Consider the following 72,089-nt stretch of genomic DNA (forward strand, 5'->3'; position numbering starts at 1 on the left):
CATTTAGTTGTATTATGTGTATCATTTTTGTCGTCTCTGCAGCTTCGGCACTGACTGTTCTGGGAGCTTTTTGGTGATAAAAAAAGGGTTCTGGGATGTTGCGTCTCGTTCCGGCTTTTACCCCATCCCCATTTTGGGGGTAAGATAGCTGTTATCTAATCACATATACACATATGTTTTTGTCTTTATTTTGGGTTTACCTCTGATAAGTATTAACCTTATTTAATACTTGCATATAGTTCTGTTTAGGTAAAGCAGTAAGGACCTCTTTAAGCCAGCAAGACTGTGTTGTTACTCCTCGGAGCAATTTGAAGAACATAGTATTGCACTAATAGTTTCAAAGTCATTTTTGAAGATCAGGAGCCATGGTACACCAAATTTATAGCTTTGCAGTAATTTTGAAGGAACAAGAGCAGTGGTACATCTTAATAACTTGGCAATCATCTTGAAGGAACACATTTGAGTTGCTAAGACTCTTGTTTTAAGGGGTCATTAACAAAGGTGTCCAGAGAAAGTTTCTGATAGACTGGTCACATCAGAGCCCACACTTGAAATGTGTTAGGCACTATCTCTGCATTTACAGACTGAATAAATTACCTGGTGATAGCTAGTGTCTTCGCATTTGCAGACTTAAACTAATTACTGAGAATACCAATCTGTCATTGTTAAAATAAGACAGTAATGACCTACAATAAAAGTGTCACCGAACTCACAGTCTTAAACTAATTACTCAGTCTTAAAGAATACTCATCTTAACTGTTAAAATAAGCTAGTAGGACCTACTGTGTAGCTCAAAAGGTCAATGGATGCAGTTTTGAAGTGATTTCAAAATATATTTTCAGAGAGAAATACAACAACGGTATAAAGTGAGCAAGAAACAACTTTGTTTTGTGCAGTTTCTTTCTAGTTCTATATTGTTAAGATTATTTTATTCCTCTGTGAAATGTTTGCCTGTATCTTCAGCCCCTCTTTCATGTTTTAATTATTTGTTTACTTAGCAGACACCTTTATCCAAGGCGACTTACAGAGACTAGGGTGTGTGAACTATGCATCAGCTGCAGAGTCACTTACAACTACGTCTCACCCGAAAGACGGAGCACAAGGAGGTTAAGTGACTTGCTCAGGGTCACACAATGAGTCAGTGGCTGAGGTGGGATTTGAACCGGGGACCTCCTGGTTACAAGCCCTTTTCTTTAACCACTGGACCACACAGCCTCCTACATGTACTTTCATGTACTGTACAATTAGATCTAGGAGTGTTCCTACTTCCTACAATTTGTTTACAAAATTGCATTTTTACTGTTAACACAATGCTTATTCTTTATTTTGCTATTTGACTTAAAAAGTGAAATATTAAGGGCAGTGAACTAGTAAAGAATCCTATCACAGTGAAGTACAGAAGTACAATGTACTGTCTACATGGCTTACCATGAATTACCCAAATGTATTAAATCAATAGGGATCAACTGCAATATGCAATACTTCCTGTACCTATGAATAATATAGAAACTTGCACTATGCTGTATAAGTAAGTATTAGAGGACATGTTAGCACATTTTCTCTATAAGAGATTTCCACTCAATATAATAGTTTATCAGTGAATGCTGGAATAACAGATGTGTCTGCAGAATCGAAGTTCAAACTTTAACAGTTAAGAGAATTAATTTCAATTGGTTGCTTAGCTCTCCTTTAGGGCTAAACACAAGACTAAACTAATGACCAATGCATTTAGTTGGGAGGCTGTTAAAACGGAATGAAAAACTGTAACTGAAAACTGGAATGAAAAAAAAAGTAATCTATATTATTTATTTATTTATTTATTTGGCAGACGCCTTTAAAAGCAATGTCTATTTTGTGTAGTCTTGTGAAAAAAAAGTAAAATAAATAAACACCTTTCACCTTGCTAATATGATGAAGCCACAATCACCAGGCAGGATAAAAATGACTTGACATTGTTAAAAAAAACGGTCTGCTTTTTTTTTACAGCAACATGTTGACTGTATAAATGGGGCAGAACTAAATAAATTGATAGCATCACAAAATGTATTCATCAGTATGAAAATGAAGTTGTAGTTTACCCTGTTTTGCATTTTTCAAAAGACTGTTTCAAGTTGTTTGTAATGGGTTCGTTATACAACCTTGTAGTTACATAAGCGTCACAGATACTAAACCAACGAATCTGTGTCGATAGTATCACGTGCTTTAATATTACAGCCACTGGGAGCTTTTGAGAGGATTTGCATTTTCCGGGAACAGCAGTGCACGTTTAGAAAGAGATGCAACTAATGATGAAAATTTCACAAAATTGAAGAGACCAATTTTAAAAGAGAAGAGTTTTTTTTTGTTTAATGGGATAATGAAGATAAGCATGTTCATTTTTTTCTTCAAGAAAACATGAAATAGTCGCTTTCTTAACCCTGCATCATTGTGAAACAGAGAGGTAGACTGAATTTACAAGCAGGTTGGTGGAATGCTGCTCGTCTGTACTACTAGTGTTTCACAGGATCGCCTTGTTTTCAATAGTTTGGACAACTGAAGTTAATCTAGCTAACGATATACTGTATAATGAGCAGCGTAACAAAATAAGTATATTAACCATCTCAGCAAGTATATATATATCTATATATTAATAATAAGGAAAGTTTACTTAGTTTATTTTTTGTAACTCAAGTTAACAACACGTGGAAATATGCAGCAATTTGATACAACCTGAGGATTGTCAGACTGCAGACTGTAAACACTTCTAGATTGACGCAAGCCAACACAGAGTGGCCACTGTTTATTTCTTATATGCAAATAAAATTGTTTCTTCCTATTAACAGGACAGCGAGAAGAACCCGTGACTATGCTGGACGCCACGGATTTACATACTAGGCCTATTGCGATGTGTGGCGATGCATGTTTGGTAATAGCCAAAAAGGTGACTGACATTAACAGTATTCCGTACCTTTAACACTTTCCGTATTTACTACGGGAGTTAAAAGTTATCGAGAGTGACAGTTTTTCTGACATTTTTCACGACAATGGAGACAGGAACCCCAAACCACTCTCAAAACTTCCTCTGCGACTTCACTAACCCCAGCGCCCCCGGAATCTGCCCGGAGATGCTAGAGGTAGCCCAAGAGGCATTCCGGGCCGGCGATTACTCTCTAGCAGCCGAAATTTATGGCTCACAACTGGCTGATCTGCAACATCCCGATCGGGGTCTGTGCCTCAGAAAAGGAGACGCATTGGCTTGGGCTGGCCGGATCGGAGAGGCCCTTGACTTGTACTGCACCGCCGCCAATCTTGGCAGACTGCGGCCGGAGGAACTCCAGTTGCTGGTGGAGAGCCTTGCTGACAGTCTCCGGGAAAAAGAATTGAAATTGTCGAGCCTGGAGCGGAAGACAACCTACGGAAACCAAAACAATGGGAAAAGTTGTGAAACAAGCGATTATGTTAACAAAAGTAAATGTTCTGGCGACGGCGACATAGAAAAGTTTGGAGATATGGACGAAAATGATGAATCTCTGGACCTGTTTGCGTGTCGGGTGTGTAAATGCTTACTGTCAGACCCCACAACGCTACAGTGCGGACACACATTCTGCAAACGGTGCCTGGAAAACGAGACTGTCACAGAGTGCAAAATCTGCAAATATAAACTAAATAAAAAGAACGGACAACTTTACCCCATTGGATTTAGAGTGAATGTAATTCTTGTAAGTTTGTTGGATAAATGGTACGAGACCGAGAGCAAGGCCAGAAGATTATATTTGGAAGGCGAGTCCCTCTGTAAAAAGCAAGAATTTGGGGCTGCTTTGGAGAATTATAATACTGCTATACAACTGGGTAAGTGAGTTTTCGTTCCCCTTTACAGTTGAGCAGGGAAAGGATATACTATGTATGACCTACTTCAAAACGATGAGCAAACTCACCAGCAACTTTATTACAGCCTGGAGCAGAATTCTCTTGTGTTTGAGTGATTGATTTTGGCAATTATTTTCCAGAATCGAATGGCTCCCACGCCCTAGGGTGGGTTATCCAATTAAGTATTGTTGAAGATTATTATTATTATTATTATTATTATTATTATTATTATTATTATTATTATTGTTGTTTTATTTTTGGCTGTGTGCGGGGATAGTAATGCATACTTTAAACGTGTAATTTAACACATTGGAGCATTTTGTGTTATTATATAAGTATTACATGCTAATTGATTTGTTTTCGGGTATGTTATGAGGTGTCCTTGGTGCTTTGTACATATTGCAGTGCGTTTTGAATTCTGGTGGTTTTGTAACACTTTAGCTCTAATTACACAGACGCCAGATTGTATGTCAGGTACTCCCCAGCCCAGATAATCTTGATTTGTAACTTGGCAGTTGAAGCCAGCACAGCATGAAAAAAACATATTGTTCATTGGCACACACGTTTTAACCCTCTTTGTACTTGGAAGCCATGCAGTCTTGATTCTGATTTGTCAATATGTACATTGGTGAGGTTGCATGGCTCCTGTGTTGGTGTCATTATCCCTTTTCAGACTAGCACTCTTACCCGGGTCCGGACGCAGGTTCTGGCAACCCGGGTCACAGTCCCACATAGAGTGAAACCATGAAACCTGGGTTGTACCCGGGTCGACCCAGGATGTGGGTTGACACGCTTTCACCCGGGTTGAGCGAGACAAAATGCACGACGGCTGTTCGTGAGCCAATGAAATAAGGTTTCACTTACGCAAGGAACATTTCTGTTTACTCTGTTTAGCCATATTTTTGTTGCTTGATACACAGCACGAGCCAGATTGCAGCAGGGATGTAGAAACATTTGCTCTAATCAACATTAAATTTGCAACAAGGGTTCAATCCAGGGAAGCTTGGATAAGCGTCTGTAACAAGCTGCTTCTGGGGCATTGATAGGTGCATTGTGCACTTGTGTCTTTCACCCAGGTCAACCCTGCTTTATCAAAAGCAGAGTGAAATCCCGTAGCCGACCTGCATGATACCGGGTCATGGCCCGGGTAGGTTCTGACCCGGGTAGTGTGAAAGGAGCTATATGCACTACCCTCCAATGATTAGTCTATAATGCAATACTCAGGCATTTGTCATGCCAATATATTTGGTAAGCTTTTAAATTTACTGAAGAAAGGCTGAATTTTGTGCATTTATTGTTTTCGATGATAACTGGCACATGTTTCTACATGTAATTACAACCCCTGTAAGAATCATATTGAATTTAGAAGGGATTGGCTGAATTATTTGCCGAACTTTCTTCATCGATGTTGGTGGGTTTGTTTTCAGTTTTGCAAAGAAATGGTGCTACAGTAAGTTAGCGTGGGGGTGGTAACTGCTTTGTGAATGTCCCTTTGACTCTCCAGTGTGCATTGAGAACAGTTTATAGCTCATCCCATTTTCATGAAATTAGGTATGGACATAGGGTTGGACAATTGACTAAAAATAATCACTGTTTATCTTAACTCTGCCTAGTGCAGTGCTTTCTTTCCCTCTTGCACATACTTTCACAGTAGAGAGGGGGACTGAATTAAAGTAGTTTTACAAAACTTAATTAAATTTACAAATAAAATCAACACCGTGACTGGCATGTTTTTGTTGACTAATCAGTTGTCTGCAGCAAGTACAAAACATCTTGGTAGTGGTCTTGCGGATCCCTTTTAGCTTTAGGTGACTGTCAGAAATTAGATTATTAATGATAATATGATTATCAATATAACATTGTCAGTATAAATCAAGACTAAACAAATTGTCAATAATGTTATTGTTCCAACCCTAGACTGTGTTCTGATCTACTGTAAGTACCTCTTCTTCCATTTGTTACCTGGATACTGCAGATGTAGCTCACTGTGACCTAATTACTGTATTTACAGAACTCAAATAAGACTGTATCTTAGGAACCACTTTTGTTTTTTGGTTTTCTTACTTATTTTGTCATGCCCTGGCTGTAGGTAATTTGAACTTGGCCCTAATTCCTTTTAATGTGCACTTCCCTGGCAGCAGTATGTAGCCTATTTAAAATTAATATGGTGGCATGTTACATAAACTAACCTTTGGATAAAGGGGTTCTGTTGTTACCCAGCACAGCAATTGATATGTAGATTACCTACCGATATCTACTGTAGTACTGGTGTTTATGTTTTACTTCAGTATCCAAAATATTTCTCCAGGATTTAATATGTGATATTTACTGTATGTCCAAAGTGTAGTCTACTGTAATGGTATGATTTTGAGCTCAGGCAGCTTACTGTAGTTTACATTAGAAAAATATTTAGATTTTACAGTTACAGGATCCTATTGCAGGCAGTCCAATCTCCATTAATCCCACTGTTCAATTTTCTCATGGCCTAAATTATTTTCTTGTCCTAATCTTCTTTTTTAACTTGCCTTTATATTTCCACATGCTCTCATTCTGTTCAGGTCACAACCTTTTCTAGTTCATAAATTAATTAATGTTTAAAAAACAGAACAGCAGTTGAAATACCAGAGGTATTGTGTATTGTTAGTTGTGCAAAATTGCCTGGAAGGTGAAAATTTGGTCTTGGTGAAATATTTCCCCCTGCACGCCTTCTCCAGTTACAATACCTGGAGTAAGTACTCTACTTTTATTATCAATCTTTTGTCTGTCAAGATTTGTAAATGTATTCTTGAATCTGAAGTTTATATTAAGGCTTAATGTGGAGACTTGCAGAAAATAGTAGTTTTATAACTTAATAAAATACAAAGAAACAGCAAATTAATTGTAGTTGGCACACATCCTGTATGAATTACACAGCAAATAAGGAACTGTAGTGCATGAAAATAACAGACTCTTCGTCACTGCTGTGAAAGCAGCTTATATAAGAGCTGCAACCAGGTCCGGTAAACACATGACGCCTCAGCCCTTCGAAGATTCCAGTAGATTGTCAGGGTTGAAGCAATTTAACAGAGGTGGCTGTGTTTTAGGAGTCGGTTTAACTTTTTTCCTGTTGTGTTATAGTAAGAAGTGGTCTGCCACAGAGATTTTCTTTAAGTTACAGATTTGTATTTAGATTTTCATACAGAATTTAAAAGTCCTTGATGTTTCTACAGTATCTTCCTCAGACTGGCATACTGTAGAAGTGTACTTATAGAATTTCTGAGACTATAAGGTGTAGTCCTAACTTCTACTGTTCATTTTCATTTCTTGTCTGTTTAATATTCATTTGTGCTCTCTATGATTCTTGATTGTTTCTGCTTAGATCATTATTTGCCATGCTTACCAACTATTGCTTCTGAAAATACTCCTCAATGTTGATCGTGGTTAAGCATATTGGAATCATTGTGTGCTGAAGCCTGTGAAACACTGATATATTTCCTCACCTTTCCCACAATCGGCCTTAAGGAGTAGTTCATAAGCATGAAAAATAATGACGTAAGCAGAACAACAATAGAGAATCATACAGAACAGAACAGATAATAGGATGTTAAACATGTGTCAAATCAGGAACTCTAGTTGATATAAAGTATCCCTTAAATAGTGTGTTTCAGCATAAGATGTAAAAAAAGACTTGACTATAGAGCTCTAACTGATGAGGGGCAGAAACCACGAGAGCTTTATCTTGTTCAGCAGCTCACTTGCACAAGAACATAAGAAAGTTTACAAACGAGAGGAGGCCATTCAGCCCATCTTGCTCGTTTGGTTGTTAGTAGCTTATTGATCCCAGAATCTCATCAAGCAGCTTCTTGAAGGATCCCAGGGTGTCAACTTCAACAACATTACTGGGGAATTGGTTCCAAACCCTCACAATTCTCTGTGTAAAAAAGTGCCTCCTATTTTCTGTTCTGAATGCCCCTTTATCTAATCTCCATTTGTGACCCCTGGTCCTTGTTTCTTTTTTCAGGTCAACGAAGTCCCCTGGGTCGACATTGTCTATACCTTTTAGGATTTTGAATGTTTGAATCAGATCGCCGCATAGTCTTCTTTGTTCAAGACTGAATAGATTCAATTCTTTTAGCCTGTCTGCATATAACATGCCTTTTAAACCCGGGATAATTCTGGTTGCTCTTCTTTGCACTCTTTCTAGAGCAGCAATATCCTTTTTGTAACGAGGTGACCAGAACTGAACACAATATTCTAGGTGAGGTCTTACTAATACATTGTAAAGTTTTAACATTACTTCCCTTGATTTAAATTCAACACTCCTCACAATATATCCGAGCATTTTGTTGGCCTTTTTATAGCTTCCCCACATTGTCTAGAGGAAGACATTTCTGAATCAACATAAACTCCTAGGTCTTTTTCATAGTTCCCTTCTTCAATTTCACTCTCTTGGCCTTTCTAACTTCCTTTTTGACTTGTGTTTGCAGTTCCAAGTACTCTTTCTGTGTACTTTGTTTTTGGTCCCTTTTAAACGCTCTGTAAAGTGCCTTTTTTCGCTGAATACTTTTTTTAATTGATCTATTAAACCATTTTGGCCATTTTGTTTTAGATTTAGATTTGTCTACTTTTGGGATGTAATTGTTTTGCGCCTCTAGTACTACATTTTTAAAAAACAGCCATCCTTTTTCTGTGGATGTTTTCTCTATTTTACTCCAATCTACTTCTGTTAGTCTCTGTTTCATACCTTCATAGTTTGCTTTTCTAAAATTATAAACCTTAGCTTTAGTCATTACTTTTGGGGTTTTAAAAAATACTTCAAATGAGACTGTGTTGTGGTCTGAGTTTGCCAGTGGCTCTCTGACCTCTGTTTTAGTTATTCTGTCTTCATTATTTGAAAAGACTAAATCAAGGCATGCCTCCCCTCTAGTCGGTGTCTTGACAGATTGCGTTAGGAAGCAGTCATTTGTCATTTCCACCATTTCAATTTCGTCCGTCGTGCCCCCCATCGGGTTTTCCCTTTTTATACTGGGTAAGTTGAAATCCCCCATTAGTATGGCTTCTCCTTTTCTACATGCATTTAGAATGTCATTGTATAACAGATTATTTTGCTTTGCGTCTGAATTTGGTGGTCTATAACATCCTCCTATTATTATGCCCTTTGAATTTGTGTCCATTATTCTGACCTATATTGATTCTGCATTGTTTTCTTTGTCCTGATTTAACCCTCAGAGTACTACGTCACGGCGAGTGCTCTACGCCACAGGACTACAGCTGTCACACGCAAATAACGGCGCTTGGGATAGCGTAGCAAATTACTTAATTTTACACCCAAAAATATATATATATTATATGAAACCTATATATCACAAGAAATGCAAGACATTGAAGTTTTTTGTTCTTTCTGTTATTGATATATTTTTGGACTGAATATAGAAATATGTATTGGCAAAGACACCTTTGTTATACAAACGGTATTTTTACCATCAAAACATCAGTTATTTTCAAAACCAACCATGCACATAAACACACTCATAATATGACATATAAATCCCCAGAATGTTTGTTTTTTTAAATGTAAAAAACCACAGATGTTTACAAACAATGAATCAAAAGATATATTCAATTTTGCAAGCAACGCATCTACCTGTACAAACAGATCGGAACCGCACAGTAAATGTACTTTCGAAAGCCTTTTCTTTTATATAAAGATAGTACAACATGTATACCAACAAGAGTAAGTGTTAATTAAATATAAAAGCATATGCAAAACTACTACTTATTATTATTATTATTATTATTATTATTATTATTATTATTATTATTATTATTATTATTATTAATACACGTAACTTACTTTGAGTTGTGGAGACATCTGAATTGGCATGGAAGCTTATTCTCTCTAAAGTCCTTTTGCAATCAATGTTTTTTTTCAGTGGTTTGTAAATCCAATTTGGTGAAGTCACTAACCTATGTATACTTCTTTATGTTCGATGTTATTTTCTGTTCTGGCAATTCTGTTACTTGGGTCCAAATCGGGACTCTGAAGTTTTTGTTCAGCAACCAAATTAAAGGCACGTCTTTGACTTTACTGTCGTCACCTCCCGCCACATCCTCCTCCTCTTCTTCATCCCCCTCATCATCCTCCTGTTCTCCATCCTCCTCCTCTTTTAAATCGCTGTCATCACTATCCACATAGCTATACAGTCCCAACCAATTATACGTTTTATCAGCCTCAGAAGCCGTAAAAACTTCAACATATTCTCTGTCCGAATCGCTTAAAAACTCACTCTCTAATCCGCCATTTCTCAACTCTCAGCTAGCCTAGGAGACAGGGTTTTCTTTTTAACCAATAAAAAAAGGTGTTTGCTTCACAAACATTTTAATTGGCTAATATTAACACCAAAGCCCTCTGCTATTGCTCGGCAAAGTTTGTTGCTAGGTAAAATTGACCAATAAAAATATAAGAGAGAGCAAATGGGAGGGCAGATCTATGTCCGATAATCGGCCCTTTAGTCCTCACGCAGCACACCTCCGTGGGCCGATCATCGGCCCTGTAGTACTCTGAAGGTTAACACCTGGGCTTCAAGACTATTTCTTATGTATAGAGCTACCCCTCCGCCTCTTCTGTCCTGCCTGTCTTTCCTATATAGTGTGTACCCACTAATATTATATTCGTCTCCATCACTCTCAGACAACCAAGTTTCTGTAACACCTATCACATCGTAGTTACTTGTTAGTGCAGTAGCTTCAAGTTCTAACATTTTGTTTCTGAGACTTCTAGCATTAAGATAAATACATTTAATAGTTGTCTTACCTGAGTTGTTGCCCTTGTTTTGATGTGGTCTCCCTTCTGTTTTTTTGTTTTCTCCCCCCTTCCTTTCTAGTTTAAATGCTTCTGGACCGCCTCAAGGAGGATGTTTGTTTTAACACACAGTAGTAGTACAGGTTAACTTCACCAGCTTTACACAGAAACTGAATGTTGTTAGTATTCACAACAAACAGAATCATGTCGTCCATTCCCTAACATTACCTCCTGTATTCACCTGGAAGATGGGGAATTTATCATTTGCACAGATTTTCACAACTTATTTCCTCCTTATAAGTCCTCCTGAATCTTTACAAAACTAAAAACCTCTACTAACACATGAAGTGATGAGGTTGAGCAGGATCGAGTAACAGCTATTCATCAATAGCGTTGTCTTTTGAGAGATCTGCAAATTACGAATTCAACAATAAAATGCAAGTGAAAAAACAGTATCTTCAACAGAAGAAAAGGGGTATGAGTGGTAATGTTGCTAGTGATAATAAGAAGTAATTTAACATTGATTTTAAAACATTGGTTAGCACACATTTAGTTTGGAAGTATTTATAATAGACTCCTTTGTGTTAGTACAGTAGCTTATCATAAATCACATATTGCCTGACTAAAACTCATAATTGTTGAAAAAGAAATGTTTCTGGTAAAAGATGTTTTCTTTATTCCTTAATACTGTTGTTATGTGTGCTCACTGCAAGATCCACATGCTTCACTGAACAGTGGCAACCTGAACCTCTGCATTTAGCAGCCTTGAGCAGGAAGATGTGTGAATAGAAGTACCTGAGAGGCACGTTTCTCTGGACATGTGATCTAGTGTTGAATGAAGATAACACACTTTTACACATTCAGTATGGTTACAGGAGATCAAGTTTTCAGAAAACGAATGTATTTGGAAAACAGAATCAGAAAATTGTTTTTCTGAAAACGACAGTTTTCTGTGTTGACATGATTTGGAATAGATAATCCAATTACAATTCCAATAAATTCAACTATACATGGATTGCATTTTTCTGAAAACGTAGAACATCATTTTTCTGAAAACGTAGAGCATTGACGCATATGCAGTAGTGAGTAGGATGGGAACAGACAGGGCTCAGTTCAGTCTGCAGTAAAACTGAGGCATGAATCATCAGGTATTTTAGACTTACCAAAGTTGCAAATTCTTATACTGTATGCTTTTTGCAATAAAAAATACAGTTGTTGGGCTGTACTATTCACAAAATGTACTACTGTATTGTTGGTCATGTGACCCAGCATTAGCCAATTGGGATGTGAGTGTCAATCTAGCAAAGGTTTAATATGTACCATTTGTAGCAAAGTGCCCAACATTTGGATCTATGAAGATACATTGAAATGGGAACCTGACAAAACAAAACTGTCATTCTCCCAACTCCCATTGTTCTGGTATTAAGTCGTGTCCAAAAATCATTTTTGCATTTGTGTTTGTTTTGTTTTGTTTTATGGCTGGAAATACAGATGCAGTTTCTTTAGTGGGAATGATGTCACAGTTTGCACATGTGCAGTACACTATCAGAATGCTTCTCTGAAAAGTGTGTTTACTTCACATAAATTGTTCGTTTTTTAAAAACTTTTGTTATTCTAGGTGGTGTTTTCTGAAAACTCACTTTATATCGGAATAAAAATATTAAATCAGAAAAATATCAGAATTCTTATGTTCATGTAAACTCACTGATTGAATAAATGTTTAGCAACCTAAACTTTGAACTTTTGAACAGGATGAGTAGTGATTGTAAATAAATTGGCTTCAATCTCTGTATGATCAGCACACAACGCCTACATTTGACATTTCCATCCCGAGTTTGATACAGTATGTAGATTAAAAAGTGTTTCATGCACTTAACCCTTATTTCAGTCGCATCTTTTTTTTTCTCATTGGATTGTTCAGCTACTCAGAAAACTATATTTCTAAAGTGATGTGTTTTCATATGTGAATCAAAAGGCCATTACTGTAAATGGACTTTGTGAAGCTGATCATTTATTATGAAATGCCTTTTTATAGTGGGTTGACTTTTTTGTTGGCAGGTAATAGTACAGTAATGTGAGAGCTTGAAATCCCATTTCAGTATTAGGGTATGGGTTTTCTTTGGGCACCACATGCTCTCTACACTTGTCAGCTGTCATTTTGAATTTAAGGCCTGAACTGTCTGGCTTCTTATTCTAGCTGTTTATGTTGCCTAACAGAGTATGTTCATAATTGTGCTCTTAATAATTCCTTTTCTCTATGACTGTACCCAGTCAGTAAACTGCAGCCAGACCGCTGTAATTTCTATGCATGCGCAACAATGAAGCAATCTCTTTTCCATGTGGAAATCCAAATAGTCTTTCTGTACCATGCTGCTGAATAAGCATTAGGAACCAAAGAATCAGTCCCGATTTCCCTACGTGCCATTACTGATGGTACACGAATTGGAGTCTCTGTCTCCGATAAACGTTGTGTATTTTAAATGTTTGCAGGTTCAAGTAACACAGCTTCATGATTCACACACCTAGCGCCCTTCTTTGCCATTCCAGTGACGTCAAATTGTTTAATGCGCATGCTCTGATTGAAAGGAAAAGTGTTGCGTCTGCAATGGCTAAGGCAGGGGAAATTTAAAGTGGAATAACCTTATTTCAAATGTAGTTGAATTAAAAAGAAGTAAATGTCAGATTTCTATGGTTTATTATTATTTGTTTATTTAGCAGACGCCTTTATCCAAGGCGACTTACAGAGACTAGGGTGTGTGAACTATGCATCAGCTGCAGAGTCACTTACAACTACGTCTCGCCCGAAAGACGGAGCACAAGGAGGTTAAGTGACTTGCTCAGGGTCACACAATGAGTCAGTGGCTGAGGTGGGATTTGAACCGGGGACCTCCTAGTTACAAGCCATTTTCTTCAACCACTGGACCACACAGCCTCATGCATTTGGTTTAACAGGTGAGGTTGAAGTTCAAAAAGAAACACCCAAGTATGCTGTAGAGGTCTGTAGAGAAGTTAAAAACGATACAAAGATAACCACACTGTAGTGAATTAGGTATACAATTTATTTAAATGTAAATTAGTGTAGGCGCCCTGTTTAAGAACTTCCAAATGTTAATAACTGAGACATACCATAATAGTTTGGTGGGATCATGTTGAACTTTAGACAATAACCGACATTCACACAACATGTCAGAAATATAAAACAATAGTTTATTTAAGAATAAAAAGGGGTGCACAACTAATCTAATATTACAGAAAGGAAAGGCTGTTGGTTAGAGATATGCATGAATAGTATACAGTTCATTGATTTCAAAGTCAAACGATTACAACGACCATAACATCATTAGCATACATGGTTAATATACTAATATTAAATATGGCTCATCACACAAAGTGTCTACTTTGCATTAGTATTTCCAGTACCCATTTCTCGTTGTAATCGAGCATGTCAATATGCACGAGAATTAATTCAACTTCTCATTCAGAACGGAATCCAGCATTCCAGCACCTAATTTAGTAAATTAGTTTTACAGTGTTAATTTAGTTTAGACGTGATGTACCAAACGAATATGTTATCAACCTCAATTAGGGCGTCTGCTAAGAAATAAATAATAATTATATATTCAAATTAACTCAGAAATGGGGCAATGATCAAATTCTCTGCATTTACGAGGCAACTCCTTTGAGGTGCACATTTCAACAAACAAAATACATTTCTTACACACTCTAAAACAGGAAGTTATATTCTATTCCTTGAACAGTTTATCAACTAACTTGATAGCATTTACTACATTTACTTTCTCGAGTCATAAAGTATTGAATATTAGATATATTGAATACTTATCGATTTCCATATAAATAAGTCAATCTGTGTTGATGAACACTGCAGCTCTTTGCATCTGAAGTTCCAATGAAGACGGTACTTTGCTGTATGCATTGTATTGTTATTTTCAAATGGAGATCAGCTTGTTGATCTCCAAGTCTTGCAGCGTTATAGTTGTTGTTGGCAGTTTTCCAACTGGAAATAGTTCCGTTGATCAGACGTAACTCAGTTCAGATAATGCGTTGCAATTGAAGAGTTATGTAGTTCGCAGAAGTGTTCTTGTTGTAATTCTTCTATATGGCTAGTACATGACCTTAGGTCCAGCTGCTGGCTATGCTTCCGTTTACTGTTTCAGTCTCAGGTAGGGCAAAGAGATACGGCTTCTTCAAAGCTGATTTTAGCCACTCTTCAGAACAATGGTTCTTCCTTGCCTTCCGTGAATTCAAGCACTTATGTTCCCATGATTCAGAAACTTTCTTAGGAGCAGTTTAGCTTCCATTTCGTTCCTCTGAACTCCAAGCCACTTCTAGGGGTGGAGCTCACTTCTTTCTCTTGCCTGGAGCGCTGTTCCTTCTGTGGGGCACACTTCTAGTGTTGGGAGCTCATGGGAAGCTCTCTTAGGGGCAAACTCCAGCTCTCTCATGGGCAAACTCATGCATTTCTGAATGTCAAGCAGCTGGTTTTGTTGTCCTGACTTCCACCCTGTGATTGGTTAGTTTGGTTATTTTGGGCTGTGCCCGAGTCCACGTGGGGTGTTTCTCATTGGTTGTTCTCGTTCAGAGACAGCCCATTGTTCGCAATTGGTCCTCTATTCTGCCCCGTCGGCTGGATTTATGTGATGGGCTGGTTCCTGTCTCAGGTGTCAAAGCACCCAGAACTGTCTGGCTTGCGGCGCCGAAAGAGTCATTCAGCGATCGTGAAGATAAGCCATTTGTTCAGCAGTTAGTTTATGACTCTTTATAAAAGCATTATTTGTCAGTGGGGGAGTTTGTGACCATAAAACAAGAAGACACAGAGAATGGTTTAAGATTCCCCCCTGTATATTTCAATTCTGTTACTTTCATACACAGAATTATATTATGACCCACTCTGATGCTACAACACCACGGATAGCATGGAAAAGGACAGACACAGGAAATGTGATAACTATACAAAGATAAGTATGAAATATAAAATGTGAAGAGAAAAACTGACAAATAAATATAAAACCACAAAAACACCAAGTGCAAAATTAATGTGCAAACAAATATCAAATCCCCAAATAAAATCAAACTAATTCCCACGTCTACACAGTCCATGCAGGCCGTGGTGGGGTTGCACTTTGTCGTCAAGTTACATGCAAAAGGCACATTCAATAATTATTAAAGCTAATTGAAACACAAGGTGTATAAAATAATAAAAATAAAAAAATAAATGATATTCCAGAAATAGGTTGATTTAAATAAAGGAGGGGAAGGTCAATAATCATAAATAAACAATAACCAAATAGATACAGTAAATAGAGAAGAAAGCGTTCTTTGCAGTGGTGTGTTTTCCCTTCGGGGATCCATTTGCATGACTCGCTTTCAAATACGCTACTCCAAAAACTTTTTTTTTTTAAAATATTGCGTCAGCGCACCAAAGAAATTGTTTTTCAATAAATAAACGCGGTGGAAAATTTCTAATAAATGATATTACATGCATCACAGACAAGATTAATAACTAGCATCTATTGTGTATTAAACTTTAAGTACTATTGTTATATAATAATAATAATAATAATAATAATAATAATAATAATAATATAAAATACTTGTGTGATGCACTACACAAGCATAACATTAACTGCCCCATGTGGCAATAAGTATGAAGTGCATAACTAATTTAAATACATAACAGCATTAGACTTAAAAATGGAATATGAACATGTTCTATGAATTCGTTCGGTGCCAGTAAAATTTTAATGACTAAAAAAAATTAATATTCTGTTACTATTAGGTCACTGAATAGTAGTAATTAACATTATGAATTATACTACATAATATTCATGCAACATAATTTGTCATGCCCAATTTTTGTAACAGTTTATCATTGTATTAAGAAAACAAGATTCTTACAAATACACACATCTCTTGTCAATTGATTGAGCATTTCATAACAATATTTTTTAATCTAAGTATAACAGTAAGTGAATAGATTATGCCATATAAAACCATTGAAAATGTGAAAATGTAAGTACAATATCAAATATAGAACATGTATAGCTAACCACGTATGGTCTGTCCAGAAATGTTCTTGACCTTCACCTTTCACCTCTCTTTCAAGGTCAAATTCTAAATTCCAGGATATGAAAGCTTACGCAATGATTCTGGCTACAGATCAGTATAGAAAACTTTTAAAAGGTCCGTGTAGAACAATTTATACTATTGAATTCCTTTCCGAATTCAATTTTCTCTTTTAAGGTCAAATGCTAAATTACAGGATATGAATGCTTATAGAACAATTTTGGCTATTGAATTCACTTTTACCACACTTTTAAAACTACACACATTCTACTCCTATGTATATTATTTTAATTTCATGAAACAATTAAATAACCCTTATGAGAAGAGTATACTATTATTTGGTTAGACAAATTTGATATTAACAGGTTCTTTATCACAAACTTCAAAAGATAACTTGTCATAGTAAATATACAAAATCTTGTATAGTCCATTAATCATGTGTAGCCTACAACCATCAATATAAAAAAGGAATAGCGCCGTTAGCATCAGGTCACCCAGTATATGAACAATACACATTAATCGTACACACCAGAACATTTATGCATTAATCAACTTCAATTAAGTAACAATTATACATTAAACACTCATATGCATAAACATATCATCAACTATATCTTCTTAATCTTTAATCCAATTCAATTCTTAATTATGATGACAGAGTATATCTATTAGAGATAAGAACTGAGATCCAGGATTTCATTTAACCCATGTGGTGCCATTGTTTTTAAAGTAAAAATCTAAAAAGACTCTCTTCTCAAAAGCTGTTTGATTATATTACCCCCTCTTTCAGGGATTGTTACTTTTTCAATCGCTATATATTTTAAGCTTGATGCAGAGCCATGATTCATTTTTTTATAATGTCGTGCTATAGCGTAATCCATGTTATTGTGTCGAATTGCAGCTTTATGTTCGCCTGTATATAAATATAAAAGCACACGTTTCACTAGTTAAACAGGAGAAGTACGCAAGGTAGTGAATCTATTATAAAAAGAAAATAGATATATAAATGAATGCATCTCAAGATTGCATTTCATCTATTATTCGTACTGATAAAACGAGGACGATGTTACTTAGATCATGGTAACGTTATAGCTCCTGTTTTTTTTTTCTTAGTCAGAATTTTGATAAAGTACTAATTCTCTACCTATTATGTGTTAATATTTAGCGTGGGTGAAACCAGGGCTAACATTATAACAAAACTGGAGCTGACATTCTCCATGACAGATTCAATTAGCATTTTATACACACTGAATACATTTAATATCCTGTTAGGTCATTGCCTGTTATATTATAAAAATGACAATGTTTTTAATAGATATTTAATTTTACTTTTGGTCTATAAAATAAAATTCATACCTTGAAATTGTATCCACGTTGTTCTGGTACTGTAGGTATTTGTGCTCCACTCTCCAGTCCGATTTGCATTGTGGGCCTCGTGTGTATCTACATGGGACAGTACAAACCTCAGTCAACTACAAATTAGGAATCTCTATTAGCAAAAAAACTAATACCGGTAATTATGTTCGTGTTCATTCCGGGTCTGTCATATAAACTGCAGCGTAAGGTATCAGAAAAATGCTACTGCATAAAAAAACTAGTAGCAAATTAAGAGTTTTGGGCTGCAAAATGCAACCAAATACACGTTAACTTTGAGCCCTGGCAAACTGCAAAATGCGGCACCTGTTTCTCTTGCTACACAAAGCTGGAAATTGTTCGAGCTCTTGAAAAAAACCTGAATCGGACACAAGTCACCGAGAAATTTGGTGTTTCCTGTTCTGGTGAGTTGTTTCACCATTTTGTTAAATGTGCATGTCTTGTATATTGCTGTTGCATTTTGTAACATGTGTAGGGGTGTTGTGTTAATTTAGTTTGACTCTTAGTTTATTATCGTTAATTTAACCCTAAGTAACGCCCATTATTTTTGCCTCTGCCATTGTGATAGACCAAAACACACCCACCAGCTAACTTCATAGTACTTAGCGATTTAAGCTTTTTTACCATGTTGTTTTGCATTAGTTTTATTAACATTAGTTTGTCTGTTACTTTTCGTATTTTAGTTTATTAACATACACTTGCCTATTGTTTTGCTTTTACTTACTCAGTTCATTTCATATGTTGATGCGTGTGCATCATGACAAGTAATACATATGTATTTATTTATTTAATGATTCATATTGTGTCTGGCGTCTGACTTCATCTTCGAGAACACTTCGGCTGCAGGAACACTTTGTTTGCTTTCCGAGGAGTGTTCTCTTAGCCGGTGACTGTATTACAAAAGCAGAAATAAGTGCTACACATTTATTTAACATAAAAAACACACAGTAATGTATTTATTTATCAGCTTTTTTTCTCACAATTTACAGTACCAGAACCGAGTGTGTTTTCTATTTTTTTTTGCTTTATTTTAATCTGAAGAGCTCGCTCAATTGCGGTAGGTCCAGGGAAAAATGTATTCAGAATGTTGTGTTATATAAAATTGTCCAGAACTGTCAGTGGATACATTCTTTAAAAATAAATTGAAAAACAGTTGTAATTGTACTGATACAGTTTGTAAATTGGTGACGAATAAAAAATAACTGAGCGTTTGTGTGATTCGTAATTTTATTGGATGCAGAGCTCAAGAAAAAAGATGGTGGGAGGACGTGATATACTAATACTACAGGGCATCGTGGTGATTGAAGTTCTGCCCTGGTGATGACTCATAATCTGAAGGAATAGTAAAAGAACATGCATGATAAAAATAACCAAACCACGAAAGACATTATTTACCCACAAGATGTTTTCAAAACAAGAAAAATCTGGCTGGAAAACTGCCAATCTGGCAGCACTGACTGGGGAGTAGCCTCGCATGGATTACCTATTAAATGTTAGCTCAAGCGCAATTAACAAATAAAACGTGAATTTTTGTTTAAGAAAATCTATATTTTATTGCCGTTCCTGTACTTTCAGATTTAGGACATAGGACCACTGGACATAAGTGCTTGGGATTTTTATCTTACAAAGTTGACATCTCTGGTATTATTTAAGCATGCTTTGTTGTAATGTTTGCCAACTGACTCTTTGATAACCTGCCAAATATTGAGCTTTAGCATATCCCTGTGTGTTATTAAATATTAACTGTCCTATTTTACAGCTCCTTTTGACTACATCCTGATAGGAGAACGTGCCAAACTCCACACAGCTATGAACAATTACACCCAAGCTGTTCAAGATGGGGACAGCATTTGCAGATTAAAACCTCTATGGCCCAAGGTAAATACCATATAGTTTTGAATATCATTGCATGACTGGGTAGGATAAGCAGTAAATAAAGGGAAGCCACCAATAGACTCCTTCCACCAGGGTGATACCGGATGGCAGCATGCTACCCAGGAAGACATAGGCCAGCCCTACATGAGTAGGGCCCTATGAAATTATCCAGTAGGATATCGGACTCCTCATACACCGCAACAAAATCTTCAAATTCCTGTCTGCTATCGTAGTTTGTAGTCCTTGGGAGCCTCGCTGATGCTCTTCATACTTGATGCGATTCTTTAGATGGATTTTTGACATTATCTTTGCAGGTATCTTTTTGGGTCCGGTCAATTGAATGCTGACAGCATTTACAGAACATCATACCACCCGATTCTCAGAAGGCATTGGGGAACTGACTTCTCGTACTCTCAACTTTGGTGTTGGTTTTTCATTTCTAAAGCTTTTCCAATTGTAAAAGGCCTTTCTGACATTCTGAAAAGCTGTTTCTTACTACACCTGCAGTGTAGTGAGAAAAAACCCGCTCTACACTGCATCTCTTATTAGATGCCTGCCCTGTACTGTACAAAATGAGTGCACATTTCCAAAGTTTCACAATTTCCCTTCAGATATGTAATTTCAAGCTTAATGCTCTACTGCCAAATGCATTTTTCTTTCAGTTGTTGTTTTTTTTTTTTCTTCCACTCAGAACTGGATTCTGCATTATTCTTTTGATTCTGTGATTCCCTCCATGTTCTCGGTAATGCAGATTTCACAGGGCCCGTAGCCAGTAGAGGCTGCTGAGGTGCTGTGAGTGACGGTCCCCGACTATGGCTCTCTACCCCACTGAAGCACCAGAGCCACTGCTAGGAATGCAAAGATCCTTTTTAATAGTTCAAACCCGTGCAGGGGTAGTAATGGAATTTTACTATTATAAGCAAATATCTTTACCATAAGTTTAACTGCTTTTAGCCAAATTTGCTCTTAAAGATAATTTACTGTATTCTTTATTTTGCTCGTATTAGAATTTGCTCTTATTTTCTACAAATTCTACTGTACTTTAGAACTGCACGTAAATGTAAGGTAATATTGTGTAATGTGATATTTTTCAACTTTGTAACAACTGTAAGTTGCCCTTGAAGAAAATAATAATAATAATAATAATAATAATAATAATAATAATAATAATTTTGCTCTTATCTGCCCCCTATTTTACTGCATTTAATCCTGTACTTTAGAATACTGTATTCTGCCAAGTGTTTAACCTGTAGTATTTTGTATTTAATCATATCCTGATGTAACTATCACTATTATCTGCTGTATTATTGAATTGTGGTTTGTCACACTTGTACTTTGCTTGAACAAAAGTTATTGTATTTCTTGCTCTTATTGTATTACTTGTATTGTAACACTTGAAATGTATTTGCTTACGATTGTAAGTCGTCCTGGATAAGGGCGTCTGCTAAGAAATAAATAATAATAAAATAAATAATAATAATAATAATAATAATAATAATAATAATAATAATAATAATAATAATAATAGAAAGTCACTAAAAAAAAAAAATTAAAAAAATTAAATCATGGTATTAACGGACATAGAGGCAACAAAATAAATGAAGGGACAGAAATATCGATTCAGTTAAATAAAAATCAAATAAAGTTTACCATAAGTGAGTCTTTCATATAGGAAAATAGGAGACCTACAAAGTGACGATAAAAAGTATTGGGTAAGAATTATTTTGTAGTGCTTTAAGGGACCCTTGCACAAACAGACCAATCTTGGTATAATTTGCATGGCAGTTTTATCCAAGTTTCAGTGTGAGCTTACAGTATGTATGTTGAGGTTCTTCAAGCTGCTGATTCCGTTTAACAGACAGTTCCATCTTTTCTTGTACAGGCACACTATTTGAAGGCTATTGCACTGACCAAGGTTGGCAGAAAGGAGGAGGCATTGAAAGAGTTTCTTTTCTGTGCGGCTTTAAGGCCTGAGTGGAGCTCAGTAAAACTGGAAGCACAAAAGGTAATTCCCACTGAGCACTCTGTGTCTTCTGTACAATTATAGCCAGGTAGCCACAATCTCTCTTCTGTCCATTTCAAGTGGCAGAATCTGCAATGTGTACATCTGTTTAAGCAGTCTATTGCTACCAGAGAAATGCATGTGTAACAGCAGTGTAGCAGTAAAGAGTAAGTTGCTACAACTGTTTAAATAAAGTACCTGTAATTTTTGTTTTCATTAACATCCTGACAAGTTTTTACACTTATAACTTTAACCCTTTGCGGTCCATTTATTCAGCGCCTGTCAGGCACATCAGGTCCAATTTATTTTACACACGCTGTTTAAAAGTAATTTTATTCACAGTTAAACAGGCTTAAAAGGCACTGCATCTCAACAGGACACTGCATCTCCAGCCCCGCCCCACCCCTATTTTTCACATACCTTTTCATAGTCGTGCTGCATACAGATAAATCATCTCCTGATCACTCGTTTTATCACCTAACTCCTCAATAATGCGATCCAAGTCATCATTTTATTACTAAAACATCTGAAAAAGCTTGGCAAATGTCCGCGATATTCTTTGAGCACTGAATGCGGAAGCAGCTATATTGTTTGTTTATGTCTGTGTTATGTCTGTGGTGAAGGGACTATGCGTATTGCTCAGACTTCTATCGGCCTCACTCGGCCATTGAAAGCTTTTCTCAGTTTTTTCAAGAGAAAAAACGACTAGGGACATGTGCTTGACGTCTTTTTGATGATGTCGGACAGGGTCCGACATCGGACCGGAAAGGAAAAATTTGTAATGTCGAACCTGGTCGGACATAGGACCGCAAAGGGTTAAAGCCTGTTTCAAAGCTCTCATGTACCACAGACAAGAGGAAGGGGGACACGGCCCAAAAAGTTTGAGAACCACTGCTCTAAATCACTGCAGGAAGAGCGATTTAAAAACAAAACAAACGAAAAAACATAAGTGCTCTGGCTTTTCTGTTCCATACCTTGTTATTGCTGTGTTACCTGTTTGACAATGTGGGCAATAATCCTTACATCTATCAGTGCACTGGAGCAGACATTTTGAAAAGAGCTTTGAAACAGACTTTAAAGTTATATGTTTTCAGGATGTTTAACAATGAAAACTTACAGGTACGTTATTTAAACAGTTGTAGCAACACGTGGGGACAAGTAATGCTATATTTTTCAGAACCCCACTACTTACTCTTTAATGGATAGTAATTCCCATTGTCAGTTAAGCTTATGATATGCTTTGCAATTAGTTTTTTGTGTTAGGCTTCATTATGACTCCAGTTAGAATAACATTTTTAAATATAAAACTATTGGGAGGATTTCCATAGAAAGCTATATATTTCCAACTATCATTTTTGGTCCAGGTTCATGGTCTGTGAGGACATGCTAAAAAAAAAAGTCTAAATGAAAACAAAAAAAATATAAAATTAGAGTAACAACTTTACTTAAGAGAAGATATAGTATTTTTTATGTTTTAGGAATAACTCAATGTTGTGGTGAATTTTTGAGTAAAAAAATCCCCCAGAAAAACTAGGAAAGTGTAACCCTCACTTGTGTATGTTCAAGCAATACAGTACATGTCTTAAACAACCTGCGAAAGTGTTATGATAATTAACTTTGATAATTTTCTGAATAATTGTGCTGGCCATGCACAGGAGGTTTGACAGTGTGTTTTAAGTGATGATTTCTGATCGCTCCAAACAGTGTCTGCTCAAGCGGTGTTTTGCACGCGTTAACAGGGCTTTGGAGAATTATAGAAGTCCATTCTGGAAATCTGTCTTTTGTACGGGTTGAACACTAATTGGTCCCAGAGGCTGTAGGAAAAAGGTGCTGTGTGCTGGTGATAACCCCTATTGCAGAGCTCTGCTTACATGCGTTCTGCACAGTCACCCTAATTCTTCTTCCTGCTGTCTCGACCCACAGATCCTGTGTGAGACGTTTTCGTCGGTGTTTGAGAATGACAGCTTTCCAGCTCCTCTACGACCCCAGTCATCATACACACAGCTCAAACCCTCCCTTCTTAACTGCATCAACTTGCCTCTTACAGACGAGAGGCTAAGTGATGGGTGTTCAAAAGTAATGTCATGTTTTGTGGAGTTTCTTTAGGAGAGAACTGATTTTACTAAAATACTACACTGTCTACTGTAATTCTAACTAATCAGAAAACAACATAAATCATGAAATACCTTGCTCCTATTCTATGGGGGGGGGGGGGGGTGTTCTACTACCTCATCCAGTGGGTTTGAGGCAACTTCAATGCTTTTTTGTCACATAATCCTCAACAACAAAAAATCAAACTGCTCAAATGTATGAGTTGTTGGGGTTTGTCCTGAATTACTGAAATGTTAGTTATGGCTTATGGCTTGGAAGGGATTTGAATAGGCACATTTCACCTGGTGGCCAAATGTATTTTATTGTTTTTTTTACAACATAAAGAGTTACCCGTAGTTTTAATTAAAAATGATTTTGTTTTCTGTTACTTTATGAACTGAAGTAAAACTGACATTTCATGCTCCAAAACATACACTACAAACAAAAACAAAAAACTTGGAACTGCTACAACTGGAACTAGTTTTAAATCATCAATGATTTTTTTTTCCGTTGGTTTGTTGCTTGTACAGTATAAAATGAAATGTGAATTTTGAACAGCATTTGTTTCTTTCATTTTTTTTTTTTTTTTTAAGGACTCCCTATTTAAAGTCTCTAAAACAGCACCTTGTGACAGTAGTATGTTTACCACTGTTGAATCTGTGAAGACTCCACACTCTTTGAATAAACTTGACTTCCCCTTTGAGGACACAAAGACTCTAGGGTCAGTGCTGTCCAGTCTTCCAGGCTCGAGCCTCAAGAGGAGATGCCCCAGCAAATCTGGGTCATCTCAGGGCTTTGAACTCCCCTGCAAAATTCTTAAACAAGGTTTGTATCTTATCGTATCTCCAAGAGAGTTGTTTTTTTTCAGGATTGTCTTTGAATAGTACAGTTATAAGTGCTTTATGTCTTGCAGTGTATGGGTATAGTTGTTATCAGTGTTTATTTCATTATTTCATTTGTGCTGTGCTGGCATGCCACCAGAGGGCTCAATTCAAATAAATTAGTGTAGAGAAAAGGGTTTAGGAAAATTCATGAAATAAACAGATTGTCATGTGTTTTTTTTATTACTTCACTTTTTCTTGGTGTTTTTTGGGGGGTAAAAAACAGTTTTTCACAGCTAAAAGGTTGGGTTGCATAGATTCGAATATATTTAATTTATTGAATATATTTAATTTCCTGCAGATTTCTCAAATTACATACTGGAGAAGCAGTGATAATTTGAATCTGTAGAAAAATTTAATCTGTGGAAAACATATTGTATTATGTGTCACATGTTCATTTTACAGTTGTAAGACTAATTATAATACCATGAGACAATACAATAAGCATGGAATGGCAAACAGTCCATCTACAAACAAACTGGCAACAAAGAGGATCAGTGTTCTCAATTATAAATACATGTATTCAGATGGGTAAGTGCAGTAATGTTGCTAATAAAACATTGCTGACTTTGAATTGGGACAACTGCTGTATCAAGATTGCACAAGAGTTAATAATCATGTTGCAGGACATACCTAATGTTGTATAAGGAGTGCTGTTCGTAATGAAGTAAAAAAGCTTGGATGATTGCATTCCTGTATTCTTGTTTTTACAGATGGGGACTGTTTTCCTCAGAAAGCTGCAGTCCATAAAGGGTCACGGGAAGTCCCCATTCATCTGGTCGACTCCTCTGATCTGGAGTGCTCTCTCTGCATGAGGTACCATCACCTTTAATGCCTACAGTAATACTATTGAGCTGTAAAGACACCTGTGTGACCCACATTCAACTACAAGCTGGGATCTGAGCAGTCTCAGAGCCCAAACTTGTGCTGCATAGAATGTTAATGTAAAACATGTGTTGGTTAAAGATGAAGTGCTGATTTTGAACACTCGGTCACAAATTAGTTAAAACTAAAACTCCTAGTTGACAAATTTGACTAATCATCAGAGTTATGTCATGTTATGAAGGCATTAGCCGAAATGTTTGCTTTCCTTATAGTTTGACCTCGCCAGAAGAAAGTTATAACAAGCTGTGAAACTAGACTGCTAGACATAATTACTATTGCATAAATAGTATTTTTAATCATAAACCAATTATTTAATAATAAATATTTTTTAGAAATCTTAAATTTCTATTTCTGCTTTTGGATTAATGTCAAAAGTGGGTTTTTTTTGTTGTTGTTTTTATAGTTTTAGGCCTGATTTGTCAATCTCTTTACACAGATGCAGTTATCATTTTACATGTTTTTTTTGGGGGGAAAAATAAAATAAAACTGTTAATGTTACTGAAAAAGTAACTCCGGGAGTGAAGGGGGAGTACACACTGCGTTGCTAAATCATACCCTAAATGTTTTAATGAGCAGTCCTCATTCTCTGAAATTCTCTTCCGACCTGGTCTCATTATGTGCTTACTGGTAGGGCACTGTACATCCCTGTGCGTATCTACCTATGCCCTCTATGACTGGCTATCCATCTTAATATTTGAATTCTCTCTGACAATCCACAGGTTGTTTTATGAACCAGTCACTACTCCATGCGGACACACCTTCTGTCTGAAATGTCTTGAGCGATGCCTTGACCACAACCCCAGCTGTCCACTCTGTAAAGAGGACCTTTCATTGGTGAGGAAATTTAGCTTGTTTACTTGAACAAACTAAATGAACCAAACCACACATTCTGGATGTTATTCTATGTTTTACAAAAGAGCTAAACAAAGGGATCATCTACAGTATATAAAGCCACATGTAGTTCAGTTGGCCATGAAATTTATAGAAGCAAAGATTTAGCAGAGTTTGAAAGATGCTTAAGAGTGCATGTCTGAATAGTCATTCTTTCCAGACACGTGGTCCTGGACTCACTATTTGCAGAAGCAAACATTGCATAGGATAGTGGTGTGTGTGGTCATAAGCGACTGGTGACTGATGGAAAAAGATGTCTTCAGAATGCTGTAGCATACGGGACACTCTTGTACTATATAGCTTTCCGAATTTGGGGCAAATGAGCCACGTTCATCATTTGTTTTAGTGTCTTAAATCTCCAGAAGTGGCCACTTAGGGGATTGTCATGGTAGACCGCTAAAACTAGTCCATGTATAAGTTGAGGACTGTAGCATCCCTGCATTTCCTATTCCACCTTGCAGTATTTTTAAATGTAACATTCACTTGGACCCTGTTCACACTACTGTGCTGGCCCAGGGCTGCCTCAGGACTGTCACATATTTTGGTCTGCAACCCCATTCACATTTGTGTTTTAAGGCACCTTTGCGCATTCACATATGTGACTGAAAAGCAGGCCTAAAATGTGGCTTTTTTTTTTTTTTTTTTTTTTTAATGGAACGATAGCCTGCACTCAGAATGGAAGAGCTACCGGGATATACAGTAATCCTTGATTTGTAGCAGATGTTTCTTCTTAATATATATATATATATATATATATATATATATATATATATATATATATATATATATATAATTTTCAATGCAGCACAGTAGCAATTTTATGGTATATATTTAAAAAAAAAACATATATGTTATTGACAGTTTTGACGGTCCGAGCTTACTCCCTCCCACAATCACATTATTCTCTCAAGAACACAGAGGTATTTAGAATGCAGGAAAAAGCAACTTGCAAGTGTTCACAGATACAAATATTTATTTTCATGATGGATACTTCATTAATTAATTATTCAGTAGTTACACCTGGAATCATTTTATACAAAAATAAACTATTTAACTCATTCCATTACAATAAACATTTATATATTTTACATTACACATGTTTTTTCTCATTTATACATATTTGTTTAACCTGCATGAATACCATCTTTATTTACAAACTAAATACAGCAATACACCGTCATATATCAAATGCACTTTGCTCAACAACATGCATGATACATTATAAACTACTACTCTATTGCCAGTAGAGTAACATTAATAAAACAAATAAACAAATGTTTTTTTTTTAAATTTAAATAGTACAAAACAGCACATTACCATAGACGGGAAATTCGTCCTTGCCAAACTCGTTGATCCGATCTTTAGGGTTTTCGGCATCTTTGAACAGCTCTGGATACTGATTGAAGTGAACTGAAGCCCCATTCAAAATCCATGTTTTTCCTTGATATTCCACAGCAAACAGATTCCTAGGATCCGTGCTACTGAGCTACATAATCAAATTGGTAATGTGAAAAGGCAGCCCTAAGTCTGCTTTGCGTTCATATATATGTAAAGGCCGGATTGGAGGCCCTGGGCCACATCGAAACGGTGGCCTAAATCTAGGTCAACCCTGAACTGCCTTTTCTTTTTTGGAGCGTTCACATATGAGAAAAGGTGGCCCTGAGGCGCCCTTAGGCCGCCTTAAATCACAAGTGTGAATGGGGTCTAAGATGTAGACACATTTCGCCTCTGAAATGTTTGTAGACTTGGATCAAATTTCTCCTCTCAGACCCAGCAGCGGATATCATATGACAAAGTGCCAAACAAAATGTTCAGCAACACAAACAAGTGAGCTAGCTGTATATAGTAAGCAAGTAGTTCTACAGTACAGATTGGAGTCCTTTTATTTATCCAGGTTTGACCTTTGCTCCTACAGTTAACATTTTGGTAAATGGTAACTGTGGGTAAGTACTTTTATGTCCTTTGGTTTTATTGTGTCCATTACAGATACTCTGAATTGCAAAGCCGCATAGTTCATTAATGCTGTGATACACCTGGTTGAAATGATATTTTTGTTTGGTTTTTTCCAGTTTGGGGGGGGGGGGGGGGGTCCTTTGCATTCTGTGTTGAATATTTGACTTCCCTCCCTTTTTTAGTATCTGGCCACCAAAATGTACAACAAGACTTTTGTAACAGAAGAAGTGATCATTCGCTACCTATCAGAGGAGCTGGCTGAAAGGAAAACAGTCTATGAGGAGGAGATGAAGGAACTGTCCAAGTAAGAGCTCCTTTTAATATCAGAGCAGGGGTCTCCAGTCCTGGTCCTGGAGGGCCAGTGTCCCTCCTGGTTTTTGTTCCAACTGTACACTAAATTACTTATTAGAATCTTAATTGGTCCAATTAAGTAATTTAGGGTACAGTTGGAACAAAAACCAGGAGGGACACCGTCCTTCCAGGACCAGGATTGGAGACCCCTGTGTTAGAGAGATCACATCATATGCTAAGCGGTGCATCTCCCAAATATCTCAGCAAGAAGACTAGCAGATGTTCATGTAGAATATTGCCCTGCTCATTAACAATACAGTGAGGAAAACTCCTATGTAGGTATCCTCAGTATTCAAAAATAGGATTTTATTTTGTCTGTCTTGTCAGTTGCAAAAAATAAGCAACATTTTGCACGTTAGGTTTCCATATACAATATAAGATCTATTTTTGTGTTTGTGAATTTTTCAAACCATTTACCGTTGATAGCATAGTATTTATTTTTTTGTGTGTTTGTTTTAACTGGTATTTTGCCTTCCATTGCTAGGACCTGTGAACAACAAAAGTTATTTTCAATTGTTATATAGTTAGATGTTTTATACATTATTTTTTTTTCCTTTTTATGTTTGACCCCTGTTTTCAGTAATTGCGTACTAGGTGGATACAGGGGTTTCGCTGTCGCTCGTCACTCTCGTAATTTGCGAATGTTTTTTGAAAGTGACGACAAAAAAAATGTGGAATCGTCACTAGTGACGATCGTTTCTGTTTGTACTATAAAAAAAATCCCTTTTTTAAAGTCACACACAACGTCTCGTTCTTCAAAAGAAGGGATCGCTAAACCATCAGCGCCTCAGCCTCTCGATTAATTGACTCTGCAACGTTCTCATCCTGTGGTAAGCGACGTAAATGCAGTCAGCCATTCAGCGCCTCAGTTTAATGTTGCGTGTCAGTTACCATGGTAACCCAGACCGCTTTATGAAGCTGTACTAGGTGCTGCTGTAGCTTTCAGCCTCACATTATTCTTTGCAACCTGACAGCTTCTGCTGCTGCGCTTTCACGATTACAGAGAGTTCTGCTCAAACCTTTGCATCCGCAGTGTTCGCGCCATTGCGCCAATGCCCCGCTGAAATAAAAAATGTCCCGCTGAAATTCTCTTAACGTGCTCGTGTGTCCCCCTTCCCTGACCAGACGCAATCAATACCGATACGCAGTAAATGAATGCATTTTGTATTACCATGACATGTCTGACGACAGGCTAATCTTTTTTACTTGTTTGTTTACACTTGAGTTTTCATAATTAAACTCCCATGTTTTATTCTCCAGTCCAGTAGAATGCGCTCGCACCCTCCCTGGTTAGTCAGTTTCATAGTAAAGTCTGGATGACAACATCAGGCTTGTTGACAACATAGCCCGGCGCAAATATAACCTCGTATCCCTGTTACACCCGACCATTACTTCTGGAGGAATATGTAATAAGCTTCGGCAGTGACTGCTGAAATATAGGTTATTATAGCTGTGCTTAAAAATACTGTGTGCAGAAGATTTGTGAACCGAAAACGCATCATTAACAAAAAAAAAAAAAGCCGACGGTAAAGTTATAAAATATGTGAAATGTATCTTTTCTATGACCAAAAATGCTAAAATTCAGGGCCAAAATTATTCCATATGTGTTAAGCACCAACTGTCTCTTCACCATTTCGCCAGTAGGCCTATCGAGCATGATAAAATTATATATATACAGTGTATGTGGTTTTATACGGTACTGTATATATGCCTACAATACGTCTTGCATTGAGAAAACACTGGAATCGGAATAAAGGAAATTATTATGTAATACAGTTCACGTGCAGCATGGTTTTGGTAAGTAGCATTTTCTAAACTATATAATTATGTGCTTTATTAAAATAAGTTAAAAACATAGCAAATCCACAAAACCAACGAAATACATAGTGTATATTTGACATTTTATTTGTAGTGTTCTGTGTAACAAGGGCCTATCGTTTAACCTGAAGCAGATATACGTGTTTATCATATTATCAACAACACCAACGTGTGTTGTAAAAATAAAGCAACAATTGTTTTGAAAACTGTCCAAAATATTTACTTGGTGGCCAAGAATGAAAAATGTCAATCAACGTTTAATCGCTAACACCAGACTGATGTGCTGTGACAGAGCGTTCAGTGCACACACGACTAATTAACATATTAAATATGTACATTTTAAATAAGCCCTGTTGTTTAAATGTAATATAAACAGTTGGGCGGTTACTGCAGTCTGTCTGGGATTTAAAAAACTAAAAGCCTAGTCTTTAACTCATTTTATTTCCTGTGTGCGTTCATGCCTGCAAGTTGATATTTATTTGTTTCAATGACTCGATTAAAGTTTATTGTAACTTAAGTATTATTGGTTCATTTCAAAATACAGAATGTATCGGCAATCAGAAACCGCAGTATTGTTATGCGGTCTAGTTTGACATGCCGTTACGTCTGGTGTGAGCGTAGTAAGAGTTTTTAGCTTTCAATCCAGTGAAAAAATGTGGATTGTTTGCTCAATACCAGTACATTACTAGCAAAGGGCGATCAAGACGAAATACCATCAAAGATTAAAAACGCCAAAAATGTCTTGCGACTGAAGCTCTCTCCAATTTCCCTGCCATCATCAGTGATTTGTGTGGTAACAAGCAGGGACATCCATTACACTGATACTAGGTAAGCGTTTTATTATTCTTTTTTAATTAGCATCAGTACTGTACGTTTTAGTCACCAATAATTTAAAAATGCCAGTAATATGTTTTCGTATTGAGGTCAGCTGTAGAGATGCGTGAATAGTGAACTTTTCTTTGCCTTCTTTTCTATAACTTTATCATCAATATAAATACATGATTGCGGTAAACTTGTGCGCGCGAATTAAAAAACAAAACTGTTAGCCAATACTGTAAAATGTTGCAGAAGAAAATCCACTCAATTTTTCAGCAAGAGTGAAACAGAACAAACAGAACAACAAGTTGTAGAAAATGAAGACTTGGATTTGGAACACCAGACAAAAAAGAACAAACAAAGCTCACAAGCATCAGATAAAAGAAAAAGAAAACAAGCAGCAAAGTTTCAGCCTTATTGCAAAACTCTGTTTCCATGGGTTGTATATAATATTCTAACACTGTTTTTTTTTTTCTTTTTATTGTAAAAAGACATACATGGTATAAGTAATTCATAATGCATTCTGTGTCTGTATGTAGCTTTTCAGGGCAAGAAAATCTGGCTCTTGAGTTTTAATGTTCTAAAACTTTACAGCTGTAAATTACCAATTTATTTAAACTGTAGAGCATTATTAAAATGGTTTAATTAAATAATTGTTTTGGTCAATACAGTGATTTAAGGTATAACATAAAAAAACAGGATTCATAACACCCTTGAAGACTTGAGCTGTGCACCAGTAGTGACTACTGAATATCTGGAGTGACTAATGTTTTTAGAAAGTATTAGTCAATAGTGACTACAAAAATAATAATAATAATAATAATAATTCGAGTACTTAAAAAAAGCCCTTTTTTTATCAACTCTGACCCAAAAAAGACAAACATTTCCTCAAATTCAGATCTGCTGCAGGACAAAATAAATTCATATATGGTGTCTCTGTAAAGGAATATTGAACTGTGAATGATCCACAAAGACAAAATAAAGATATTTTAAATGCTTTCATTTAAGTTTATTTTAGTAACTGAAAGCAATGCCTATCTTCACATTTAGACGCACATGGCTAAAAGGGTAATTTAATGTGTTTTATGAATTCCAGTTGTTTCATGAAAGCCTTTTTAGCCTGACCTGTCTAAAGTTATATGCATGGTAAACATTTATGACTACGACCCTAAGTGATCCCCACTAGTCTGTTTATCAATGACTTACCAGTGTAGCAAATCATGGAATGATCTCTGTGCAATGTAGCACAGCCTTTGCTTGTATATGAATTAAAAATAAATTCTTATGTTGCTGTTCTATATTTAAAAAAACTGTCCATGGTACACCATTAAATATGGCATCCTGTTTTGCAGCTTGAATAAGGAAGTGCCCATTTTTGTATGTACCATAGCATTTCCGACTATCTCGTGCCCTCTACATGTTTTTGAACCACGTTACCGCCTCATGATCCGAAGATGTATGGAAACTGGCACCAAGCAGTTTGGAATGTGCATAGCGGATGAGCGCAAAGGGTAAGGCATCTAAACAGTACAACCATGTGGTGTGTGTTTTAAAGAAACCACACAGTGCAAATGAATGTCATATGAAATCTAAGTCTGACCATTTTACACACCACCAGTTGAAGGAAATGTGTTTCTTATAGCGGAACTGAAACAGTCGACTGGGTTTGTAGTTTAAATAGATTCAGTTTCAAATCCCCATCTGGAATAGGCAAATACTGCCCCCAAAAGATCATCCGGAAGCTTTGATTTTAAAATGCTTCACTCTTAAAAGCCTTGAGTTTGAGGGATTTTTTTTACGGTAAAGTTTGATATTGAATCCAAAACTGTTGGCTGCATGAAGTCAGGAATTGTTATGTAGCTGAGCCCACTTGCTTTGTATTTCAGGTTTGCTGACTATGGCTGTATGCTGGAAGTTCGAGATGTCAAGTTCTTTCCAGATGGCCGGTCAGTTGTGGACACTATTGGAGTGTCCCGGTTTAAAGTCCTTAGCCATAGCCAAAGAGATGGGTATAACACTGCCAACGTAGAATACCTGGAAGACAAAAAGGTAAACCCTGCACTTACACAATTGCCCTTGTAAAGAGCCAGTATCACATACATGTATGTGTAAGATGAATTGGACCTTGCAGTGCTGTTTCCTATCTTCCCAAAAAAAGCCTGTTGGTTTTAGACATGTTGTTTTGTTTTAGCATTTTTAGACACCATTAAAACAAAGAACACCTACTGCAATGATAATTGCATTCAGTAAATGAATTAAAGACCGTTCTGGTTATGAGCTGAGGTCAGAACCAGTGTTCGGTTTTCATCTTGTTCACTGTTCCTAATCAGAAGCTTAGTCATTCTGAACTGTCATCCTGGCATTTTGCCTAGGCTTTTTATTCATTCATTCATTCATTCATTCATTCATTCATTCATTAAATTAATGTTACGGTTAGATTACTGTAGTAATAGAAAAAAATGCTTGCAAACAAATGTTTGAATTATTAAAATATCAACCAACTCTGAAATGTCACAAAGTATATTTCTGTATATTGTGGCAGCAAGAAATAAAACGGAACAGCATTTCACTTTTTTCTTTCTTAGAATGTGTATTGTTAATATTGTTGTTAGGGCTACAGCATTGTAATAACTGTTGCTTTGACTTACTACCTATTCATTGGATGGAGCAGGATCTTACTTTTATAAAGACACTTTGGCTTTAGAGCAGCTCCTGAAATAACATCAAGGGAAATTTAAACCACTTAATGGTTGCAAACATAATAAAACAAGATAAGGGAGCTGTGATTTCAAAAAAATACTTTTAACTTTTACTTTTAAACAGCGCGTCTAAAATTAACTGCGCGTGTGAAAATAAATTAGACCTGGCGTGCCTGATGCGCATTTAATAAATGGACCGCAAAGGGTTAAAAGTCCCTAACAGCATTGTGCTTGTTTAGTACATTTCACCCTAGACTTCCGACTTGTTTGCAACTGGTTTGGGACTGTTGTGACAGGCACAACACTTTAGTACATCTACCCCATAGTGTTAGCTTTATCTTGAACTCTTTGTTTAATCTAGACAGAGGGAGAGGAGTATGCTGAGCTGGTGAGACTTCACAACTCTGTGTATGATCAGGCTGTTGCATGGTTTACATCTCTGAAGGACAACATGAAGAGTCAGATTCTCAGCCACTTCGGATCAATGCCTGGAAAGGAGTCAGACCCTCAAGTAAATGCAAATGTGTCCAGCACACACCTGCAGCTAGGCAAATATAGTTAGCCCTGTGTTTCAATTTCAATTAAAACTGTTCTCCTAAGTGCAAGGGTGTGTATCATAAACTCATCAGAAATCTACATATAGTGGTATGGGATGAATATGTACACTACTATAGAGATCTCAATGTGCCTGTTTTCAATTCTAGACAGCAATTGGATGCCGAAGGGGTACTTTATAGTTAAGTATATCGACATTGTGAAAGTAAAACCAAAAGAGATTAGTATGAAAGTAAAGAGGCCAACAGGTTTTGGTTTATGGATAAGGAAATCCAAATCAGCCAGGAACATTAGGCACCTATTTAGAACACCACAGCAGATCAGACAGATGGAGACTTAAACCCACAGCTGTGGGCAGAAACCAGTGATGGCACCCCAGACACACTGCTAGATACCAGTGATGGCACCCCAGACACACTCCTAGATACCAGAAGAGCTGCTGTTTGTGAAATTACATCACATCACAGCAGGTCTGTGCAAATCAAGTACAGTTCCACGTCAAACCACTTCTGCCATTGACCAATTCAATTTCATAGGATTTGTAGAGATCTTAGAGGCATAGAGGATGTTCAGCTCTTATTTTAAAAAAAATAAAAAATAAAAATAATACGTGCCATCCATGATCGTCATCACTTTCCTAATTGTTGTATCAGTATGTCGTTGCTAGGCAGGCCTCTTGCCATGGGAAGTGTCTGTATAGTCTCAGTGGCACTATTAACTTTTTATTGTGCACATTCCCAAGGTGCCACACTTCACTTCACCACCTTGTTTTCTCTGTTGGGAAGCATACACGTTTACACGTCAAAAAACATACACGTTTAAGGGGCTTGTTCCTCTTAAGAGAATAAATTCACTAATTCACTCTTTCTTGTCTCTAGGCCAGTCCCAATGGACCTGCTTGGTGCTGGTGGTTACTAGCAGTACTTCCATTAGAGAACCGAGCCCAGCTGACCATACTGGCCATGACATGCCTGAAAGAACGATTGATTGCCATAAGACGTGTGTTAATTTTTGTCACCCGCAAAAGATCTTCATGATGATGATGCACACTGAAGTTCAAATAGTTGGAATATCAGATCTGATCCAAAAATAGATACGTGAATAATTCAGTAGCTTTATTTCTTGGCATTCATAGTTCAACTTGTGCCTGATGGTCACCTTTACAGATCCGAGTCCATTGTCCTATTTATTTATAATTCAGAAGAACAGAAAAGATTGTTTTGTTGAGTGATCCTTGGCCTAGGATTCAGACTGACTTGAAGCACTAGAGCACCTTAAGTGACCTATCGTGGCGTATGTGTGTGTGTGTGTGTGTGTGCGTGAGCGTGCGTGTGCGTGCGTGTGTGTGAGCTGCTCATGGGTGTTGTGTACCTGTAAAAAAGTTAGTTTAACACTGAAGAGCAATACAAAGTAGAGGATGTCTACCTTTCAGAAGCTGCTGTTTTTGTCTGTTATCTCAGAAGATTTGTGTCCTTAAAAATCATTACCAATTTACTGTGAAACATCTCATGCAACAGAACAATTTTCATATTAAACTGCTAATTATAGATTTGAATGACTTGCTTTCAGTCTTCTTGATAGCACATAGCTAGTTTCATTAACCTCTATACTGAGGGGTTTTGTCTGTATTTAAAACATAGCTCTACTCCTCCAGTATGCTAATGTTAAATGACATATTTCCGAAATAAGACACAAGCTTAATCTATGTGTAACATCACTCTATTCTGATGTTCTTAAGTATTGTGATTGCTGTATTTAGATTGACAGACTGTGTTTTATTTTTTAAATGTGAATTATGGAGGTGCAGTGTGTCATTGGGAAAGTTTCCATGTGTGGTTCTTTACACGTGAAGTGGCGATGTGCGTGCATGTTTGGGAGAAAAGCTCAGGTTTGTGGCTGAAAATAACGTCCACAGAGAGGGATAGGGCCAGTCTCATTTACTCGTGAGCGTGACGTAAAACACGGGAAAATCCACTTTCTATGTCCTTTAAACCGCCGGTTTCAAGCCATGGTGATCTGCAATAGCTGGGTTGGGCAGTTTCATTATATACCTCTGGGTTAATTATTTACTTTTTTCTTTAATTAATAAGTGTGATAAATTAGTTGAAATAGTATTCACTACTAACGATAAGCCACCCCACCAATGGACATGTGAAAAATAATTTTGGCAAGAGCAGTAAAACACATTATGAAACAACCAGGCAAAAGGCATTTACAAATCACAGTTTATTACATCATCTTAACACTGTGCTTTAAGGAGGCTGTGTGGTCCAGAGGTTAAAGAAAAGGGCATTGTTCAAATCCCGGCTCACTCACTGGCTCACTGTGTGACCCTGAGCAAGTCATTTAACCTCTTTGTGCTCCGTCTTTCGGGTGAGACGTTGTTGTAAGTGACTATGCAGCTGATGCATAGTTCACACATCCTAGTCTCTGTAAGTTGCCTTGGATAAAGGCGTATGCTAAATAAATAATAATAAACAGTTTTGCTCAAACAAGACATCACCTGACAACCATGGATTGATTCCCAGGTGAGATTCTCTCCTGTACCTGTTCTCTTTGCATGGAAACAACATTTTCCCAAGCTGTCTGCGTAAACAGCACGGCTAATTTGCATATCGACCTCCTCCTCCTTCATGACGTCAGGTAAGAGGGTCTTCTCAAGTAAAATAAACTGAGCCAATGGAAACCCGAAATGTATAGGGCCAGTTTTCATTTGGCTAGAGCACAGTGTCTTGAGTAAAATTAGAACACACGTGGAAACTCCCCCATTGATGTGACTTTAATCAGGCTGCATGTACTGAAACCTGCCTCCCCCTTAGTTACAGGTCAATTTATATATTATTAAAATACTGAAATTAATATGCAGTATGTTGCAGGCAATCTGCAATAAAACATTTAATGAATTGACAGTGTTTGTAGTACACGAGACTACATAATGTTACATTTCTGGCTTTTATTCAAATATAAAAATGTAAATAATCAAAATGCATGTATTTCTGTCAAATATTGCAATGGCTGGTTTTATGTCATACAGTTGGTTTCCAAGACACTGATTTGCACTTATTTTTGGTCCACCTTAACTCAGCAAGATTTTAGCTTTTCAGGGTCTGTGAAATCAGCTTTTAAGTCTGTAGCAATAAAGTAAACCATAAGTCTACTATTTTCATATCAAATAATGAAACAGTGGAGAATGGTATAGCATTTTTTTCAAATGCTTCTTTATCAGTTTTTCTGTAAAATGCCTAGGTGAACAATTTCTTTGTCTACATACTGTAACAACAAGTTGACAAGATTTAAAATTATGAAACATCTCTGAGGGCCATTCAGTTGTTCTATAAGTATTAAGAACAACACTGTTACTTATGCTGACTTGTATTCTTAAAAGATGAAATATCAAATTTGTTAAATTACAATTCTCAACTTGTTGTTCTTACTAGTGTTTTTTGGGATTTAAAGGTGTAGTGTACCATTTTACATGTTTAAGCCTGTATTGAAAATATCTGCTTTATAGGTGTTATTTTTTAATATCGTCAGTATAACAGAAAAATCTAAAAAAAAATTCAAATAGCCACCTTCTGTTGCTAGTAATTGGAAGTGTAAACACATTGGACTATTGGGAAGGTCTGGTTTTTAGAAAAAAAGTATAATTGACTGGTGATGGAATTGCACTGTAGAAGTGTCTAGTAAACCTAACACCATTTGTAAGTTGTTGTTGTTGTACAGAAACTAATAAGTAGTTTCTGTAAATGTGATGGCAACAAAAATATAACTTCGATTTTTGGATTTCCCAGTATGATGATTTGAACCTGTAACTATAAAAAAAATGTTCACCCTTTCATTTTGTAAAACAAGTTGATCCAAGAGAAAAATGTAGCATGAAACCACCTGCTTTTTGGGGTCTATTGATGATTATTTTGTTTTATGATGTTCTGTTTGATGTAACTTATTTCACGCTAATAGTGTTCTTATTGTTTTGTTAGCTTCAGGGATCTATATGAAGAAACGATGTACAATTGAGGCCTTTAAAGCTTTTCTGTAAGACATGCTCTACTTGATTCGTTGTCTCCGAGCATCTACTTGTGTTGTAGTTGTCTTTCATGGTGTCCAGAATAATGCTGGGTATTTCTTGTTTCGGGTTATCACAAAATGCTGCATTCATCACTTCATGTATATTTGTATTATAAAGAAAACAAAGTATATTTGACATATGTTGTATTTGAAATAAAAAATAAAACAAAAAGGTGTACATTTTTAGGTATGGATAAAAAAATTTTGGTTGAAAGCCATATTGATTACTAGAAAAGAAATAAAAAGACTAAAACCTTTTAGTTAGCTAAAATTTAACAAGCCAAGTAAAAAGCTGCAAAGACCAATACAAAAGATAAGGTTAGCTCTCAAAAGAGGCATATTCAACAAGACCTATATGGCTAACAAGCCATCGGTTGAACAGACTTGCTGTATAGAGAAAGAGTTTTGTATGTGAGAAATACTGTGGGCAGAATTTGGATTACATGCTGCAAATGTTCATAGAGCCCATAGAAGAAAAAAAAAAATTATAACCTGCATTGATTCTAATTCGAGGTGAGTCTAAATAAAATTATTACTTGAATACTTTGATCAAGTTTCAAATACTTGTTCATTTCTAAAACAAATGGAAAAATGTGTTAACTTGGCACTGGATTTTTAAGAGGAGGAAGTTAAAAGTGATCAGCCACTAGAATTGTCACCTCACTGATAATTGACAGGAAGGCGGGCACCCTTCATTACCTAGCTCTACTATTGGTTAAGGGAGTACATGAGCAATGAAAATGGTGCAAAAAACAAACAAGCATTGCATCTTTTAGTTTTACTGTGTGCAGTGGTCTGCGATGCAAGGTGTTTTTTTGTTGTTTGAAAGTTAACTTTAATTTGGATTTTGACTGCAAACTACTTGGGCAATGATAAACCTTTGTTGTTTGATTTCTGCTGTTATTGGTCTACTGATATCAGCTTGATTCCAGAATCAGACTTTTTAATTTTTTTATTATTATATTATGGAATCAGTAAGTACGGGTACAGCACATCTCGTTTTTATGTTATATACTTTATTATAGCATAGATTTTATTGAGCAAACATATTTTGTTGTGCTTATGTGTTTTATACGAGTTGTGAAAGGGTGTTGAAAATGCAGTTGAAAGTTTTGAAGGTCCTTTTTTATAAAGTTCTTATAGTTAAACTAGTTATATTATTATTATTATTATTATTATTTATTTCTTAGCAGACGCCCTTATCCAGGGCGACTTACAATCGCAAGCAAATACAAAGTTAAAACCCCTCTGCTGTTTATTCTTTTTATTCTTATTTAAATCATTCTTCTAGTTTAAATCCTGTTTTACTTTGAATACATTAGATGCCTTAGATGTTTCTTCGATGTTGCTGTTGATGTATTTATCTATGCATCCCTTTACGTGGTGTAACACGATTCGCACTCACTCGGGTTCGTGCCCCTTTAAAAATACGACCCAGCACACAGAAATGGATTTTCTTGCGCAGTTGCGCTAATTTTTTAATAAAGACAAAAATAAAACAAATACACAAAATAAACACCTAGCTCTGTACGAGCACTAACTAACACACGGGAACACCCTTCCTAACACGGGACAGCTAAGCTGTTTTCCCGACTTTTCAAAAAACCTCAAACTTAAACACACTGGTTTGACACCGCACTTACTTTTTCTCTGGCTACTCGGAGACAGAGCACCTCTTCTGCCTCCTTCTACTCAGCAGCCCCGAGCAGACTGCTTGCTCTCCTTTTAAACCCCTGCACCTGGGTCTAATTCCCCCAATAAAGCCCAGGTGTGGATGATCATTAATAATAAAACAATTAACAAATCAATTAGAGAATTAAATAAAACAACAAAGCAATACAAAACGGTGCATTCTCACATGTTTTTTCTTTTGCAGGGAGGTTTTAACCCCCTCCCTGCCGTCTCTCACAACCCGCTATATTACAGTGGTTGCTGCAATACGTTCTAAGGACCTGTCACCATTATGAGTATAAGAGATTGAGTATTCGGGTATTTGAAACTTTTATTCTTAGTATATTCTAATATCTTATTATTTGAATTTCCCACCCCTAATTTTAATATTAAGAGGAACGGTAGTTCCTTGCGCCAAGTTAGAGCGAGAACTGCCAGAAACTCTCTATACAGCAAGAATAGACATGTGTGACAGGGATGGCAGAGTGGTGACGTCATGCCAGAGGCAGGAAGAAAAACAGGCAGTACTGCAGGGCAAAAAGACGCTGCGGCGCTGTTTTATTTGAATAATAAAACGAAAATAAATATTTAAATAAAAAAAACACTGCTCACAGAGCACGAATAAAACAGGTACACAAATAACAAACACAAAATACTGTGATCAGGCTGGGCAGTAGCCTTCACTGATCGCACTTGTTCTTTTTTTATTTTACACTGATTTATTCAGACCCCAAATTTTATCCATGCATATGTATATTACAGGACATCTGAGTTTAATGACAACATGGAAATATACTAGGGAACACACTTATTTGATTTATTTCTGTTTTAAAAGGGAACATTTGCCTGCAATTATTACTTATTATTATTATTATTATTATTTTTTAATGTAATATAAATGTATAAAAAAAGGTCTAGCATGCGTGGGATTTGAAATTAGAACCTTCAGTTTGCAAGCATGTTGTGTTGTACTGTCAGTGCTACACGATTAGTTGAGAAAACAAGCAGTACAGGCTAACTTCACTATAACGAACCCTTCTTATAATGAACACCCGTTTTTAACGTTGCCAACATCAAGAACCGATTTTTTCAATGCAAATGAGCCCTATCGATCACGTACAGGATCGGCCCGGATACAATGATCTCAGTACTGACTGACACTGAACTTTCTCCAGTGTCAAGTGTGTTATTCTTACAGTGAAAACAAACACCATGGTTGACTAATTCAAAGATCATGCTAATTCAAAGATTACCTATTGTAGTACAAATCCAGAGATGCCAACTGCTACGGTTTGGCTGTAGCAACTAGGATTTTCAGGCTCTGCTACGGTGATACGGGCCAAGTTAAAAAAAAATACGTTTTTTTTTTTTTATTTAGTGTTGCGTTAGTGCTCCTGTGTTAATGATGGTGTGAGTTTCCGCGTTCCCATTTTTGTATCTGATTCACGCGCTGTGATTGGCTTGTGGTTAAAAAAAAAAAAAAAAAACACAGTACCTAGACCATTTATAATGGGACATGCACGGTAGTCAAGGCTTTGCCACTATGAAAAAAAATGGTTCAAAGAGGATTACACCAAGAAGTATACATTCATAAAAAAGTAAGATATCAGAACATCATGCTTACTGTGAGTACTGCAGAAGCATGGGGGAATAAATGATATTCATGAGCACGTCAGAACCTTGAAACACGAGAGAAATTCACAGGGAGCTCAAGAAAATAGATCATTGGATTGTTTTTTTTAAAACGGATGGCGAAAATTTACCAATTGCTGTTGCAGATCACATAGGCCCACTTGTGAAAGTGGCTTTTCCTAATAGTAAAATTGCTTCCAAGTATGGCTGTGCGAGGAGCAAAACGACAGCAATCGTGAAACTTTAGCAAATCTTTCAGGTACTGAACAGGCCTCGGTTTTGAAAAGTAATTTTTTTGCCATTGCAACCGACGGCAGTAGTGACATCGAGACTCAGTTGTACCCAGTTGTAATACGTTACTTCAGTGAAGAAATTGGCAAAGTGGTAACGCAGCTGCTTGCTTTACCATCATGCGAGGGTATATCGGCAACCGGAGCAGATAATGCAGCTGTAATGCTGGGTGTACATAAAGGTGTAGCTGCCTATGTAAAAATGGAGAACAATTCTGTCCATGTACAGTGTTGTCCCTGTCATTTAATTCACATTGCTGCCCAGTCGGCTGCAAAGAGATTACCAGCAAGAATAGACAAACTCTACTATCTAGTTATTACTAGAATATTACTATCTAGACAAAAGTGGCAAGCGGCACAAGCAGTTGAAACAGTGCCAGGACTTGTGTGGCACCGAAGCAAGAAAGATTCTGAAACATGTGAACACCAGGTTTGTGCTTAAGAATAACTTGTATGTGTATATGTGAAAAGTATTGTACGTTAAGTCGCTGTCTACACACAAACCGCTTTCTAGAAAAGCATTCTAATTAATCCAGGTCAGAGCGACCATACTAAATACCGTTTCTGATTTTAATGTGTCGATAAATTATTAAAATAGTTTGGTTGTAGTTCCTAGCAGCGCAGTGTAATACCATACGTACCATTTGATTTTATTTAAATAAAGTCAATGTCTTGCCTTTTCCATGAATTACTGTAGGTGGCTCAGCCTGGGCAAGTATATTGATAGATTGCTGCAGCAGTGGGCAGCACTAGTGGAATTCTGCAAAGTAAACAAAGGTATAGACCTAAACTATGCTTTCATTATACTGTATTATATCATTTTAAAGCAGTGTTTTTTAGTTTGATGGTCAATAATGAATGGTAATTGTTTTCTGCATTTCATCAGGTCCCAGCAAGGTAGTTAATAAAGCCAAGTCTAGTGAGCCAGCCATGAGTAAAGGTCATCCACGCAAGCCATCCTCTGCAGTGGCAGAAGCTAGTAAAAGTATGTGTAACTATTTTGTGCTGCCAGATTAGATTTATTTTCAAAATGCCTTGTTTGTTTGGTGTGTATTTATGCACATGGAAAACAAATCATTTGTACCTAATACATTTTGTGTTTGACTTGTACTTTTTTTAGACAATTGTACGTTTGTTTGTGAAAACGTCTTATGGTAATGTGCTTTCAATTATTGGTAGGCCCAGTTGTGACCTCAAGTGAATTGTTCAGTGATACTGGCAGTGTGAAATTGAAGGCTGGTAAGGTGTCTTCTGCAACTAATCAAGGTACCATTTAATCTGTTAGTACAGTCTAGCCTATTATAATGGAGGATTTTAAAAAGAGTAGTTACACTAATCTTTCTTTTAAAAATAGTAGCTTCTATTTTTTTCTATTTGTGTGAAATTACATTTTAGTTTTATTTTAATATTTGTTTTTAAATGTAGTCTCTGTAACATCTATATGTATTTTTCTAGTATTACAAAGGTCAGCAATATTAATTAATGCAAACTAACACTACATTACTAATGATTAACTGTCAAAATGAAGATTACAGTAAAATAATAACATAAGTATTGTATACAAAGGATGGAAGTATAAGATACCTATCTGTAGACTTAGAAAATCTATTGCTTGTTTTTCAGAAAGGTTGAAGGAGAAGATAGTTGTTAGCAAGAAGAGTGGTGTAAAACCTACAATACCAGCTGGCAAGCCAGACACCAGGTTCTGTAGAATACAGCGCAGCCTAGAGAATCCCCTAGTGAAGCTAACCTGTCTGTTTCTCCAAGCCTCCTTACCATGTTTTGAGGGCTTAAATGCACTTCTGCAGAGAGAAGAGCCATTTATTCAGGTTCTAAAACGAGAATTGGATTCCTTGCATTCACTCCTTCTCAGCAAATTCATTAAGCCTGTAGTAATCACTAGTGTGAGGTCTACAATCACAATTAATGTAAGGGATAGAAAGAATCAGAGGGACAGAGAAGATCTAGTGATTGGCACCAAAACCAGACAGTAGAGGAATGCAAGGAGGGAGGGAAGCTCTCTAAAGTGGAGAAAAATATATTTTTTAACTCTGTCAGAGAGTATTACGCAGAGGCCAGTTCTTATATTACCAGCAAATTGCCATTGTATGAGGAGCTCTTAAAACATGCAGAAGTGGCTGACATCAGTCAAAGGGCAAATGTCAAATTTGAATCTGTGATGTATTTTGTCAGAAGATTTGATTTGGTCTCAGTTGATAGGCTCAATCATTTGGAAAATGAGTTTGTTGCATGCCAAGTAGAGAACATTCCTGAAGATATTCTTCGGTCAGACAGGGCAGATGTTTCCTGGTACAAGATAGGGAGGATCTTCAATCCTGTAACAAGCCAACCAAAGTTTGCATTGTTGGCCATGGTGATGCTACTGTATTGATAATACCCCACAGCAATGCAGACACAGAGAGAATATTCAGCATTGTGCGTAAAGTTCAAACAGAGTTCCGCCCAAATCTATCTAGGAAAACCCTAGAAGCTATTTGTGTACAGAAGCTGAAGCTCTTGTCTGTGGAAAAGAAATGCTATGAAGCTGTGTACAATAAGTCTGTACTGATGAAGTGCAAGAGTGCCACTTATACTAAGTTACATATGTGAATAAGCCATAACATTGACCAGCCATCGCCGACACTGAATTGTGTACTTTAGTTTACATTTTTATATATATATATGCAGTAGTAAGAAATGTATTTATTGGTTCAGAGATGCTAATGCATATACTTCCTTGTACATAAACAATAAATACTCTGTACTGTGAAAAATGTATGCTGAATCTCCTTGTCTCCTGTTTTTTGAAAAGCTGTAATTTGAGTCACTGTCAAGAAAGAGGTCTTACTGGGGCACAGACATAAAACTATGATTTTAATAAAACCTGTATTTTTATGACAATTAAATAATTAGCTCTGAGTTACATTTCTGTCTAAGCATTATATTGTTGGATATTGATTGATTTTCTCCTTAAGTGCGTGAAGCGGGTGTGGTTAGGGTATGCTAAGGTTTGCTAGGGTTTTCTTGATGCTTCGCTCACCAGGTGCTAGGATTTCCATTTTCAAATGTTGGCATCTCTGCAAATCATGCATGACGAATGCAATCACTGCCTGTCAGTCATCTTCACACAAACTGCAACCAGGCAACAGGCGTGAGGAGTAATCTATGCTGGAGTTTTTTCAAGAGAAAGGACATGTAATTACTGTATTCAGGATATAAGTGTACATTCTTTCCTTTTTCATTTCTTTACTGTTTTCTTTTAAACATACCACAGGGGGAAATTAGTTTTGGTGTAATTTATATATGTGGAAATGGGTTTGTTTTGTGTGCTTTTTGGAGTTATGTTTGATCAAATGATTGTTTACAGACGGATGCTTGATTTAAAACTTGCTGCCTGCCTGTCTTCTGTATTGTGTCCTCTGTGCGTTACCATTGTTGGTAGCGTCACATACCCGTACTTTTTGTTTTGTGTTTAATAAATTCTGCATGCCTGTGCCGGCATTTCAACTGCAATTTGGTCTCTGTCTTGCAATGCGGTTACCCACACATGTGACACGAGTACCTTGTCACAATACCGTTTAAATGTTGATCAATGTGAAGGAATCTTCATAAAAGTATTATATGTTGATGTTCAATTCAAATTTGCCATTTTGTCATTATTCTGATACAGAAGAATGCCAAACCCTATTATAGTGAACACCCTGATATAATGAACATTTCTCCAGGCCCCAGGGGGGTTCGTTATAGTGAAGTTAGCCTGTATTTTGAAAGATGAAGTCAGCCAGCTGAGAATTCTCAGGACTGTTATTCTTTACATTTTGGAGATTTTTTGGAGATTTTCTTTGAGTCATCTCATCATTCTGAGATTCTGATCTTTGCAAAATGTTGGTTTCCAGTGAGCGTAACGCTCATTGTGGTCCCTATTGGCTCAAGGAACTACTGTTTCCTCTTGATACTGGTTGATGAGAGTAACGCTATTTGTGGTCCCCACTGGACAAAAAGGAACGTTAATTTCTGAGAATTAGCTATGCTGAAGGATAGCCTGTATATTTGTTAAAAGTAAAACATAAATACATTAAATCTTACTGAAATAAATGAATACATAAATGAATACATAGACATTTATTTCTTTATCTTGATATTTCTTTATTTTTCACTATCAGATATAAACACTGCCATTTAATACTGTATGAAATGAAAATAAATACTCAATAGTTCTTGTTCAGTTGTATATTTGTGAAGATTTTTGTACATAAAGGTTGTTATGCTTTCATATATTTTTACTTTCAAATTAAAAAATATATTGTAACGACCGGACAATTGCTTTGTTGCAGGATGTATTGTAAGGTCAATGGGTCACGCCATTACTTAGCATGGGAAGGGGGAGTGAGTGAATGAGTGGGGAGAATTTGTGTTGCCGTTGTCAGGGTTTGCAGATCATGGATGTGACTGGTTGATGAGCCGGACAGCAGCAGGAAACGACAGGAGGTTATTTGAGGGGGTGCATGAGCCTGGGGACTGGAGACAGTGCAGCACTGAACTTGAATGAGAAACTTGTGTTTCTCAGGCACAATAAAAGCAGATCGAACTTGCATCAAAAACACATGCCAAGTTAGTATAAACAATTGGGACAACCTTGGCCCCCATCAGTTTTACAGTTGTGCCAATTTGCTTTGTGCTGGGTTGCCCTAATGGTTTCTTGAAACTTGGCTTGTGTTATTGCACTTTTTGATAAAATGGCATTGTGAGGCGTGTGAGTAACAATGGAATATCCAGACAGTAATTTGCGTGTAACAAAATAAAAGTTTTTATTAATATTATGTGTTACACGATAAAAATAAAACAAAACAAAAAAAAGAATGGCGTGAGGGAGGGGGTGCTGGAATAAGGGTAAAAAGAAGGGTTCGGAAACTTTCTCAGTCCTCTTTACGATATCCTCGGACATAAAAAGGGGATAAAACAGAAAATAAAATGTTAGTGGGTGTTCCGCCCCTGTGCTGACAAAATGAAAACAAACCAGCCAAATTCTTCATCTCTCCCTCCGCGTATTCACCCTGCCTATACTTTTCAGGACCAACCCCGAACACAGTAGTACGTTCCCTTTAGTATGCAACGCCCCACCCCTGTAGTCAGTGGAACACCAGTCCCCAACTGACAAGTGTCCTTATAACTCACTTGACTCCAGTGACTCCAGTGGCTGGAATTAACATACTCGTACTTCCGCCCCTCACCAAGGTGCCGCCCCTCATAAATGACTTTCGTCATGATCACGAGACCTTGGTAAGGGAAGTCCAGAGTTGGTTTGGTGCCTTCTACTGTCGGGAGGCTGAATTACAGACCGAAACCCCTTTGACTCATCACAGGCATTTTTTCACATTTTTGTTTCAGATATTATTTACAGAAAATCCTACCAATTATCATTGTAGATAATGTTAAAAAGTACATTGTGGATATTACTTCATGTCGGTTATTGCCCTCCGACAGTGATGGGTATCGAAGAAACTGGCATTTCGTTCATGTGACAGTTCCCTTTTTTACTGCGCAAAATGTCGCATGGACTCAAGACACTCGTCACCTGCATCGTGCTGTCCACAGCATGAAACGTGCAATTATGTTCTTCTGCGTACACCTACCGCACTGTATATAGACTAAATATAGCCTTGTCTGGAATTTGCCTCCATACTAAACAATGACCCACCCACTCCTATTGCAGGAAATGTACTGCATATCCATAAGTCACAACTGAATTTTAGTGGGAAACAGGCTTCAAGGGGGGGGGAAGAAACGTGAATCTCATACAGCAGCAACTACATTTTGTAATGTAAAACAAGTGATGAAGCACAATTCAAAACTGAAACAGGTAGCAAACACACAACAATATACTGTTGATACTAGAGCACGGCTGATTGTAAATTGTTTGCCTGAACTACTGTAGCATGTGTGGGAGTTGTTAATGGCCCTGTGGCAGGATGGCTCGCAGTGGTGAGGTGTGGTGACGTCACGGACCAGGAAGTAACTGAATCAAAACAATGGATGGGCAGGTGAAGCTGAATGCAACGGCAGTCAGCTGATTTTAATAAATAAATAAACAAAACAAACGATTTGAACAAAACAACCAAAAACAAAAGGGCACGAGGGCCAAACGAATAAACAGACAAACAAGTAAGTGTTGTGCTGGCTAATCCAGCATGTTTTAGCAATTGTTTATTTTAAAGTCTGTCTCCTCTCTATCTCCCCGTACCTCCTCTCTGTACACCCAACCCTGCAGCACGGACAGCTGCAGGTTCTTATACTCGGGCCGAGGGGTTAACTAGCTGTTAATTATCTTATTACCCCTCGGCCACAGTCTGCACACGTTTGGTAAGGATGCGTGACTGTCAGCTAGTTAAATAATCAGTAGCTGATCAGTCACACATCCTCACAGGGTTTTTAAATTATAAAAACAATAACAAAAGACGCAACGCTTTTATCCGCGCCGCAAACAAATACAAATAATAATAAATAGGGGCGGGACACTCCGCCACAGGCCCCAAAAAAATAATTACATTGTGCTACAGTTTTTCTCAGATAAATGTCAGTTTACAGTTATTCAATTTCTTCTCAAACATAATTAATCTTCAGATGAAGTCAATCAAAAATAGTTTATTCAGGAATAAAAATGTAAACAGGAACAAAGCTAATCAAATGTGATACATCAGTGATCTCACATACAAGTCTCAGTTGATGGTGTTCTGAGATGGCATCAGTGTAGATGTTATTTACTTCTGAGCCAAGATGAGCTTTCATGGCATCAGAGATGTTGGCTTTTTTCTGAGCCGGCATGGCACAGAGATGTTAGTTTCTGAGCTGGCATCAGTGTAGATGTAAGTTTCTGAGCTGAGCCAAGAAATTACTTCGGACAGCACAGGTAGACAGCTAGCTTACATAATTTCCTTGACCAAATTTGGTTTTATTTCCCTATTATATATACAGACGTGCTCAAATTTGTTGGTACCCTTACAGCTCATTGAAATAATGCTTCATTCCTCCTGAAAAGTGATGAAATTAAAAGCTATTTTATCATGTCTACTTGCATGCCTTTGGTATGTCATAGAATAAAGCAAAGAAGCTGTGAAAAGAGATGAATTATTGCTTATTCTACAAAGATATTCTAAAATGGCCTGGACACATTTGTTGGTACCCCTTAGAAAAGATAATAAATAATTGGATTATAGTGATATTTCAAACTAATTAGTTTCTTTAATTAGTATCACACATGTCTCCAATCTTGTAATCAGTCATTCAGCCTATTTAAATGGAGAAAAGTAGTCACTGTGCTGTTTGGTATCATTGTGTGCACCACACTGAACATGGACCAGAGAAAGCAAAGGAGAAAGTTGTCTGAGGAGAAAATAATAGACAAGCATGGTAAAGGTAAAGGCTACAAGACGATCTCCAAGCAGCTTGATGTTCCTGTGACAACAGTTGCAAATATTAAGAAGTTTAAGGTCCATGGAACTGTAGCCAACCTCCCTGGGCGCGGCCGCAAGAGGAAAATCAACGCCAGATTGAACAGAAGGATAGTGCGAATGTTAGAAAAAGAACCAATGATAACTGCCAAAGAGATACAGGCTGAACTCCAAGGTGAAGGTATGTCAGTTTCTGATCGCACCATCCGTCGCTTTTTGAGCGAAAGTGGGCTACATGGAAGAAGATCCAGGAGGACTCCACTTTTGACAGAAAAACATAAAAAAAGCCAGACTGGAATTTGCTAAAATGCATATTGACAAGCCACAATCCTTCTGGGAGAATGTCCTTTGGACAGATGAGTCAAAACTGGAGCTTTTTGGCAAGTCACATCAGCTCTATGTTCACAGACGAAAAAATGAAGCTTTCAAAGAAAAGAACACCATACCTACAGTGAAACATGGAGGAGGCTCGGTTATGTTTTGGGGCTGCTTTGCTGCGCCTGGCACAGGGTGCCTTGAATCTGTGCAGGGCACAATGAAATCTCAAGACTATCAAGGCATTCTGGAGCGAAACGTACTGCCCAGTGTCAAAAAGCTCTGTCTCAGTCGCAGGTCATGGGTCCTCCAACAGGATAATGACCCAAAACACACAGCTAAAAGCACCCAAGAATGGATAAGAACGAAACATTGGACTATTCTGAAGTGGCCTTCTATGAGTCCTGATCTGAATCCTATCGAACATCTATGGAAAGAGCTGAAACTTGCAGTCTGGAGAAGGCACCCATCAAACCTGAGACAGCTGGAGCAGTTTGCTCAGGAAGAGTGGGCCAAACTACCTGTTAACAGGTGCAGAAGTCTCACTGAGAGCTACAGAAAACGTTTGATTGCAGTGATTGCCTCTGAAGGTTGTGCAACAAAATATTAGGTTAGCGGTCCCATCATTTTTGTCCATGCCATTTTCATTTGTTTTATTATTTACAATATTATGTTGAATAAAAAATCAAAAGCAAAGTCTGATTTCTATTAAATATGGAATAAACAATGGTGGATGCCAATTACTTTTGTCAGTTTCAAGTTATTTCAGAGAAAATTGTGCATTCTTCGTTTTTTGTGGAGGGATACCAACAAATTTGAGCACGTCTGTATATATAGCACATTAAAAGGTAGCATTTGTGTTTCTTCTTCGCTTTACCAATGTCAGCAGAAACCCAGATAACAAGAAGTAATATTTAAGAAAAGTGATAAGAGTTTTGCTCAATTCTCACAGGCAGCTTAACGCTATTCCCATGCATCACAAGGTCAAACGAGAGGGCTGGTGATTGCACCCCTGATGTGCACCAGCTATGTACAGCTTAATTTTAAGAGTTCATTAACTCTGCATTGATTCAGAACTTACATTAAACACAGGAAAATCACACAATTTACAGACAGTTTCAATTATTTCTCACTTCTTTCACTATTTAACGGGGCATGAGTTGGGTATATAAGGATAGAGCAGAGGAAGCAGAAAGAGCAGTTAGTGGGACAGAGCCACTGAAGGAACAGACTTAGGACAGAGGAGCGGGCGAAGCCCAGACTTAGTAGCGGACCCATGGCCCGGGCTGGAAATTAGGATACAAAGGTGGTTGCTGACTGAAGGTGGCGTAGCCAACGCATCCCAGCTACTGAAAAACATATACGAGGGTTAAATACTCAAAGAGCCGACCGGCCGGAGAGAAAATCGGTCCTGGTCGCCAGGACACGAAATGGAAGTATGAGGGAGTCGCTCCTTGGGAGAGTAGGATACCCAGCATCTGAGGCTTCTGTAAAGGGGCGCTCGTTAGACCCTGTGATTGACCGTCCGAGACTCTGCGCTGTCTGGTACCTGAAGTAAAGAGAAAGCATGCAGGTTATTGTGGGACTCGAGCACTGGAAGTGTAAAGCAGCCACGTCCCGAAGAAAGGAATCGATAGAACAGAGCCTCACTGGGTGAGGTAAGATAAGCGCCTGAGCTGCGATAGGATAGAGTGTGGCCAGGGGTCTGCTCTGACTCATGGCGGTGAGAACCCCCCTATTAGAAGGGGTAGGTGGATGCCTGAACCTGAGGTCGGGGAAGTGTGATCAAATGCCCCCGAAAGTATGGACTCCTGGCTCTTCACGAAACACAGTGAGACAATAACAAGGAACGTATGCCGATGCATAACATATACAATAGGCTAGAAGGACAAACAGGACAAACAGAGGGGTTAGGCAGTATTAGTAGGTGTGACTGTGTATACCTGCCGCTCAGTGGAGAGGAAAAACCCCTTGAGGCCAATTAAGGGAAAACTTCTGGTGGCCCAGATGGACAGGAACCCCCTACTCCGGGCATATTGGCAATTTTAGAATGGGCTGCAACTACAGTGCCTTGCGAAAGTATTCGGCCCCCTTGAACTTTGCGACCTTTTGCCACATTTCAGGCTTCAAACATAAAGATATGAAACTGTAATTTTTTGTGAAGAATCAACAACAAGTGGGACACAATCATGAAGTGGAACGAAATTTATTGGATATTTCAAACTTTTTTAACAAATAAAAAACTGAAAAATTGGGCGTGCAAAATTATTCAGCCCCTTTACTTTCAGTGCAGGAAACTCTCTCCAGAAGTTCAGTGAGGATCTCTGAATGATCCAATGTTGACCTAAATGACTAATGATGATAAATAGAATCCACCTGTGTGTAATCAAGTCTCCGTATAAATGCACCTGCACTGTGATAGTCTCAGAGGTCCGTTTAAAGAGCAGAGAGCATCATGAAGAACAAGGAACACACCAGGCAGGTCCGAGATACTGTTGTGGAGAAGTTTAAAGCCGGATTTGGATACAAAAAGATTTCCCAAGCTTTAAACATCCCAAGGAGCACTGTGCAAGCGATAATATTGAAATGGAAGGAGTATCAGACCACTGCAAATCTACCAAGACCTGGCCGTCCCTCTAAACTTTCAGCTCATACAAGGAGAAGACTGATCAGAGATGCAGCCAAGAGGCCCATGATCACTCTGGATGAACTGCAGAGATCTACAGCTGAGGTGGGAGACTCTGTCCATAGGACAACAATCAGTCGTATACTGCACAAATCTGGCCTTTATGGAAGAGTGGCAAGAAGAAAGCCATTTCTTAAAGATATCCATAAAAAGTGTCGTTTACAGTTTGCCACAAGCCACCTGGGAGACACACCAAACATGTGGAAGAAGGTGCTCTGGTCAGATGAAACCAAAATCGAACTTTTTGGCAACAATGCAAAACGTTATGTTTGGCGTAAAAGCAACACAGCTCATCACCCTGAACACACCATCCCCACTGTCAAACATGGTGGTGGCAGCATCATGGTTTGGGCCTGCTTTTCTTCAGCAGGGACAGGGAAGATGGTTAAAATTGATGGGAAGATGGATGGAGCCAAATACAGGACCATTCTGGAAGAAAACCTGATGGAGTCTGCAAAAGACCTGAGACTGGGACGGAGATTTGTCTTCCAACAAGACAATGATCCAAAACATAAAGCAAAATCTACAATGGAATGGTTCACAAATAAACATATCCAGGTGTTAGAATGGCCAAGTCAAAGTCCAGACCTGAATCCAATCGAGAATCTGTGGAAAGAACTGAAAACTGCTGTTCACAAATGCTCTCCATCCAACCTCACTGAGCTCGAGCTGTTTTGCAAGGAGGAATGGGCAAAAATGTCAGTCTCTCGATGTGCAAAACTGATAGAGACATACCCCAAGCGACTTACAGCTGTAATCGCAGCAAAAGGTGGCGCTACAAAGTATTAACTTAAGGGGGCTGAATAATTTTGCACGCCCAATTTTTCAGTTTTTTATTTGTTAAAAAAGTTTGAAATATCCAATAAATTTCGTTCCACTTCATGATTGTGTCCCACTTGTTGTTGATTCTTCACAAAAAATTACAGTTTCATATCTTTATGTTTGAAGCCTGAAATGTGGCAAAAGGTCGCAAAGTTCAAGGGGGCCGAATACTTTCGCAAGGCACTGTATATCAGAGGAGGATTAATGTCTGTAAGAATCCACCGCAGAAGAGGACCAGCTCCCCATATTCTTTATCGGGCTGTGATTGATTCTGGGTCTTGCGGAAGAGGTGGCTGCACCTATACGGAATGAATGGGGGTGTAGAGTCGAGGGGGGAGGCCTGCTCTGGAGATGAGGTTGGAGAGGTGGTTTGAGAGCCAGTGATGAGTGATGATAGAGTGAGAGGAATCAATGAACAGAGGGTCGGGGGGGAAGGGTTTCCTGCTGGGGAGATACCTTGCCATTGAAAAGAAAGGGGATAAGGGATTGGATACTTGACGGCTGAATGAACTGACCACGCTGAAATTAATCCGTCTTGGAGGTACGTAGCCGAATGATGAAGGCGTCTGTAATAGAAGAAAGGTCACAGAAACAAATACCAGCCGCAGGGAAACTAGAAGCAGAAGAAACAGTGAATTCAGAGCTGAGAGGACCGAAGAAGGCTGAGAGGCAATTCATACCATTTTTTGTTCTATATGAACACGATTTGAAAGAGAAAGTTTTGCAGACCTGGTTTTCTTATTACATTTTTTTAAAAGTATTTAAGGACCACCGTTTGATCGCTCATACAAGTGGGGGACCAACAGCCTAGATTTTTGGTGAAGCAAAACACCTAATAGTGGCCTTTGTTTAGGCAGCATGTGCTACCAAATATAATAATAAATGCTACAAGGTTTAACAATTTTTTTTAGGCATGCAGTGCTAAAATAATTTGTCTTGAAATCAGTCAGCTCTGTAATTTGATACAATAATAATGTAGAGCTGTACAGAACTTGTTAGGAAATGTATTATGAATCGAAGAGGAAAGGTAACAAAATGTTCCTACATGTTTTTGGTAGTTCGTATAATATTTTTCATATAGGCAAGTCTTAAAGCTGTATACTATATTTGTCCAAAATATTTCACATGTACAAAAACAGTCAAGTTGGTCCAAGAGGGACCAACCATTGAAAGATATGATATCTACAAAAGGGGCCAATTTTTTTACGAAAAGGGTCAATCTTGTAAAGATGTAATGTAAAAATAAGACTCTATTTGCACCCCTATTTTTTATGGCAGTATGAATAAAAAGAAAAAGTGGGGGCCAAGTATTTACAGAGCTGGTGCAGAAGTATTTTGGACTTAATGGTAGGCCTCAAATGACATGCAGGTAAATTTGTAAGATTCTGTCAAAGCCATTAGATGGCGATCAAACATTGACAAAAAATGTATGTGATAGCCGCACCGTTGAGCATTGATTCAACATAATGCTAACATGACAGAATTTTTTACATTGAAAGACAGCAATGTACATCACGGGCGCTGTTTTAAAAAATGACAGCTGTCCTATTTCATTAATTATTACCCGGTTTGCTAGTATAAAATGTGTTATGTTTTGGCTGAACAAAATTTAACTCCTGAATAAGTAGCAACAGTCACTGGCTTTGTGTTGTGCGTTGGTACATCATGCAGGCTCCCTCTAATTTTGACAATAAACTCAAGATTAAGAATTCACTACTGTAAAAAACCTAACAAGCAAATAACAAGACACAGTGTAATGACACACAACCAGCATACCTAAATATAAAAAAGTATTTTGGACAAAGTGACGTTTAAGTAGAACTGCAGATGTTGCAGTAATACTGTAGTTTGTGTCTGAGGTGGGGAACAAACTTTATAATTTATGGGCTGGATATAACAGCTTGGCAGCACTCAGTGTGAAAGATCAGTTACTGTACCTAGTATTGACATTTACATGTGTGCTATGTCATATGTTTTTTAAAGCACAGCAAAAATTGTGAAAATATGTCTTGGATCATATTGCCTGAGGCTAAACGGGAGTAGTTTGTAATCATAAGGCTGTACATGTTCCTTTACATGTGGTGTGTTTTAATGTAGGGTTTTCACTGCTGGTAAATCATATCCCAAAAGAACAATATCCAAACTATTTTGATTACAAATAGGAGGTAATGTTGTGTTTGAGTACACCTTCTTCAAACCAGTGGGTAACCAGCCTGTCTGTGTTCTTGTGGCAAAGTGCCCCGCCTCTTTGTTTATTATTTATTTATTTTATGATTTATTTGTATATATAATTTATGTAAATGACAGTGTTATTTGTATTGTATTGTATTATTATTGGTGGTGGTATATATATATTGTGTGTTGTGCAGATGGACGAAAGCCGTCCGTCATTGTTGTTTACTATTTGAGACCAGCGAAAAAGCCGGTCTCATAAAGTGTAGCTGGTGTTGAATCCCCATCCCGGTAAAAGCTTGTGGGAATGTGGCTGGAGCCTTAATAGGGTCATTGTTTAATGGGTAATTAAGGCTCCAGCCACAGATATAAAAGACCCACTCCAAGCTCATTGTTAGAGGGGTGTTCGAGAGTGGAGAACGAGTGACGAGTTGGAGGTAAAAGAGAATTCAGAGTAAACAATTGCTATACGTGCTGGCTCAAAACCAGCATGATACTTGTTTAGTTCCGTTTGTTTGGCCAACGTGCCCTTTTCTTTTGTATTTGTTTTATTATTTAATAAAAGTGCTAAACGCTGTAGCGTTTCAGTTTTTGCCCCTCCATTCCTTGGTTTGACTCTGTGTTCCCGGGTCCGTGACGTCACCAGAACTGCGCACTGCAACCACTCTGTCACAGTTCTTTATATATATAAATGAGTAGCTTTCTAGTTAAGAGGAATGAAAGCAATGAATAGAGAAGAATGGTTAATCGGGAAATATGCAAATGTAAGCATTACAAGAGCCAATCAAATCATGTGAAAGTTGCCTTTCACACGATTTGATTGGCTCTTGTAATGGTGAAATTTGCATATTTGCCGATTTTATATATATATATATATATATATATATCTGCAGACAAAAGTATTTTGGCAGTTAAAAAAAATGAGAAAAACCACAAAGAAAGTTGTTTCTATAATTTCTAATTGTTCTATTACATGCATAAAATGAAAAATAACAAAAACTAATTTCGTACTTTGATAAAAGTATTTTTGCAAGGAATATATTTAGTATGAAACCCATTTGTTGCTCATTATTGACAATTATCATGATTAAAAACCAACACCTGGTGATAATTATAGAGTAAATAAATACATAATCAAGTGCTGAAAAATAACTTGGAAATTTGTGATTCAAAAAAGCAACAAAAATGGTTCAAACTAAAGAGTACAGTAACGAAAAAAGAGAAGCTACCAGAAAAATAGCAGAAAGACTCGGTTTACCAAAAAGCACTGTGTGGGCTTTTATTGACAAACAGGAACTACTACAACTAGCTGTGGATGACCAAGAAAGATTTCTGTAGCGTGATAAACCCTTGGATTACTGCAAAAGATTTGACACAAAAATTGAGAGAAGATGGTCAAGAATTTCACAAGTAAACAACTCAATGATACCTTAACAAGATGAATGTCCATGGGCGAAAATCTTGACTTATGTTTGTACGCATTCATTATCTGTCTTTAGAAATGCACATGTTATTGAGAGTATGAGAATATGGGGAGCTATTTTTTCAAGATACTGATAGCTCAAATTTAGTATTAATAGCTGTTATGAAGGATGTATGTTAATGCATTTGGTTCTGTGCAAGTTACATGTTCAAGTTAAAGTTCAGGTTCTCAGCTCCATTGTAAAATATGTACTGGGGCACTGACATAAAGTATGGAATAGGAAGATATTTAATGGCACAGCAGCTTTAATCTGAACAGAACTGTGCAAGGTACGGGAAGTCATTTTGAGAAAGGCACAATTAATGGTAACTGACAGAAACAGGCCCCACTCTGCTAAGTAGTCTGCATTGAATATGATGCTTGAAATGTTGTTCGGAGTAAACCTAGTTTCCTCCCTTAAGTGCTCAGTTTGACTGAATGTGTGTGACTAGATCACAGCTCCAATGAAGATGGGAATTGAATGGCAAAATCATAGTTTTGAAACAAAATGAAAAACAAAGTCAGATAGCCAAGTACCTGAAACAAAAGCATTACAACTGTATAAATGTGCTGCTTCACTTTAAATATTCTTATATACTGCTACTAGCAGTCACATACAGTATATAGTCATTTTACCACATCCCCAAAATATACTCTCTTGTATTCCATGATGAGTGATTTGGTCTAGGTGGTGAGTATATAAGAACCACAAATCTGAGCATGTTTGTAAGGGACTGTGGCAATGTGGCCACGCCCTTGTGCGTAGTTTATGTTTATATGTTACGTGTTGTGTGTAAATGTTGGTGTATAGGCATTGGTACACGGGATATAAACGGGTCTGTGTTTCACGTGTGATTTAAATTGTATATTTGTATTTAGGCACGAGGATGGCACATCACATCGCGTGCATTTAAAGTATTAGTATGTGAACACGGGAAAGTGCACTTTAATTAATTCACGTGCAGTTGTACCGAGATTCCAATTGAATGATTGACTAGCAATCGAGTCTCGGTACAACTGCATAAAAGCAGCATGTTTTCACTCACTCGGGGTTGTGTGTTCGGTGAGTGGAGAACGGGTGAGGAGAAGGAGGAAAGAAGTAAAGGAAAGGAAAGTAAAGTAAATTAAACTAAAATAACCATTTATTTCACTCACCGTGTTTGTTTGTCTGTTCGTTTTTGTTTACCTGTTTATTTTGGCCGCAAGTGCCGTGTCCTGTTTTTGTGTTCTCTTATTTTGTTTATTAAATGCTGAGCACAACCAAGTGCTCAGCTTCACCAACCTCACTGTCTCTGTCTGTTCTGTGTTTCTCCCGGTTTCTGGTCTGACGTCACCCACTACAGCCGTCTTTGTGACAGGGACATGTGTGTTTGTAGCTGACTACTATTAGCTGACAGAAACAACATCACATCCACAGCAAAACTTAGGGCTTGATAGAATTCAAACATTACAAACCATGACTAATTCCATCAAGTTAATTAACGAGACACCCATATTCAGAAGAGAAAGGTGAAATCCTCTACAGAAATACAAAATGGCAGCTTGTCTTCAGTGGTGAAAAGAATTTCAGAAGTGCAAAAACATTATGTGGTCAGATGTTTACACCGAGGACTTTGAGGATGTTTATTACAGTATGTGTGTTTCCAAGTACAATACATAAAGGGGTAGATGTAAGTATAGTGCAAATAATTGTGGATGTAACATTCAAATTGCATTGCAGCCAGGCAATTATTTTGCACTGCACCCTGTGTAAGCTTAAGAACAGTGCAAATTACTCAACACACACAAATAATGATCCACAATTATGATAATGAGGATCTCAATGAGCACAATGGTCTATTTAGCGGCCGTACTTGCAGAGTTAGGAGTACAGAGAGCAGTTGTCACTGTATGACATTTGTGTGGCATGAACATACAAACCAAAAAAAAAATGTCAGCAAAAGGGCAGCAAAGTCCTCTTGGCGCACAGAAAAGAAAAGTTTTCTGAGAAGAAGCTGAGAGTCCATACGGCTGAGGTCACTCAGCATGAAAAGGAGTTGTTTGGAAAAGCCTCAGACAAAATCAGTTCTGCTAGTGACCTTAGGAAATGATATCCTTAGGTATCCTTAGGAAATGCTAAGAAATAAATAATAATAATATGTATTGGCCTGCCCTTTTTAGGATGACATCCAGAAAGTTGCCTAGCACTGCGGAGTGGGACGATAAAGCTTTAGCACCTCATCCTCCGACATCCCAAACCAAGTGACCCTGGGATTGAATATGCAGGGTCTTCTTCGTCTTGCCCTTCTCTGAACATGTTCCTGCCTGTCCTCAACAAGAGCCAAGTGTCGCTGCATCAGGAAGTGTACCACAGCAGCCATCCTGAAGCCAATGACAGGTCTAAAGAGGTGTAAAGTTTTTGAAAGGTCAGCTATTGCCTAAGTGCAAGGCAAAATCCTTACATAAAATTAAAATGTTTGTGCCCGCTTCGCATCCTGATCCCGCTCAATTCCATGCTCTTTTCTTCATTTGAATGCATTTCAATATAATTTTAATTGATAGCGGGTGCAGAACGCCAGGTGAACACCATTCTTTACATACGCTGCATTTTTAGCAGCCGGTAAAATCAGACTTTTCAGCTGCTAAACACGATTTATGGCAGCATTATGGGGGTTTTGCACCCGCAAATCACTTTGCACGTATCCTTACGTCTACCCCATAGTGGCAATAGTAACCTTCTTCCTCCCGCTTCCATTGTTGGTGGATAGTGTATATGAGGGTTGTTCATAAAAGGTTGCAAAGTCACTAGGCCACTTTGCAGGTGGAGGCACCAAAATATGAGCAATAAGATTCTGGGGCCATGGGTCATAAAGGGCCCTGTAGCTGAGGCTAGGACATTTTACTGCACTAGCTGCCTAGTGTAGGAAAGAATAACAACTGAATGCAGTATTTTCAGAAGAACACAACTCTCCTTGATGGATGGCATTCTTCATTTTGGTTTGTATTTTATTTCCAGGGCAGAATTACAATGTGACATATGGATTGTAATTAACCACGAAGTCTGATTTTTTTAATTTTTATGGTGAGTACATTTCTGATAATAAAATGTACATATTTAAGTGGAAATTCAAAATCAGAGATGTATACTTTTAAAATTGATCAATGTGAGTAAAGTTATTCAAAATCCACTGACTATGTTTTGAAAAGGCAGGATCTAAGATGTTTGGGTGTTAGAGAAAATCAGTACAAAACTACCAGTAAAAATATCTTTGGAAGTAGAATAAAAAGAATGTGTTTTTTATTCATTGTGGTGAGTAGCTATTTACATAAGTAGACGTGTACATTTGCACAGCAGCAAAAGTAGGAAAACAGTAAACTGCTTGGCAAAAAACACATAAGTGCCATCTGTTTAGAGATTCACCACTTACAGTCAAGGTTACAAGCCTGTCAATTATGGCTCAGCAAATGCAATTGAGAATTACTTATAGAACAAAACACTGAGAGCGCATAGCAGATGTACTGAGAAAAGTATCTTTTTGCATATGCACATTTGATGAAAGCGCACACAAGGGAATCGTGGTGACAGTCACTTTGCTTCTAAGCCAAGGTAACACAGGTTATCAAACTGAGGTGTGTCAGTGGGCTTCTGTCATAGTGCTGTGCCATTCATGCATGAATTGCAAAGGGGGAATGTGGTACTGAGCAGTCCCTCTCTATTGTAGAAACACATTCTTGGAAGTAAATTATGAACACATATCCCAACTGTTGCAGTAGGTGGTAAAGGTTTAGTAGCTTCAAATGTACCTTTAAGGTGATGAGAAGTCATATGTTACTGCTGAGGTGTACTTGACGACATTTGGTATACTGGACACTCTCCCATATGAAGTTATTTTCGGACATGACTTACCAGTGTTATCTGAGCTGATGAGAGATACTAGTAATGTAGTTGTAGCATGAAGTTAGACAGTTACAGAGTGTAGACCTCGATGGCTTACAGCAGTTACCGTTTTCACAGTCAGAAATGGACATAGAACCGGAGAAAACTCGTAAGAGCAGAAAGCAGAAGCTGCTGGAAAAAGCTGGTGGCACCCAGCACACTTTAAAATTAAGTGAGGAAGGGGATATAATGCCACAAATACCTAGCAACATTAAAGAGTTGCTACAGGCAGATGAAACTTTACGAGTGTTGTTTGACCGAGCGGCAGGTAAAAGCAAGATAGTAGAGGAGGAAACCAGGTTCCTAAGGGTTTCAGAGCTCAGATCCTGAGTCTGGGACATTCGATACCAATGGCTGGTCATTTAGGAAAGGAGAAAACCTTAGCAAGGATAGCTAAGGGCTTTTACTGGCCAGGGTTGTACTTGGATGTTGCAAACTACTGTAAGAGCTGTCCGCAATGTCAGTTGACAGCCAAGATCTGTGTATCAGAACAAGGGCCTTGTGACAGAGTGGTAAGTGAACACAGGTGAATGCAGTGCAGTGTGGATACAAACAGACAGACAACTGTTTCCATGTGCAAGGGTGTTTATTGATAAGTACAATGTCCAGAGTCTTATGGCGAACACCTGTAAATAATAAATGATGGAATGATACAGCGTCGTGTATCACTCTGTATTTGTAAATCCCCAAGTTTGACCTGTAACCAAAAAGTCCAGTCTTTTAACACACCCACACTAAACACAGAACACAAACACAGTTTTTAGTGACAGTGAAATTAGTGCTAGTGGTGCAAGACAGTCCTCCGTGAACGAAGAAGTGAAAGTGATGATGTCCGGAGTTGGTGCTGGCTTATGCTGCAGCTCCGGAGCGTGTTAGGGGTAGTCTATAATTAATAGACAAACAGTTACTAACACAGAGAAACACAAAACAAACATGGTTTCAGCAATCACAGGGTCTCCTTTTAGCTCTATCTAACCATTTACAAAGGAACAGATTACTTACACTACGACCGCTTTTATACCCTCCCCCCATGACCCCTAGGTTAACGAGCGAATCCGCTCCTCCAATCCGTGGATGCCACGCAGTTTCCTGTCCGGGTCATTAAGTTTGGGTACCGTAGCTCCACCCCTTTTCTAGATGGCCAACTTCCACTTAACCCAAGGAATAAATTGTCATGCCATTTAGTCCAGGGTACTCTGTTCCCTTTACACAGCATCCTCACAGGTCGGGACGGAGATCTAACACCAAGAATCATTCGATCTCTGTCACAGGCCTTTACAACCTCTTCCTATCATTGAGTCACCTTTCCAGTGTATAGAAATTGACATTGTAGGCCCACTAGAAAAGAGTAGCAGTGGGAATTGATTCATATTAGTGCTAAGTGATTATGCTACGAGATACTAAAGCCAAGCAAGTAGCAAAGGCTCTAGGGTTGTTTATCTCCCACGTAGGCATCCCTACAGAAATAATTGCATATCAGGGCACAAATTTGATGTCCACATTGTTGAAGCAGATTTATAAAGTGTTAGGAATAAGAGGCATTCACACCACCCCCTATGACGGACGGGCTAGGTGAGCGTTTTAACCAGGCGCTAAAAACAATGCTGAAACAGTTTGTGAACAAGATAGGCAAAGACTGGGACTTCTGGCTTTTTTGCTTACAGAGAAGTTCCCCAAGCAGCCACCGGATTCTCCCTCTTCGAGCTTCTCTATGGCAGGATGGTGAGAGGGACCCTTGATGTCCTGAAAGAGGAGAGGAGAGAACAGAACCAGAAAACATCATCAGCTATGTCCTGAAAATGAGTGAGAAGCTGGCCGAATATACGCTGCTAGTTAAACAAAATCTGGCCGAGGCACAAAGGGCACAGAAGACTTGGTACAACAAGCAGGCCCAAAACAGAATATAAACCAGGACAAAGAGGTTTGTTGTTACTGCCCATCTCAGAACACAAACTGTTGGCAAAATGGCAAGGCCCGTTTGAGGTGTTGGGAAAATGCAATCTGATGACATATGAGATCAGTACACCAGACAAAACTAAGAAAAATTAAATCTTCTACATCAACCTATTGAAGGAATGGAAGGAGTGCACAAACCCGCAGACACTGTTAGTGAGGCGAGCAAAGGAAGAACAAACAGCAGAAGTCAGCAAAAACAGCAGAATTCAATGTTTGCAATGGCGCCCTTAAACCCCAGGTGGATAAAGTCGGTGCCATACGGGACTGTGTGCAGCCAACCACAAGAAAAGCTGTGCGCTCTTTTCTGGGGCTGGTGGGTTGGTATTTGCACTTTATACTGCATTTTGCCAAAATTGCCTTTCCCCTCATCAAGCTGACCAAGATGAAAGAAGCAAGTAAGTTCGTCTGGACCCTAGAGTCAGGTGAAGCATTTGGCCATCTGAAACAACTCCTTTGAGCCTCTATTGCAAAGCCCTGATTTCTCTCAATCTTAGTACAAACAGACGCCTCAGATATAGGACTTGGAATAGTGCTCGCCCAAGGAAAGAAGGGCGCAGAACAACCAGTGGTTTTCCTGAGCCGCAAACTGCAGCCACGGGAAACCCGATATTCAGCAATCGAAAAGTGTCTCACCATTAAATGGGCTCTGGAGAGTCTGTGATATTATCTCTTAGGCCACCAATTCATCATGGAAACAGACCACAAAGCCCTGAGGTGGTTATGGTGAATGCGGGACACAAACTACTGCATTATGCATTGGTACATATGCATTGGTCTGTACAAACCTTTCTCCTTTCAGATCTGCCACCGTGCCTGAGCAGACAACCAAGTTGCTGGTTTCCTCGCTTGACACTCTGCCATGGTTCAGAAGGAGGGTGAGGGAAACCCTGACAGTATGAACTGTTTTCTTGATCTTCCAGAGGAGGGAGGAAGTGTGATGGGGACCATCACACACCCTGCCACACGGGCTTCGCCGCAGGCCTGTAACTTTTGTTTAAAATCGGACCCTGATAAAGGAATTTCAGGAAACCGTTGACTTACCTGTATTCCAGTATCACATTGTGATGGGGAACCCTCCCCTTCTGCTTATTTTAGTTATTTCTGTATGTATATTATTTGCATTTGTAAGCCATCCGACATTATTGGGGGTGGAGCACAAGCGTGGAGCACAAGCGTCCAGCGCCCAGACGGGTGAGCACGAGCGTCCAGTGCCCAGACGGCGGCGGGGGGGGGGGGGACCGAGCACCCAAAACCCAAGAGGGAGCTGGTGGGGATGGGGTTGAATCCACATCCCAGTGAAGTCCGTGGGAATGTGGCTGGAGCCTTAATAAGTTAATTGTAATTAAGGCTCCAGCCACAGAATAAAAGACCCACTCCAGAGAATTAAGGGGTAAAAGCGAATGCTACCAGCCAGCGAACAAGGTACTCGTGGGAGAAATAATTGTTATTGTTCGTGTTATTTTACGTTGGCCAATATGCCTTTTGCTTTGGTGTCAGTGTTTGTGTTTTGTTTAAACTGCTTGTTTTATTATTTAATAAAGATACGCGCAGCAGCGCACATTTTTGCCCACCCCTATCTTTTTTGTACTGCTTCCTGAACCTGATGTCACCACCCACACACACCACTCTAGCCATCCGTGACACACATCTATCACCGTTCCTCATCAACACTAGCTGTTGTCTTCCCCGTAAGACTTACCTGTATTCCAGTAACACATCTATCACTGTCCTCATCATCTCTAGCTGTTGTCTTCCCCGTAAGACTTACCTGTATTCCAGTAACACATCTATCACTGTCCTCATCATCTCTAGCTGGTGTCCCGGAAGACACAGATAAGACATTTGTTTTTGTAAAACTTCAAGTGCTTGTTCTTTTTCTTGTTCGTTCTGTGTTGGTTACATCTACCCCTATATTGGCTATATTTTGAGTCTCATCCAATCATTTTTAAACTTGTTATGATCATCTTTTTTCACTAGTTCTTGAGGGTATCATAATCTTGGTGACCTTTGCAAGGATCTGTTTGTTCTGGATTCTGATTGGTTGAGCTAATAAAGGCCACTTTTTTTCAGTCACAGAGAGTTACTTTTTATTATAGTGACGCACGGGTGAACTAAGGCCATATCTTGGGGGTCAGTTAGATGAAATACTACTGAATGAAATGGTAAAATGGTAATGGTTATACTGTAGTTCCTGTAAATAACTTTTTTTATATTCTTGGTAGGGCCATATGAAAGAATTTGCATACATCGTTGCTAATGTGATAAATGTCCAAATGCCTTTTTGTTCAAATTGGTTAGGGGATATGACATGAACGGGAGCTTTTTTACAAAATTGTGTTTGGTACAATATATAATACACTGCGTACAAAACAATTAGAGAATTTAAAAAGAGAAATGAAAATCCCTTATATCTATAAGGTCTATAAGAAAAAAGTAAAAAGAATATTGCCTTCAAGTGACGGACGAAAATAAGGTATAATGGAACATTTTTTCAGAAAATTACTTTAGTCACATTCTTATTTTTTCCATGTGTATCAAATCCTACGTAGGCCCACTTGCTCATTTTAAGGTAATTGTTTTGTAATTTTGTACTATATTACACCTGTATATTTATTTGTCATATTTCATGGCCAGCTGTGACATCACAATAGGGGCTCTGACAAGCACTGAATTCAGAGCTCCCCACAGCAAAGACAAAAATACATTACTTAATTATATCTATCATCATAGGTAAATTGTTTATTACATGTGGGATAAACAGAAAACCCAACTGTTCTTTGTGGGTAACTCAAAAGTACATACACTGTACATACACTGGCTTTGACAAACACTGAATTTAAAGCTCCCCACAGCAAAGGCCATGTTTAATCCACAAAACAAAAATATATTACTTAATTAAATCTTTCACCAAAGGTAAATTGTTTATTACATGTGTGATAAACAGAAAACACAATGGTTCTTTGTGGGTGTGGATATGCAGAAGCTCTGCTGCTGTAAATAGTGGGTGTGTGGGAGTGGCCACATGTATAAGAGGAACCAGAATTTGTGTTTGTGCTGTGATTTTTGTATTGTTTTGAAAACGTTATAGTGAATGCCCAACCTGTATTGTTTTGTTTTGTTTGAACATTTATTTTGGCCCTCATGCCATGTTTAATTGTTCCTGTGTTTTGTGTTTTGTGTGTTATTTTGTTAAATAAACGTGTACAAATTCGCTTAAAACTGCAGCTTTCTGCCTCTGGGTCTAATTCCTGCCGGTAGCCAGCCTGGGCCGTGACGCTACCCTGTCACATGTGGTATTGGAAGTGAGATAGTGCCCCTTGTGACCCAGAGCAGGACTGCAGTTTAAAAATAAAAATGGACAATTGGATCTGCTGGAACCCCGACGCATCCCAAACCCAGTGGGATGACACAAGGTATGCTGCCCCTTCAAAGAGGAGGAGGAGCTGCTTGTCCAAAGGCCGGAGAAGACCAAACTGCCTGCCCCAAAACAAAAGAAGTGGAGGAGAGGCCAGTGCCATTTCCAGTGCCAGAGAAGGAGGTACTGCCTGTCCGAGTGCCAGAGAGGGTGATGCTGTCTGTCTGAGTGTCAGAGGGATGTGCTGCCTGCCTGAGTGCCAGAGAGGGAGGAGCTACTGCTGTCTCCAGAGCCAAAAGGGGGAGGAGTCGCTGTCATCCAGAGAGCCAAAAAGGGAGGAGCGTCTGTTGTCTCCAGTGCCAAAGTGGGAGGAGCCTCTGTCATCTCCAGTGCAAAAGGGGGAGGAGCCTCTGCCATCTCCAGTGCAAAAGGCGGAGGAGCCACTGTCGTCTTCAGAGCCGGAAGGGGAGGAACTTCCTCGTCTCCAGAGTCTGAAGGGCAACCACTGGGCCAACCTCAGCAGCCGCTACACATGCTGCTGTACGAACGCACTTAAAACTGTCTCTGGTTCTAATTCCTGCCGGTAGCCAGCCTGGGCCATGACACTCAAAGGTAATACATTTGGTCTTAGTGAGTCATATCCCAGTTCAATAAACCAAGAAATAAAAGGAATTAAAACAATTTCTGGGCAGCAGTGTGGAGTAGCGGTTAGGGCTCTGGACTCTTGACTGGAGGGTTGTGGGTTCAATCCCCAGTGGGGGACACTGCTGTTGTACCCTTGAGTAAGGTACTTTACCTAGATTGCTCCAGTAAAAACCCAACTGTATAAATGGGTAATTGTATGTAAAAATAATGGGATATCTGTATAATGTGAAATAATGTATAATGTGATATCTTGTAACAATTGTAAGTCGCCCTGGATAAGGGCGTCTGCTAAGAAATAAATAATAATAATAATAATAATAATTTCAATATGCCAAGCAGGTGCTAAGATGTGTTTTACATTGTAGTGAAAGTAATACAAAAAAGTAGAAAGACAGAGAACATCAAATATATCCACGTGATTGATGAGTTAGAATGACCCTGTATGTAACCTTTGACAACAAAATGTGATGTGACACACCATATGAAAAACTGCTATTGAAAACACCATTGCTGGCATGCAGTATATCTTTACAATAAAGGGGGGGACTGTGGTTTTGCAGTACAGAATACCATACTTTTGAATACTTTTTGAGTACTGTACTTTTGAGTTACCCACAAAGAACAGTTGGGTTTTCTGTTTATCCCACATGTAATAAACAATTTACCTATGATGATAGATATAATTAAGTAATGTATTTTTGTCTTTGCTGTGGGGAGCTCTGAATTCAGTGCTTGTCAGAGCCCCTATTGTGATGTCACAGCTGGTCATTGAAATATGAGAAATAAATATGCATGCGTAATACAGTACAAAATTACAAAACAATTACCTTAAAATAAGCAAGTGGGCCTACGTAGGGTTTGATACACATGGAAAAAAATAGGAATGAGGCAGAAGTACATTTCTGCAAATATACCCATGGTAGTTCCATTATACCTTATTTTTGGCTGTCACTTGAAGGCAATATTCCTTTTACTTATTTATTGAGCCCTTACAGTAATAAAATATATCTGACAAGAGCTGCATCCCAAGGACAATAAAGATGCAAATGTTTCAACTAGAATAAAATAACATATTGTTTGTTGAAATGTTTTGTGAATATATGTTAATGTAACAGAATTATTCTGAACACTTTTATAACATTAGCTGCTTTGTTTTCTATTTAAAAACATATGTAAGCCTAATAAAGTTAAATGAACTTTGAGACAAAATACAAAAAATCCTTTATGAGAATCCACATTAAGAATCAATATTTAGAGTGCCTTGCATAAGTATTCACCCCCCTTGGACTTTTCCAAATTTTGTAGTGTTACAACCTGGAATTAAAATGGATTTAATTAGGATTTTTTGTCACTGATCTACACAAAATAGTCCATAATGTCAAAGTGGGGAAAAAAAAATCTACATATTTTTCAAAATTATTTACAAATAAAAAACTGAAAAGTCTTGATTGCATAAGTATTCACCCCCTTTGCTGTGACACCCCTAAATAAGTTCTAGAGCAACCAATTGCCTTCAGAAGTCACATAATTAGTTGAATGGAGTCCACCTGTGTGCAATTAAAGTGTCACATGATCTCAGATTAAATACACCTGTTTCTGGAAGGCCCAAGAGTTTGTTACAGAGCATATCTAAACAAACAGCATCATGAAGACCAAGGAGCTATCAAAACAAGTCTGGGGTAAAATTCTGGAGAAGCACCAATCAGGGTTCGGTTATAAAAAAAATATCCCAAACTTTGAATATCCCCCAGAGCACTGTTAAATCCATTATAAAAAAATGGAAAGAATATGGCACAACCGCGACTCTGCCTAGAGAAGGCCGTCCACCAAAACTCAGTGACCAGATAAGGAGGGCATTAGTCAGAGAAGCAACCAAGAGGCCAATGTTAACTCTGAAGGAGCTGGAGAGATCCACAGCTGAGATGGGAGAAACCGTCCATGGGACAACTATGACCCGGACGCTCCACAAAGCTGGGCTTTATGGAAGAGTGGTGAGAAGAAAGCCATTGCTGAAAAAAACCCATATCAAATCCTGTTTGGATTTTGCCAAAAGGCATGTGGGAGACACAGCAAACATGTGGAAAAAGGTTCTCTGGTCTGATGAGACCAAAATTGAACTTTTTGGCCTTAGTGCAAAACGCTATGTGTGGCGCAAAGCCAACACTGCTCATCACCCTGAGAACACCATCCCCACGGTGAAGCATGGTGGTGGCAGCATCATGTTATGGGGATGCTTTTCATCGGCAGGGACTGGGAAACTGGTCAGGATTGGGGGCAAGATGGATGGAGCCAAATACAGGGAAATTCTAGAGGAAAACCTGTTTCAATCTACAAGAGACCTGTGACTGGGGCGGAGGTTCACCTTCCAGCAGGACAATGATCCTAAACACACAGCCAAAGCTACACTGGAGTGGTTTAAAAACAAGAACCTGAATGTCTTAGAATGGCCCAGTCAAAGCCCAGACCTCAATCCGACTGAGAATCTGTGGCAAGACTTGAAAATTGCTGTTCACCAACGGTCCCCATCCAACTTGACAGAGCTTGAGCAATTTTGCCAAGAAGAATGGGCAAAAATTGCAGGATCCAGATGTGCAAAGCTGGTAGAGACTTACCCAAAAAGACTCACAGCTGTAATTGCTGCCAAAGGTGCTTCTACCAAGTATTGACTCAGGGGGGTGAATACTTATGCAACCAACAAATGTCTTTTTTTTTGTTTAATTAACTTTTGTGTCACAATAAAAAATATTTTGCACCTTCAAAGTGTTAAGTATGTTGTGTAAATCAAATGGTAAAAATCCCAATTAAATCCATTTTAATTCCAGGTTGTAACACTACAAAATGTGGAAAAGTCCAAGGGGGGTGAATACTTATGCAAGGCACTGTACATTGTTTCATTTCAAATTCCCTGACTTAACTGCTTGGGATTTGAATCACAGTAGGTTTTTTCTTTTCTTTCACTATTGGCCAAAGAATATGGGATACGTCCTCCGGATAACTGTAAACCCATTCAATTTCTGTGCTTTACTAGGAAGTGGCAGCAAAAGCAGGCTGGCCAGGCACGGCTGGATTCTGTCATTTGATTTCAATGCTTTGCCGGGCAACCCCCATTCACCCTCTCCCCACCCCTTGAGTGTCCTACACCACAGCAGAGACAAGGCCCCCGGTGTGGAACCAGATATTAAAAAATGGAAGGCTAGCCACTTGAAATTTGGGAATTAAAATATCCACATTTAGAAAGCTGTTGTAACAAGGCATCTTGGAGCGTATCCGTGTGTGTGTCTCTGTGTCTGTGTGTGAGGGCTGCAAATGAGGCCTGCAAGTTGCACGGTGCCTCCCTCCCTCCCTCCCTCCCTCCACCACCCCTCTATATGTGCACTCCACAGTCAGAGAGGACATGAACCATGCTAGAGGCTCAAGTTTCATCTCAGCCACTCTGAGAAAACGGGTGTAAGACTACTTTTAACTGCATGTAGGTCACAGTATGGCTTCATCACTGTCAGGGTAAGTTCAGTGCTTGTCGTTTAAAACGTTTTAAATGTTCTGTTATGGCTTGTGAGGGCACAATACTTTAATAACTGTAGGAATGTGTGAGGACTTTTAATTTCCAGGTGAATGTGTTTAGCCAGTCTGGATGAAAGTAGCAGTGACACTGTTATTTACTTCAGCTTTCTATAATTGGATCCATCAAGTAGTTAAGAGAGACCAGAGAGGAGAGTAACAGGTAGTGTTGCTGGATATGATTAGAGTGACGTGTATGGAGGAGAGTAGTGTCTCTTCTAAGCTTTATATAAAGGGAACAACTCAGGTCCTTGAATAAATGATCTGAACTAAAATGACCTTTGGCGACTACAGCAATGAGGATATTGTCAGATTCAATTGACATAATGTCATGTAACCTGCCCTGGCAAGTGGTAAATGTTATGTTACACTTTTGTTGCTTTAACACTTGTGGATAGTTTTAAAAGATGAACACCAGATTTGAATTTGTATTGTATTTTATCAAGTGCAACCTGTCAGCAGCTAATGGCAGAAGTATAGAAAAAAACTCATAACATTATACTTACAATCAATGAACATAACTAAATTACTTTTTAAAAAACATTTACAAACATTTCTAAATGCAGAGACACAAATCATTTAGGTGCCTAAGGACAAGTGCCAAGTTATTCCAGGTGTAGACAGCAGCAAAAGCAAACGTAGTATTAAAACACTATAAGAGGGCATTGTGATCTGACTTGATTAGTAAGAGATACTGATCTTGAACTACAATCTGTATCTATACTCACGTCTGGATTTCAGAGAAGACCACTTTAAAAGTCTGAAACATCACAATGGTGAGAACTGAATTCACAAGGTAGAACGACTCTATATAATCTATAGTACAGTTTATGAGTCTTGGTCAGTAATGTGTCAATAATCAAGCAGAGAAAGACTAATTTGTTTCACTATATATACTGTTTGTCTTTAAGTCATAAGCAGTAGGGGCGATTGTCTATTTTTTTTTTACAAACTGTAAATTACATTACTCATATATTTCAAAAATAGAAATAAACACATCTGGTTTATCTAAAACTGTTTATTTTTCATTTTGTAACTTGACTAGGCCTGTATTTTCCACAAACTACAGGCAAACTGCCCACTCCATAGTATGAAGCAGGCAATTTGCCCATGGTGGAAAATGTCTTGAAATCTTACTATAGCCCAATGTATTAACTTAATAATTAGATACTAATTCTGTCATATCTCCTT

General features: G+C 38.1%; 2 protein-coding genes across 2 annotated transcripts in view; both read left to right on the forward strand.

The window, feature by feature from the left end:
- The first annotated feature begins 2,197 nt into the window (after positions 1-2,197).
- Positions 2,198-46,076, forward strand: LOC117407100 (LON peptidase N-terminal domain and RING finger protein 2-like). Its single transcript, XM_034011730.3, has 13 exons — positions 2,198-2,461; positions 2,823-3,828; positions 19,845-19,963; positions 21,843-21,965; positions 23,886-24,038; positions 24,647-24,878; positions 25,648-25,750; positions 26,539-26,653; positions 28,846-28,967; positions 33,001-33,159; positions 33,535-33,697; positions 34,709-34,858; positions 35,781-46,076. Exons 2-13 carry the CDS (start codon positions 3,024-3,026, stop codon positions 35,937-35,939), a joined length of 2,403 nt encoding a protein of 800 aa, XP_033867621.1. The 5' UTR covers positions 2,198-2,461; positions 2,823-3,023; the 3' UTR covers positions 35,940-46,076.
- A 24,657-nt stretch (positions 46,077-70,733) lies between these two features.
- LOC117406694 (AF4/FMR2 family member 3-like) overlaps positions 70,734-72,089 on the forward strand; it is a 266,153-nt gene continuing 264,797 nt past the window's right edge. Inside the window, exon 1 of the mRNA XM_059028801.1 lies at positions 70,734-70,841. The gene's annotated coding sequence lies outside the window, so the exon portion shown is untranslated. The remainder of the gene's footprint in view (positions 70,842-72,089) is intronic.

Source organism: Acipenser ruthenus, chromosome 8 (genome assembly GCF_902713425.1).
Source record: "Acipenser ruthenus chromosome 8, fAciRut3.2 maternal haplotype, whole genome shotgun sequence".
NCBI classification, from domain to species: Eukaryota; Metazoa; Chordata; class Actinopteri; order Acipenseriformes; family Acipenseridae; genus Acipenser; species Acipenser ruthenus.

What these genes read in the sequence shown, in the direction of transcription:
- LOC117407100 (XM_034011730.3), top strand. Translation starts at nt 3,024, where the DNA reads ATGGAGACAGGAACCCCAAACCACTCTCAAAACTTCCTCTGCGACTTC. An exon ending in TAAAACCTCTATGGCCCAAG is followed by an intron (nt 19,964 to 21,842) that starts GTAAATACCATA and finishes TTTCTTGTACAG; the next exon opens with GCACACTATTTGAAGGCTAT. An exon ending in GAGTGCTCTCTCTGCATGAG is followed by an intron (nt 25,751 to 26,538) that starts GTACCATCACCT and finishes GACAATCCACAG; the next exon opens with GTTGTTTTATGAACCAGTCA.